The 71,438-nt window shown below is 43.2% G+C and overlaps 4 protein-coding genes across 4 annotated transcripts in view; 2 read left to right on the top strand and 2 right to left on the bottom strand.

Annotated features, from left to right (window-relative positions):
• Nucleotides 1-29,503: 29,503 nt before the first annotated feature.
• LOC143481619 (protein EOLA1) lies at nt 29,504-30,594 on the bottom strand. The gene is made up of 2 exons (XM_076979696.1): nt 30,064-30,594; nt 29,504-29,897 (listed from the first exon to the last, which is right to left on the bottom strand). The coding sequence occupies exons 1-2, from the start codon at nt 30,320-30,322 to the stop codon at nt 29,668-29,670; spliced, it is 489 nt and encodes a 162-aa protein (XP_076835811.1). The 5' UTR covers nt 30,323-30,594; the 3' UTR covers nt 29,504-29,667.
• Nucleotides 30,595-30,798: 204 nt separating this feature from the next.
• Nucleotides 30,799-46,057, bottom strand: map4k6 (mitogen-activated protein kinase kinase kinase kinase 6). The gene is made up of 32 exons (XM_076979695.1): nt 45,866-46,057; nt 42,627-42,684; nt 41,659-41,749; nt 41,459-41,523; nt 40,539-40,594; nt 40,093-40,140; nt 39,780-39,822; nt 39,593-39,665; nt 38,746-38,877; nt 38,423-38,485; nt 38,251-38,332; nt 37,929-38,039; nt 37,572-37,650; nt 36,709-36,770; nt 36,475-36,521; nt 36,334-36,372; nt 35,631-35,664; nt 35,262-35,550; nt 34,946-35,061; nt 34,584-34,622; nt 34,387-34,471; nt 34,216-34,295; nt 33,972-34,032; nt 33,762-33,885; nt 33,449-33,507; nt 33,262-33,365; nt 32,879-33,056; nt 32,553-32,621; nt 32,276-32,362; nt 32,010-32,080; nt 31,866-31,921; nt 30,799-31,601 (listed from the first exon to the last, which is right to left on the bottom strand). Exons 1-32 carry the CDS (start codon nt 45,956-45,958, stop codon nt 31,514-31,516), a joined length of 2,682 nt encoding a protein of 893 aa, XP_076835810.1. The 5' UTR covers nt 45,959-46,057; the 3' UTR covers nt 30,799-31,513.
• Nucleotides 46,058-46,959: 902 nt separating this feature from the next.
• On the top strand, nt 46,960-61,129 carry rnf145b (ring finger protein 145b). The gene is made up of 11 exons (XM_076979714.1): nt 46,960-47,136; nt 48,318-48,513; nt 54,724-54,832; nt 54,944-55,035; nt 56,460-56,695; nt 56,861-57,036; nt 57,178-57,318; nt 57,499-57,681; nt 57,838-57,985; nt 58,165-58,521; nt 58,642-61,129. Exons 2-11 carry the CDS (start codon nt 48,330-48,332, stop codon nt 59,062-59,064), a joined length of 2,049 nt encoding a protein of 682 aa, XP_076835829.1. The 5' UTR covers nt 46,960-47,136; nt 48,318-48,329; the 3' UTR covers nt 59,065-61,129.
• Nucleotides 61,130-64,809: 3,680 nt separating this feature from the next.
• The window catches only part of ebf1b (EBF transcription factor 1b), a 97,847-nt gene continuing 91,218 nt past the window's right edge, over nt 64,810-71,438 (top strand). The window contains 4 exon segments of the mRNA XM_076979658.1: nt 64,810-65,531; nt 65,993-66,149; nt 67,020-67,083; nt 68,278-68,333. Of these exon segments, the coding sequence (XP_076835773.1) occupies nt 65,398-65,531; nt 65,993-66,149; nt 67,020-67,083; nt 68,278-68,333 (411 nt within the window). The 5' untranslated portion in view covers nt 64,810-65,397.

Below are 71,438 nucleotides of genomic sequence, written 5' to 3'. Positions count from 1 at the left end.
CCGAGAGCCCTCAGATCGATAGCCACGCAGACAGACAGTAGAACTTTCACTCATTCTCTGTTCAACTCTAAACACTATATCCCAACATTACTTCTACATTCATAATAAAATGATTTTGCAGCAGTGTTGGTTTTGACAAGTTATTTATTGGTCAAGTAAGAATCCATTATATTTGGAGCCACTGTAAAACAAAACAAAAACACACAAAATCAACCAAACGTATAAACAAAATGCAGGAGAACTTTTCTTGCTAACCATCGCAAGCCAATTAGCAGAGGCGGTCTTTGCATAGAGGCGTGGCTAGGCAACTACCTTGGGCCCCTCCCACTGCAGCCCACTGTAGGGGCCATCTGGTTAGCTGACTTATTTCTCGCATATTAATGTTGATGGGGCCCCTAGCTAAATTGAGCCCCCAAATTGCTAAGTCCACCACTGCCAATTAGTAACTCATTTTGTGCCCTCTATGTGTATTCGGCGGGGGCAGATGGCAGTAGGTGTCCCGGGATGTTTACTGTCCATATGTTTTTATGTCCTCTTGAATACAGAGGCTCCGTGAGCCAGCGCGGACAGTCTTGTGAGATATTTCTGAGTCCTGTCAGACAAGCCGCTTTCTCCAGTTCCCTCATTTGCTCTGGAGAGACATCTTCAGAACAATTCCATGTTTCCCCAACGTCCACAAGACCTAAGCAACGGTTGCAAAAATATATGAACAATACTGAAGTTTTTAACAAAGCTGTTGTGTCTCAATGTCTGTTAACGCCTTATAACCTATCACACTGCTCCGTAGAGGAAACCAGGGACAATTGTAACATGGGACAGTTGTAAAAACTTGAATTCCTACAATCAGAAACAAGCTAGAGTGATTACACTCACTGTGCACATGCTCAGTTAGACTGTCTTCTTGCTAACAAAAAAGGAGCCACCTTTGAAACTTCCAGAGAAGGTAATCACCAGGTAAAAATGTAACTTTTCTACCAGATGTATTTTTAGGATACTGTCCTGAGAACAAACGTCTTTGAATCCAAACAAGTATTATTAGAATCACTGTTTTGTAATCTAAAAATAGAAATAATTAATGTGTCAAACTAGCAGTCAGGCTCGTTCACTTGAGGTGAAAACTTGGCTGGTGATACTTGGTAACGCCTTCACTGTAACCAATTGCTGTAATTTTTACAATAAATATTTACAATAACATCCTGTATTCTGAGATTACTGTGTCTTGATGTATTTTGTTATGATTCATATGAGGTGCTATCCGGTCTTAATAGTTTATTGTAGAATTTACAGCATGTTCATGAACGCGCAAGGACCTCTGGGATACCTAACGGTGGACTTCTGAAAGTGGAGGATTGAACTATGCGCCTCATTGGACCTTGTGTGCAACTAAATAAATAGGAATTAGTCTTACTTCTGGTAAAAGAAATTTTTTAATTTAAATTTAAAAGTTTTATTTCATCTCAGGCATCGCAAGCTGAGAGCTTTTGCTGTCCGTGAGAAATTTGAATCGTGTCCGTTCAGCAGCGCTGAAGTTCCAAGCTAGCTCGCTAACATTAAGTGGCTATCACAGCCCAGTTGTCACGTTGAGGACCCCGGCCCCTCCCCTTTGGGCGTGTGTAAACGTGGTCCACGTGCTTTGTCTGCGTCAGTGGAACTTCGTGGTGACGGCTTGTCATGTGAATAATGTGTCTCACCTATGAATCGTATCGTAATCACGTGGGGCTAATGTGGTTTGTCTATTTAATGTGCGCTCGCGCAGTGTCCTGTGCTCGTTGTTGTCTAAGTCTACACGTAGTGTGTGTCTGCCTAAGTGTTACTCGTGCGCTATTGCGCAATTCATGTGACAATTAAAAGTGACGTCAGTCGAAAAACAAGGATTCTGTGTCTCGTCCTTCGCCGACCCACGAACGTCACACCAGTAACATCAACGCTATAGCTACATCTCAACCAAATCACGGCGTGTGATTAAATTCATTTTCATCACTATTACTTTAAAGAGTAGTAATTTAACTACTTTAAATTAGGCCAAGGAACCAGCTTACTGGAGCAAATTTACATTAAACAGCCACATTTCTCAAAGGTTTTTATACAACATTTAAAACGCTTAATTGGAGGAAGAAGCATTTCAAGCGATGGTCTGGGAATCCGTTCTCAAAAAGCCACATGCCGAAGTTCTAGGAGACAGCTAGGCTCCTTTCGAGATTAACTTCGCCACGCTCATGTGGCACATAGTGGAGAACGAGACCTACAAATCTATCTGATGGGTACCACAAGGGATCAACATGGTTATTGATTATGAGCTGTTCGTGTACGAAATTCTCAACAGGCAGGAAGATTCAAAGATCTTCGTATCAACAAGTATGAAAAACTTTGTGCACCAACTCAATCTGTACGGATTCAGGAAGGTGTGCCTCTCGCGGCACAGGTCATTGTTTACTAATTCCAAACTCGCGGCAAGATGTGCATCCAAAGTAAATAACGTTCCCTTAACAACTACGACTCACTCCTTGTAGGTTACCAGGTCAAGCAGGCAAGAGACTCATAATTTGCAAATTTTTCCACAGAAGCAGGTATTCTACACTGTAAAAAATGTTTGTTGAATTTAAGGTAATAAACTATAAAATAGCAACAGTAAAAGATCATAAAGTAGAAAACAGTATATCACTGTAACAGATGCAATAGTTTACTTTTAAAAAATAAACAGTATATAAAATTTATTTTTACAGTCATAATATGTAGAAAACTGTCACGTTGCCGGTCGCCCCCGTTTACAGCGGCAGATGTCCTGTTTTTGGTCACGTGATGTTCGTCCCTCAGGTGGGTGGGACCCGTAATCCGTCTCACCTGAGGGTCGTTTGTTCATCTATATATGTCTTGTCTTTGTACCAGTTTGTAACCAGTTGACTGCTGGTTATTATTTCCTTCATTTGGAACAATGCACGGGTTTTTGGTTTGCACACTTTCTAATAAACCATCCTCTTTCCCTGAGACTTGGCGTGATCGCTTCCTTTTTAGTTGCTCACACCTGCCCGTCACAAAAACACATATTTTTTATGTTAATTTTAATATTTTAGGTAAAATATATTGGAAAATTCCATAATGTAGTAAACAAGGAATTACCCTAAAAAAAATAAATACAGTCTAAATTAGATTGCTGATGAGTAGCCTACAATTTACAGTGAAAACCATTCATCAATCAGCAAAATCGCACCTTGATTTCTACAGAAAGAAATGACCAATTTTAATGTTGCTTTGTGTTTCAGGTTTGAAAAGTGCTGGAATTTAGGTTAAAGTGCTTGAAAAAGCTTGAAACAAATAGCTGTCCGACTGAACAGTTCTCTTGTATTACGTTAACAAATACGAGCCTCTTGTAATTACAGGGCGAAACATGAGAGAACGTGAAGACGTTAAGATTGGGCGTTTTGAAAATAAATAACAATTAAATAATATGATAAAAAAGTGAATTATTTCGAGTATATGTATAAATATTTAACTAAAGTTTAACGTGCTGGGAAATTTTGAAATGGACCTTGAAAGTGACAAGTGTTTTAATTCCACCTTGTTAAGGTGTATGAACCTGGCAAACATGACTATGTTCATTGCGCTGCGGCGCGGTGCGCGCAGTTACAAAATTCGAGAGGTGCACGACCTGGTGAATCGACAGTGCGCGAGGCCACCGCGAGGCCACGTCATTTTCACCGCGCGGACCCGTCAAGTATAAGCTGCTCGCGGTGCGTCAAGTATAAACCAGGCTTTAGCGTCCTTCGTTGAAATGTTCCGAAAGCACCGCTTGCAAACTGGCTTGTTCATGTCCTTCGGTTTTCCATCTGTATCTGCTCTGAATCCAAAATATTTCCACACAGGACTTCTGCTGCTTTCCTTGTTTATTAAGACGGGCTGCGAACACACTGCGTTTGCTTTAGCTGCCATTTTAGCATTACAAACTGTTCTGTGCATTACGGCAACTTGGGTGGGTCAAACGAAACCGCATTTTATGTAAAAAGAATCGATTGGCTCCTTTGGTGGGTACAGCTTTTTATTTTTTTTTTTATTTATTTATTTTTTTTATTTTTGTACATATAACATGACAATAACAATACTCTGGGGTGAAGAACATATGACCAAAGGGTAAAATAATACAAAGGAGAAAAAAAGGGAGGAAAGGGGGGAGGGATTTTTTAAATATTACAGTTTTTTGTGTTTGTCCATGAGTGTATGATTGTATGTGCCCATGTGTGTATAGGTGTGGTGAGGTGAGATATATGCAGATATATAAGTTAAATATTTGCTGTTTAGTGTTCGTTTGTGTTAGTGTGTGCATTCAGGTGCACATATACATATAAGATCTTTAGTATGTTTTATGTTTACATGTATTGTATTTGTATGTAAGGGGGGGTGTGAGGCTCACAGGCTAAGGTAACAATGTCATTTCAGAAGAGAAGTTAGTGTTGAAACCCATATGGACAGAGAATCTGTATCTGTGTGTGTATTAGAAGCGGGTGTATTATCAAGAGTAATATAGTCCAGAAGAAGATTTTTCCAGAGTGAGATGTCGGTTTTATGTCTTGTTTTCCAGTTCATGAGGATTGTTTTCTTGGCGATGGTTAAAGCTATAAGAAGCATTTTCGTATTAGTGCTATTAAGATTAGTGTTGGCTACGTCATTCAGTAAGCAGAGGGAAGGGGATAGTGGGATGTGGGAATCAAAGATGACTGATAGGGATTTTATAATTTTTTCCCAGAACTGTTGAATGGGTGTACAATGCCAGAAAGCGTGGATGTATGTGTCAGGGGTATTTTGAGAGCAATTAGTACAGATGTTAGTAGTGAATCCCATTTTTGATAATCTCTCATTAGTATAGTATATTCTGTGAAGGAATTTGAATTGTAATAATTGTAAGTTTGAGTTATTAGACATACTGTAAATATTTTTGCATATCTGGGTCCAGAAGTCGGCATCGGGGGTGATCAATAGGTCCACTTCCCATTTGGATGTGGGGATGTAGAGAGAGTTATCGGCTTTGGAAATTGTTTTGTATATTTTAGATAGTAATTTTTTGGGAGTTAGGTTCATTAATGCAGATATTAAAGGTGGATGGTTTATGTTTATAGTTAATTTATTGTACCCTGCTTGTATGGCTGATTTAACTTGTAAATATTGAAGGAATTGATTACTCTTGATGCCATACCCCTGGATTAAACTGCTAAATGGGACTATGGTGTTATTGTGGAGAATATGTTGTAGGTGCGTTATACCCTTGCTTGACCATGTATGGAAGTGTAGTGTCTTTTGGTTGCTTAAAATGTCAGGGTTGTTCCAAATAGGGGTTAATTTAGATGGGGATAAGGGGGACTTAGTAATTTTATGGAATTTCCACCAGGCTGACAGAGCAGATGATATTGTTAAAGACTTGAAACAGGGCAGTGATTTAGCTGATTGGCTGAGGAATGGAAGATCTGAGAGTGGAATATTGTGACTGTGGGCTTGTTCAGAGTCTAGGAGAATATTGTCTGATTGGTATGGGTGAATCCATTTAAATATAAATTGCAATTGATTGGAAAGAAAGTATTGATAAAAATTTGGGGCGTTAAGTCCACCTTGTGTTTTTGGTTGTTGAAGTGTGTTTAGTTTGATTCTTGGTGGTTTATTTTTCCAATAAAATTTGATGATTATTGAGTCGAGTGAATTAAACCAGGAAGTTGTTGGGTGAGTGGGTATCATGGAAAAAAGGTAATTGACCTTAGGGAGGATAGACATTTTAACTGTAGCTATTCGACCAATAAGAGATAATGGAAGATTCATCCATCGATGTATATTGTCTGTTATGGTTTTGAGTAGTGGGGTGTAATTGAGAGTAAATAACTCAGACAGTTTGGAGGAAATGTTAACACCCAGATAAGTGATATGAGATGTGCAGATGGGGATTGGGGGTGGGTTAGTTGTCATATCCCAGCTATTATTGCATATTGGGAGAATGGATGATTTTTGCCAATTGATTGAGTAGTCAGATATATTAGAAAAGATTTCTATGAGGTGAATAGTTTCACTTAGTGAGCTGTGGGGCTTCTGTAAAAATAGTAAAATATCATCTGCATACAGAGAGATTTTATGATGAGTATTGTTTGTTTGGATACCGATTATTGAATTATTTTGCCGTATGGCTGCTGCAAGTGGTTCTATAAAGATAGTAAATAGATATGGAGAGAGTGGGCATCCTTGTCTACATCCCCTGTGTAATGTGAATCTTTGTGATATTAATCCATTAGTAGTTACCGTGGCTGTTGGTGAAGTGTAAAGAATTTTAACCCAGTCAATGAATAACTCTCCAAATCCAAATTTCTGTAAAGTGGGTATGAGGAAGGACCAATTTACTTTGTCAAATGCTTTTTCTGCGTCTAAGCTGATGATGATTGTTTCTAGTTTTTGTTGTATTGAGTAGTCAATTAGATTGAAAAGTCTGCGTGTATTATTTGATGAATGTCTGCCTTTTATGAATCCGGTTTGATCAGGGTGAATTATGGATGGGATAATTTCGTCAAGTCTGTGTGCGAGGGTTTTTGTAATAATTTTAAGATCGACATTTAGGAGAGATATAGGTCGGTAGCTAGATGGTAGAGTTGGGTCTTTATTTGGTTTCAGAATGAGTGAGATTGAAGCACTGTTCATGTGGTCCGGGATTATTGAGCATTGTTTTATTTCTAAGACTAATCTCTGAAATAAAGGGTTGAGTATGGTCCAAAAATGTTTATAGAACTCAGCAGGGAAGCCATCTGGCCCGGGTGACTTATTATTGGGCATGTTCATGAGGGATGTTAAAAGTTCTTTTTCTGATATTGGTATTTCAAGTGAATTCATTTGGGCTTGGTTAAGGTGTGGCAAGTGGATATTATCTAGAAAGGAGTGTATATGTTCTTGTTTGTTTTCTTTTGTTGATGAATATAAATTTGTATAAAAGGTTCTGAAGATATTGTTTATATGTTCTGGTGATTGGGTTGGCCTCCCTGTTGAGTCTTTTATAGAGGCTATTGTAAATCTTTCTTTATTTTGTTTGATTTTATTAGCTAGATATTTACCTGATTTGTTATTATGGTGGAACTGTTCTTGACGGAGTTGTTGGATTTTAAATTGTGTTTTTTTATTAATAATTTCATTTAATTCCATTTTGTATTTTCTTATTTCGTTTTCAAATTAATCTTGAGGGTTGTTTGCATGTAATGTTTCAAGTTGTTTTATTTTATGTTCTAGTTCTGTTTCATGTTTGGCCTCTTTTTTCTTTTTATAAGAGGAATACGAAATTGTTACACCTCTTAGTACAGCTTTTCCTGCTTGCCAGAGAATTGATGGGGATGAATTTGGAGAGTCATTCATTTCCAGATAGGATGCCCACTCTCTTTTAATAAGGGTATTAAACTGAGTATCATTGAGTAGGGAAGTGTTGAAACGCCATCTGTTCTTAGGGTTTGGTTTGTCAAGGAGTAGTGTAAAAGTGACTGGGGCATGATCGCTGATGATAATAGGATGTATTTGTGTGTTTGTAATGTTGGGTAGAAGTGAATTACTAAAAAGAAAATAATCAATGCGGCTGTAAGATTTGTGAACTGGTGAGTAAAATGTGAATTCTCTTGCTGATGGGTGTTGTAATCGCCAGCCATCACAAAGACCAAAATCACCCATGAATTGGTTTATGGTAACGGTTGACTGTGAGATGCGGTTGTTAGTGTTACTTCTGTCAATAGATGGGTTGATAACGGAGTTGAAGTCTCCTCCTATAATAATAGGTAGGTCGAAAGTTGTGGTTAAGGTAGTAAAGATGGTATGGAAGAAATCTGGATTATCTATATTGGGTCCATATAAGTTGCATATTGTTAGAGGTTGATTGTTAATTGTTATGTTAATAATAATATAGCGACCTTCAGAGTCTGCAATGGTTGTATTATGAGTGAATGAGATATTTTTTTTAATTATTATGGAGACTCCTCTTTGTTTACTATTGTATGTAGCTGAAAATGGTTGGTGAAAATGTTTAAAGTGTAGTGCGTTTTTGTCAGATGGGGATAGATGAGTTTCTTGCAATAAGCAAATGTCTGCTAGTTTGGAAATGTGATTTAATATTTTTGTTTTTTTTGCCTGTGAGCCGACTCCCCGGACGTTCCAGGATAGGAATTTTAATGTAGGCATCAAAGTGTTATTGTTAATGTAAGTTCTGTTAATTTCTGTGTGTGAGTAGGTGACAATAAAACAGGTGGGGAACAGATAAGGGGAAGCATAACATTAAATAAACAGAAAAGGATAAATGTAGGGGGGTGAGACATTTTGAGGTGGGGGATCATAGGGTACATGTGCTGAGACTTCTTGGAGACAACTGCGTAGACGTATTCAATATTTTTTTTTGTTGTGTAATTAGGGTAATGCTCGGGTTTGTTTAGAGTTCACTGGCTTGTGTGTTTATGTTGGTGTGTATGAGTGTATGGCTGCTGTGATGTGATGATTGAGTGAGAGAGTTAGTAGAGCCAGTGGGTAGTGTCCTTGTTCCTGTATAGTTGTCCATTAATGTATAGTTTATCTACTATAATGACTGCTTTATGTCCTTGTTGAATCATTTCTTTGCGAATTGGAAATAATTTTTGACGTCGTTGCATGATTTCTTTTGGGAATTGGTCATTCAATCCGAAGTTGGTTCCTTTAAGCTCCTTTCCTTGTCGCTGTACTTGTATCTTTTGTTTAAAATGTTCGAACTTTGCGACTATCGGGCGGGGGCGCTTGTTCGTGGTGTTGTCTGATTTAGGTCCTATGCGGTGTACACGGGCAAAGGTGATATTTTGAACGGTGGTGGTCGGTATTTTGAGTTGAGTTTTAATGAATTGTTTGACTACTTGTTCTGCGTCTTCTGAGGGTTGTTCTGGAATGCCGTTAAAAATGAGATTGTCTCTCATGCTGCGCGTCTGCAGGTCCAGAATGGTTTCCTTCATGGCTTTGCTGTCCGTAGTTATAATAGCCAGTTCTGATGTGAGTGTAGTGACTGAGTTTTTGAGTGTATTGTTTTCTTTCGTCAAAGTTTCGATTTGGTGTTGACTGAATTCAAGACTTTGGCGAAGAGCAGAAAATTCCTTGTGTATAAGTTCAACAATAGAGATCCGGGTGTCCATGGCGGTGAGTTTAATATCAATTGAGCTAAGTATAACTGCGAGGTTTGCACAGCATGACGAGTCTGATTGTATGTCAGAGTTCATGTTGGTTGTGGTACCTGGGCTTGGAGAATCCGAGACTCGTGGTCGCTTTTTATCGTGGCCGACGACCGGAGTCGAATCCGCGTTGTTATCTGTACAGCTTTAAAGCACCGTTTGCAGACCGGTTTTGATGTGTCCACGGGGTTGCCATGACTGTCTGAAATGTATGCAAAATAATTCCATATTTCGCTTTGTGCACAAGCTGAAGACGGTCCGCAATATTGCTTGTATTAGCAGCCATCCGCACTGCTGTACGCGCACACTGCCCTCGTGTGGCACTCTTTGGAAATACTGCTCTTAAAAAAATAAATAAATAAAAAAACGCACTCAGTCCTATAGCACCGATACTAAGCAAATTGGGTATTATACCGTTTTTAATGACGAAGTATCGCGATACTATTCTAGTATCGGTATACCATGCAACACTAGTACGGTCTGACACAGACTACATGTCACTTGTTTTGTTGTGTAGAGAGAAAGATTTCAAAGTATTTGGGCATGCAAAGGTGTTTGCCAAATTACTAGCAGACCTGAAGGATTTGGAGGACAATGGTATTGTAATATCAGATGAAACAGTAGTCAAAGGAACCCTATATTGCATTGCTGGAGATAATTTGGGCTCACATTGCACTGGTGGATTCTCTGAAAATTTCAGTCACTCAGAACATTTCTGTAGGTACTGCCGAATAACCCGATCTGAATTTCAGGGTGTTGATCCCAATTGCTGCGGACCAGTACGCATCATTGAGAGCTATAATTATGCGGTTGATCGCCTCCAGACTGAAGGTACACCACATGTGGAAGGTGTAAAGTAGGGCTGAACGATTTTGGAAAATAATCTAATTGCAATTTTTTATCTATAATTTTGCGATTCATCCGTGCTTTAAATCTTATTACGCCTATATGCGTTATTGTACGGTATTTTGCTGCTCACCGCATACTAAGGCTGTATAAGCGCAGAGAAACACTTTTGCGTATTTGAAGACGCAGCACTGGTCATTGGCATTTTAGCCTTACAAATATCATACGAGGCTTTGTGGTGTTTTTTTAATGAAGGAGGTTTGTAGTTTTACCTCGCGGCATGTTTTGCACAGTACCTGACGTTGAGCAGCATCTTTTTAAAAGCCAAAATAATTTCACACAACTGATGCGCTGCCCCTCTTTGGTATTAGACTTTCAGTTGTGTCAGCTTCTGTCGAGCCTGAAGCCATTGTGCAACAAGTTAAAGTGCGCTGTGTTAACTTCACTTCTCCACCTCTCTGCCTCCTGCTCAAGTTTGCTCCGTTCGTCCTCGGCTTGGCTCGCTCCTAAGTCACGTGACCAGTTTAAATCGTAGCCTGTGCGATTACAGAATCCCGTTTTAAAATATCGCGAGATTATCGCAAATGCAATTAATCGTTCAGCCCTAGTGTAAAGTTCGATTCAGTATTTAATTCTTTGAAATACTTTAATATCTGTCAACCAGGTTTGCCACCTTGTCTAGGGCATGACATCTTCGAGGGCATTTTGTCTTATGACATTGCACTTTTTGCACGTTTCTTAATGTACATTGCACGTTTCTTAAGTATTTCATAAAGGTAAAGTCATGGTTCACATACTCTACTCTGAATCGGCGCATTAAACAGTTCAAATACTGTGCCACCGATGCTTCTGCAAAGCCATGTGATGTCAGCCCTCAATCAGCTAAACTCTCAGGACAGAATTGGAATTTTCTGAGGCTGCTGCCTCTCATAATTGGTGATAGAGTGAAAGATACAGAAGATAGTGTGTGGAAGTTTAAAGACATTGTGGACATGATATGTGCTCAAAAAATCTCTGTGCCTCAGGTGGCATATCTTGATGTTCTTATTCAAGAATATTTAGAATCAAGGAAAGCTCTGTTCCCAGGAAGTAACCTGAAACCTAAGCATCATTATTTACGGCATTACCCAGCACTGATTCTCAAGTTTGGCCCCTTGATTAGGCTATGGACAATGCGCTTTGAAAGTAAGCACAGTTATTTCAAGAGATGTGCAAGAAATTTGAGGAATTTCAAAAACCTCTGCTTTACTCTGTCTGAAAGACATCAGATGTTGCAGGCGTATCTTTCAGCAGGATCAATGGGTCAAGCTGACTTGCAAGTTAAAGGTGGTTCTCCATTTTACTCTGTACTGTACAGTAAAGCCATTTGGGATGCAGTCAGACATTTTGACTTGCATGAACAAGTGTCACAGATGAAATGGTGTATAAGGGAACATTGTACAAGAAAGGACAATTCCTTGTCACAGGGAACATTGACAGTATGGAATTTGGTGAAATAATGCTTATTTTGATAAAACATGATTCTGTTTATTTTCTGGTATCAGCATACATAGCAGAATTTCTTCCTCATTACCATCTGTACTGCGTTAGGAAAGACGTTGAAAAGATGCAGTGCTTGAATGTCAATGACTTGACTGATTTCTATCCATTGACACCTTACATGAAGGATGGATACCAAGAGGTTCCACTGAAGCACAGTGTGTTGTCACATTAATGCATTTTGGGGTTGTATTGTTAAATTATTTTGTCTTTATTCATTCTATCAAAGTAGAAATGGATGATGCAGAGCAACAGCAACATTCGCAGTTCCATTACTGAAGTGTTGCCAATCTCCCAGGTGCAATTTTAGATATTTTAGAGGAGACACTACAGTCATTAGGAGTGCAGACCACTGAGGATTTTTCCTTCATCCAGGAAGCTGATTTGCTTTTAGTACTGAGACCAATTCAAGCAAGAAAATTGGTGGCTACCTGTAAAAACCACAGTGAGTTTACTTTTAAGTAGTGGTGGGCCGTTAACGGCGTTCGTTAATTTGATACTCTTATCGGGCGATATATAAATTATCGCCGTTAATCTATTCTTAAAGTTGGGTTGGGAACTGGGTCAAAATGGGTAAGCAAACTGATGGATTTCAACTTGATAGTTTAGCTCGGGTGTATTCCTAACCAAATTGCACAGTAGGGGCGAGAACGAGTTTTCAAACCTGTGAATTACAAATCGTTCGTGTGTTTACATGGATGCAGCCACGAAGTTGCCAGGTTTGCTTCATGGAAAATTCATTTTTAAGAACGTAAAGTGTTCCTGGAGCGGAGCTTGGAGCAGTCGGTTTCTGCATGGTCCTAGCGCTAGATTCGTCGCTATTTAAATATTTCTTTTTAATCGTTAAAACTGCAGAGGACCAAAACCGGCTTTTGAAAAAGTCCCCCCCAAATTACGTCCGTGAGGTTAAATATACTAAATGTTGGCTTACATTTCAAATATCATGTTTAGCTGAATAAACATGTTATCAACCCCTTTTAATGTACAGTATGTAGGCTTACAAATTCATGTTTAACTGAATAAACCGTTTAACACGAGTAGCCTACATATTATTGAGCATGTTTTTTTTCCTTCAAGTATCAAAGTAGAACAGCTTCCTCAAGCAGTCATTGATGCACTTTGGAAACAGGAGATGAGCCCCTGGTCTAATGCACCCTCTGTATTAAGAAACCCTATCTCAAAAACTGACTTTTAGTCATTACTTGGGTAGCACGCATATGAGCCATTTTAATATAGATTAATCTAGATTAATTTCAAGATTTGAGTGAGATTAATCTAGATTAAAAAAATTAATCTATGCCCACCCCTACTTTTAAGTAATACCAAGGATAAACCATCATTCAATTAGTATTTTTTATTAATTTAATTATTTTTGTTCTACAGAACAGAGTACTGAAATCCATAGCCAGTCAGCACTGTCTTCTCCAACTTCCTCAACACCCTCGTCACATTCTTCCTCCCCCTTGCCCAGTTGCCCGATTACTGCTTCAGATTGGGTTGACAGCTTCCAGATTCCACTGGGGAAGTTTCCTGAAGTCTTGATGCAGTGTTTGGAGAGGGGGAAAAGGCCAAGCCCACGGTTATGGAGAAAAATGGTCCGTATTATTGTTGTTACTGAAATGATGAAGATCTGTGCTTCTCCCAGTAAACGAGCTTCAACACAGATTGGCAAAAAAATGGTTGCTAAGTATCCACAGTCACTGCAAGATGTCATAGAAGGTGATGTGGTAGGTCCTGGCTATCACTCACTGGTCAAGCAGTTACAAGCCAGAATTGAAAATGTGAAGCGTTCTTCAGCACCAAGGATAATGAAGCACAAACAAAGATCGGATGAGTACGACACAGATGAAGTTCCAGCTGAACAAAGGGCAGCAGTTCAAGATACATATGGATGCATCCTGTGGGAAATGAAATTCTTGCCAGTGAGTGAGACTCCAGAGAGCCAAAAGGACAAGAAAGACAAAATGAAGGTGTTAAGTGATCAAACTAACTTCAGCCCAGATGAGGTAAAAACTCTTATGAAGTGCACCTACTATTCTCAACGTAAAGAAATAAACAAGGGAACAGAGCTGCAGACCCTCATTGAGGACTGGCCTTTTTTGTTCCAGGAGATTGGCATGAGGAAAAAGAGGAGACCCTCTTGCACTATGTAGAAGAAACATGTCTGGCACATGAAGTACAAGTGGAAAGCTTGCCTGTGACCCCATGCATCATTGTATGTGGTAAGCTGAACTTAAGCTCAAGAAATGGATTGGCATGTTTTAAAGTGCAGTTATTTCCCATAGTTTTCTCCTCTGTAATATATCCTTATATTACAGTTAGACCAATCTAGGTTAGACCAATTTGTACTAGCAAACTATACAATTTTTAGCTGAAGAATGTTTTCGAGATAGCACAACACGTTTACTGTTAGGGGTGCACGATTAATCGTATTTTTATCGTTATCGCGATGTGAAGTTTCACGATAAACACATCGAAAGAGCCACGATAACTCCTTGAATAACAGCAAACTCAAATTGCATTATCCTCGTCCAGCAATAGAGGGAGCTATTCGCGCTGCAGACTATGATCACGTGACGTAAGTAGGCAAGAGGCAGAGTGAGGCAGAGTTGCCAGGTTCGCAGTTTTCACATCAAATTGGGCTTGTTTGAAAATCCAGCCGCGGGTAAAAATTCTGGGGCCGCGGGGTGCGGTTTTTGGGCTACTTTTGAGTTGGGCTACTGCGGAAGTTACAAGTCAACACTAAGAATAATACATAATTTGTCTCTCGCCACCCCCCCCCCCCCCCATCCCCCCCCCACCCCGCCGACAACTTACACTCGCAGATTTTGTGCGGAAAAGATTTTTGTAGGACCTGGCAACCCTGGAGTGAGGTGAACACGCTCATCAGACACGCGATTTGGTTTAAGCCTGGTTTACACTTGATGTGGCGCGAGGGTCCGGGAGGCGAAAATAACGTAATCGCGGTGGCTTCGCCCGTGTGCAATGGCCTTGCGCGCTGTCGATTCACGAGGTCGTGCACCTCTCGAATTTTGTAAGTTCGTGCGCGCCGCGTCTCAGCGCAATGAGAACAGTCATGTTTGCAGGGTTCATACACCTATACAAGGTGGAATTCAAGCACTTGTACGTCACTTTCAAGGTCCATTTCAACAGGGTTGGCAACTCTCACGCATTGAGCGTGAGACACACGCATTTGACCGTTTTCACACGCTCTCACGCCACACTTCCGATATCTCACGCCGAAAAAAATATCCAGTTTATTTACCTCAGATCCACATATATGATTCAATACGTTACTAGTTCGCTAGCTCTGGCGCCATCCACCGGCGATATAACACTGAATCTGTGTCCATTTTACGTTCACCACCGGCTCCAGGTTAAAATCTCACTCCAAGCGAACATCAAAAGTTGGCAACCCTGATTTCAATAATTCCCAGCACGTTAAACTTAATTGAATTAAATATTTATACATATACTCTAAATCAGTGGTTCTCAAACTTTTTAGACAAAGTACCACCAACTGTCAAACGAAAAACCTCCACGTACCACCTACTACCCCCCCCCCCCCCCCCCCCAAAAAAAAAAAAAAAAGAAAAAGCTGTTTGGCAAGTTTAAGTTGTTGACAGGGGGGGGCGAATGTAAATTGTTACCGGGAGGATGTAAAATGGACACGAATTAAGTATTATATCACGATGGTTGGCGCCAGAGCGAACTAGTAACTCATTGAATCATAGATGTGGATCAGAGGTAAATAAACTAGATTTTTTTTTTGTCGACGTGAGAAATCGGATGTGTGGCGTGTGAAGACGGTCAAATGTGTGTGTCTCACGCATTTGGCAACCCTGCTCATTACACACATATGTTATAATGTCAGGGTTGCCAACTTTCGTTCTCCCCCCCCCACCCCCCGCTCAACAAAATACACTCGCCACCGGCTCCAGGTTAAAATCTCACTCCAAGCGAACGTCAAAAGTTGGCAACCCTGTAATGTAGTTCTCCTGTAGTTCGTGTTGGTAGTGGTTGGTTTACAGCACAAAAAGTCTTCGTGCGACATGCCCTCATACTCATATCGCACGTAAACGAGCAAGTTGGCTAAATCTGCGACATCTATGGATTCATCTAACTGCAGTGAGAAGCATTTACTCATTTTAATTCTCTCGGTCAATGTTTGTCTGACGTTGTCCACCATTTCATCAATTCTGCGAGTGACCGTGTCGTTTGAAAGATGCACCAGGTCGAACTGTTTAGCGACATTTTCTCCGCACATAATACGAGTAATCCCTTTTAGTTTCTGAATTTCAGGACTTGTCATAATTCTGTTTTAATAAAAAAAAATGTGTTGTGTAAAAAAAAAAAAAACCTCAAAGCATCTTTTATTTTCCGAGTTCATCTGGCGTACCACCGCGGGGTGCTCTGCGTACCACCAGTGGTACGCGTACCACAGTTTGAGAACCACTGCTCTAAATGATTCGAAATAATTCGCTTTTTTATCACATTATTTAATGGATATTTATTTTCAAAACGCCCAATCTTAACGTCTTCACGTTCTCTCATGTTTCGTCCTGGAATTACAAGAGGCTCGTATTTGTTAACGTAATACAAGAGAATTGTTCAGTCAGACTATTTGTTGTGAAACGAAGTAGTTACAATTTCAAGCATTTTCAAGTACTTTAGCCTAAATTCCAGCACTTTTCAAACCTGAAACACAAAGCAACATTAAAATTGGTCAGGTAAAAGTTCATTCCCCTGTATTTGAGGGGTGTTTTTTTATACTACTAGGCCTACATATCGTTTCGGACAACACTGCAAAGAATGTGACACGGCAAGATTAAACGCTTCCGCCGTTCGCGGAGGTTAACGAGGTGTGCGGAGTCGCTCACTCGTGAAAGTATAAACCTAGATTGAATCTATTGTAGAATAAACCTGCAAAATATTTGGAATTATTCTGGATTCATTACACAGTAAAAAACAAAACAAATTAACGTGCTGCTGTTCAGAGAGACACTACATTTCTGTATTTTAATCTTAATTTATCGTGGTTCACATCGATATCGGGATATCCAACAATGTTATCGCACATCGCAATTCTAGTCCATATCGTGCACCCCTATTTACTGTGTATTAGTTTATTGTTTTTCATACTTCAAACTATTTTATCAGCACAAAAAGGTATTTGCTTGTCAGTATACATGTCATTCATTTTGTTGAACAATCCAATAGTTCTAACCACAGGGAAGCTGGTAGGTTAAACTTTCAAAATCTATTACACTTGCAAGGAGGAGAAAATTCCTTTGGATGAGGATGAACCACAATTAGCACTTTTTAAGGCCACTTTCAGATGTTAATGACGGTTGTGCCTCCACATATTTTCTATCTTTATCTTTTTTTGCAGGAACCTCTTGCTATACCTCAAGGCAGTTCATGGTATGTGTGGACCGCAAAATTATGAATGGCCAAATCCCTACCTTCATCTCTGCCCTCTGTTTGATGTTTGGAAGCTATTACTGTCTCAATATCCACTATCCAGTGGAACTGGCTTCCACACTTGAGTTCCTTCAGAGGTAAAGACACATTTTTTTTTACTTCCTTATTCAGAACAAATCAAAGTATGCAGGCCTGATAGTTTTCAGGCGCCACGACATATCCGCGAGAAAAAAAACACATTTTTATATTAAAAATATTGATGGAAAAATCTGTCAAATCATAATAATAAACCACATACATGCACGTGCTGTCTGTTTTGAGGCTGAAATATGATCCTCTCACTGGATCATCAGCGCTGGATGGATGACGGCGGTGTCACTTGATTGACTTGCGGGTCATCCCGCCTTCTGATTTTCGGACATTACGTAAAAAAGCTACCTCCCTCCAGCCTTAAGTCCAGTTTGTTTTGGTCAGTTAATGTTTTCAACTTGATTGGTCGTGCCGAAGACATTAATGCATAAACATCATACAGGCGGTCCAGGAGATACGAGGTTCCCGAGTTACGATTTTTCGTGGTTACTACACATCTCCCATTTACTGTATAAAGCCTCGTTTGGACCCAAGTGATTCTGCGTCGTAAATGGAACTTGGTGTTTGGTGTGCGCTGCGTCAGGATTAGTTAAACGCAGTTATGGATAAAGGTATTTGCCAAAAGGCTAGCTTTAGGATAGGATAACTGCGTATAGTACGTTATTTACGTACAGTATGTACGTATGTTCCGATTTACACCGAAAATCGATTTACGACGGATCAACGTCGTAACCCGCCTGTATTTCAGACATCGGAAGAGCTTCAGAGGTAGATACAAGATAAATTCAGTATTTTATCTTTATTCTGATTAAGTTAAATTTTTATCAGAAATATAAGAAAGTGTTTTTTTTTTTAGCCGGAACAGGTGGTCAGACGATCTGGTTCATCCTGGCCGCCTTACGGCGTAAGGTGTAATACATGAACAAAAGCACAAAATGTATGTCCTAATAAACCAACACAAAATATTGATTAAATATTTTATATATTTAAGCTATGTGACGCTGGCGTGTGGGAGCAAGGAGGAAACGCGACAGACGTCTTGTGGTGCACACTGAACATTTAATGCAAATACAAAAACGCAAAGCCCAGCACAGATGGTGCAAGCACGCAAATTGCGGTGGCTTGCACAGGCATGAACTTTAGACAAAGACGAGCACAAGACACCGCGTTAACGCACATTAAATAGGTGAAGTACACAGACCCACGTGACCTCGAGACAAGGCACAGGTGTAACCACGAACACGCTCACAAACAACCCACACCCACGGAAGTACAAACATGGACATAACGACACGCAGACGACATAGCGGCACGCCCACAGGGAAGGGTCCGGAGCTGTTCCGTAACAGAACCCCCCGCCAGGGGCTCGCTACTCCCGGAGCGTCCCGCGTAGCGGGAGAGCCCCGAACAAACACCGACGGGCAGGTCCGGAGCCCCCGGGATCACGAGCCTCCGAGAGCAGTCACCCCCAACGGCGGGAACCGCCGCGGACAGCTCTAGCACACCCTCCCTGGGAAGACAGGGGAGAAGACATTAAACAATGGCACAGTCACAAACACGCACACGGGAACATGAAACACAAGAGGAACGAACGGGAAAAGGAGATTAGGGAGACATAGGGGAATGGACAAACATATAGGGACAGGCAGCCATGGCACCGCTCCAGCTGCCTGCCAAAGCGCACACGGTGTTGCTATCCCTCCAGGGAAAGCAGGCTGGGCGGGCGCGGCGGGCGCGGCAGGCGGAACAGGCGGCGGAGTCCCTCCGGTCTTTGGGTTCCGACTCCTCGCGCGCGTTGCGCCGCTCGCAACTCCCGCTGGCCGCGCTCCCGGTGGCTTCCTTAGGGGAGCCTCGGTTCTCCCTCTGGGCGCGGCTGGAGTCCTGGCTTTGTGCCGCGCGCCGGCTGGTGTCCGCGGCGGCTCCAAGGGCGCGTGACACATCCACCTTGGACCGCTGACCACACCAGGACCCCCCTGCGCTCCTGGAGATGCCGTCGCCTCGCCCCCCGACGTCTCCATCTCCTCCTCGCTCTCGGAGACACTCCGACCCAGCGACATGGGTTCCTCCGGGGTCGGGCAGCGGGAGCAGTCCATGCTGCTCGCCGCTGAGGGAGACTGAGGAACCTCTTTCCCTAGGTGGACTGTGCTCTCCGAACACCCAGAGGCGCTGTCCACCCCCTCGCTCTCCTCCTCGCGCCCCAAGGGTGATGAACAGGCGGACGGAGGGCGACTGACTTCCACCCCCTCCCCATAATACACGGTAGGAGCCGAGAATAGGGAAGGGGGAGGGCTGACGTCCTCCTCCGCATCGTGGCGCTCGGTGGAGGATGTGTGGCTGGAGGGAAGAGAGCTGGTCTCCTCGTCACCCTCCCCGTAATAGACCGTCGATTCGGAGAACAACGACGACGGGGGGCTGACCTTCTCCTCCTCGGCCGTCCGGAGAGCTGCGGGAATAGAGGGAGCGCAGCTGGTTTCGCCCTCACTCTCCTCCGAACGAACGGAGGAGCGGGGGCTCTCCTCCTCTCCGGACTCGTCGCTGCCGAACTCGACTTCGGGAGGGGTGAGGGCAAAGGTACCCGCACCCACCATGAACGGCTCACTGGTCTCCTCCTCCTCAGGGAGAACCAGGAGCGGTGCGCTTGCTTCCTCCCTCTTACTGCTGCTCACAGCCCTGGGTGGAAGCTCCAGGGACGCGTGGGGGTGTCTTTCCTCCCATGCGCGTGCCGCGGATCGGCGGAAGTACTCCGCCGTCTCGGCATCCTCCGTCTCCCGAGCGGCACAGAGCAGGTACGTGCAGACAGGGTCCTGCTTCATCTGCTGCTCGGTAACGGGGACTTCTTGGCGCCGGACTGGGGAAGAGCCGTGGTGACGCCTGCTCCTTCTCTTCCCCCTCGGTGCTCGGGTGGCGTATCCTGGCATACGTCGTCTTGTTCGGCTCGTCTTTCTGTGACGCTGGCGTGTGGGAGCAAGGAGGAAACGCGACAGACGTCTTGTGGTGCACACTGAACATTTAATGCAAATACAAAAACGCAAAGCCCAGCACAGATGGTGCAAGCACGCAAATTGCGGTGGCTTGCACAGGCATGAACTTTAGACAAAGACGAGCACAAGACACCGCGTTAACGCACATTAAATAGGTGAAGTACACAGACCCACGTGACCTCGAGACAAGGCACAGGTGTAACCACGAACACGCTCACAAACAACCCACACCCACGGAAGTACAAACATGGACATAACGACACGCAGACGACATAGCGGCACGCCCACAGGGAAGGGTCCGGAGCTGTTCCGTAACAAGCTAACTATAATCATAATACTTGTAATTCTTTTAAACTTTATTTGCATAATTTCTTTGAGTTGTCTGGTATCCTATAATTTACTAACAGTAATGAATAAATAATGAATCATGCCTGTTTTTAACATATTGTGTCTAATTGTGTTAACAATCTTAATAGAAATTTGTTTTTTTTATTTCACGATAATGATTACCTGACATATTTATTATTAATTAATTTAAAGATTAATTATTAAATATTCTAAATATGGTACAATTCCACTCCACTCCACTCCTCCCCCCCCCCTGCTCATAAAAAGTTCAGGCTCAGGAAGTTTTCCCACTATCACCCCTGAGTATGTTGTAGTTGATTATGAATTCTTTTGTTCACAAAGGTGTTTTTTCAACATTAATCCGGAGAAGGGAACAAAGGTTGAAACAAAAAAAAAAGAGAAGCAGCTGGCAGTGAATCCAAGAGTCCTCACCCTCATCGCAGATCTCTCTGATCATGAGTGGAGAGAGACATGCTGAAGATGGACTTGCCCAAATGAACTGTCAAGACTGAACTGTTACACAGCACTAATTCTACTGAATAGTAGAAACTTTGCTGTATGTTAACCCTTGACATTCAGGACAGTGGGTTTTTTTTTAATAAAAAAAGGACAGTGTTTTTTAATGTTTTCAGTTAAGTTCAGTATTTTAACAAGCAGTGTTTTGGTTCTTGTATTATTGTACATAGTGCAATTACTAATGCCTAATGATTACCGTACTTAAACTTAAGTTCTTAAGTTCAAGGCAATGCAAATTATTTTATTTTTAGTCTTGTTTGGCTGGTTTTTTTCCACCAGTTAGGGCTTACACTTTGAGGGGAAGACCAGCTTTGTTCAATTCTGGAAATGGCAACCAGCAATGTTCTTCTTTAACATCTTGTAACGCATGTCTAAAATCTTCAAATTTTGCATTTTTTATTTTTCTTTAAGACGATTTAGCCACTTATTGCAGGTCAGGTGGTCTTGGCATAGTCACTGACTTATTCAGCTCTTTTTTTTTTGTTCTATTGTTCTGGTAATGTGTTTCAGAATCTGGTTTCCTCAGTCCATTAACTATTTTAAGTGGCTCAAGAAATAACATTAATATATTAATGTTGTTTTTTTTCTTGTGTTTCTTTTTTTGTGCTGTATAGAGGATCACAACAGTCTGCAGCAAACACTTGACTTGACTTTTGAGTGCTTAAGCAGAACTAGTGTACATGCTTTCATTTTCAGTTAACATAATGTTTGTGTTTGGATTCGGTGGCGTTACTTTTGGTGCCACTTTCATATTGTTTCTTCATTCCACCATGGATTACTGTTCGTTTGTTAGGACACATAATCTCAGCACTGCTTTGTGAGTAAACTGGGCAAGTTATTCAATCTGTTCAGTCTGACTTACACTGAGAATGTACTAATGCAAATGACTCCATAATAGTCTGTACCATGGTACATTTATTTCCCTTGTAACTTACCATAGTTGTATGTAAAATATATGCCAAGCAACTGTAGTGTTGTATTTTTTGCAAGCATATTCTGGTAACCACAGTTGCCAGTAATTTACTGTATTTCACAATAAAATACTGTAAAATAATCATGGTTGTAATGTGTTTATCATAGAGATGGGTAGGCCTGTGTTGAAAAAATCGATTTTCCGATTCAGAATCGATTCGCATATGATGATCTGATTATCGATTTGTACGTCCAAAGATCGATTTTTTAGTGAACTTTTACCCCCGCCTCGTCACTGAATTCACGCAGGCGTGCTCGGTCTAACTAACTGTAAAACAACATGGCGACGGACAGTGACGGTAACGACGATAGTCAAATCGGCAATCTAAAAACAGAAGGACAGTTTATCCAGTGTCAGTGACTATTTACATTTAGTCCATGTCACTGACAGTTTACCCAGTGTTTTTACAGTTTAAAAAAGTTTAAAATGCTCTTGTAACGTTGGGCGCAAGGTGATGGACGAGACAGAATCCTTTGCACTTTCCAAATCGTTACGTTTATTACATTTACCGAAGCGCAGACAGCGCACATAAAACACGTTTACATAGAACATGTGTGACTCAAACAGCGACGAGCACAGGACGCTGCGCGAACGCACATTAAATGGACAAACCACACAAACCCCACGTGATGACGAGACGAGCCACAGGTGAGGATTATCACAAGACGCACCCGCACCCGCGGAGATACGCAGACGAGTAGACGCAGACAACGTTAACACATGCCCAACAGGGAGGGGTCGGGGACCGTAACGTGACAGTTCTGTTATTATATTCTTACTTTAAAGAAAAATACACGTTTACATTTTATACTTTCAGTTTATTAAGTGTGAGCACTTTTAAAATAAAAATGCATTTGGCAGCAACAGCTTTTGGGTGACTTCTTAATTATTTCAATCATAATAATAATGCACTGGTTAGTGTCCCAGTAGGAGTCCACTGTTGCAGATATAGACACCTCAAAGATGTCCTCTGTTTATTGTCCTGGATTACCTTTCTTGAAGGTAGATTTATGATTACCCTTTTCACCAGTCTTCCAGCCATCAGTAACTACCAACTACCAGTAACTATTTGCTGATTAATATTGATATAATACTAGTTTTAACATGTTGCTTCTGTACATAGTCAGGAAACAGCTCAAATAAATACATTTTTAATAACACTAAACCCCGAATTGGATCGAATCGGATTGAATCGATTAAATCGGATTAAATCGAAATAAATCGATTCTTAATCTTCAGAATCGGAATCGGATCGATTCTTGGAATTTGAATCGATACCCAGCCCTAGAGATGGGATGTAGTTGTTTACAGTAAAACAGTTGTTTTTAAAATGATTCACCGTAAATAGGTTTATTTTAAAAAGTTGTTAGTTTTACAGCGTATTATTGTAAACTAAATAGTCATTTTCCATAAAAAGAACAGTTCTAAATAATGAAATTTACAGTTGTCAAAAAAGATACCGTAGTGTTTTTTACATTGTCAGCATTTTTTTTATGGTAAAGTTCTGGCAACCACAGCTGCCAGTCTTTTACCGTAAATTTAACGGATTTTTTTTTCCAGTGTATAACTGCTCCTTCTGCCGAGGACACCCTGAGCTCCTGGACCACTTGAAGTGACGTGTTTGGGTCAAGAGCGAACTAGCCTCCAGCCACGTGGCTGTTTGTTTGTTTACTTACCTGGTTTATTCGCACGTCGAGATTCCTCCGTGCCGTTCTGCTGTCGTACCTTCGGGGTTTTTGTTTTCGTTTTCCCGCGATCGCGGAGGTTTCCGTTGGCTGTTTTTGGCATTTAGTTTTAGGTTTGCACTTGAATCCACATCACGTTAAAACCAGCGCGTCACCACCGTGTTCGGAGGCGACGTGTTACACTGACTGTAATATGAAGTAGCAAGCAGATTATACTTAAACACAGGATAAGATGGTGAAATATCCTATGCCACTCCCATACTCCTCACAAGGCCCTACCGCCCATCTTCTCTCCAACAACCATAACCGTGCACGTTATTGACCAACCAACCACTATTAGAACACTGCAACATCTACAAACTGATACTGGCTCGGCAAGGATCCAGAAGCACAGCGTACCATGTTCATGGTCCATTGCTTCAACTGCCAAGTATTCAGATCACCACATCAACCTGGCCTGAACTTCAAACAAAGCAAAAACGACACATACTAAACACACACCAGTTGTTTGAGCAGAACACAACAACAGCTACAATCTGATACTGGCTCGGCAAGGATCCAGAATCACAGCGTACTATGTTCATGGTCACTTGCCTCAACTGCCAAGTACTCAGACCACAACACCGCCCTGGACAGACCTTCACGCAAAGTAACAGCGACGCCCACAACCACTTGCAAGCTCTTCACTGGGGTCATCAGGTGGGCACCTCCCTTCGTCTGTGTTTCATTGATTTGAGCCCACAACACCTCACCCCCCTCAAAGCCTGCTGTTCAACCACCTTTTATGTTACTCATTTCCCCTTCCCAACGTCTCACCCATAAGACCAGACAAGCCACCTTTATGGGACATGACCCCACGTAGTCTGTGCCCTCTTAATCCACAGCCATTGGCTAGATCTTTCAGCTACCACTGACAGCTCCTTCACAGCTGATCTTAACTTTCTCCCTCTAAGGCAGAATTGCGTTAACAACGATGTCATAGATTTAGCCACAAAACCCCTAGCACCTACTTCTACTGGTCTTATGTGCGCCTGCCATCCGCGTTCTCGCACATTGGCCACCAAGTCAGCGTATTTCAACTTTTTCCTCTCAAATGCTTCATCAACCGCATCTTCAAACAGAACCGTTAATTCGATAAAGTAAACAATCCGTTTACTTTCCGAGTACAACACCATATCGGGCCTCAGTGAAGTTACTGCTATGCACTCCGGAACCTGTAGTTTTCTCCAATTAAAGAAAGCGGAGTTTGTTCCATCGGTTGAGATCCTCTTGGATATTTTGTAGTATTGGTGAAAAATTTAATTTGATTAAGTCTTTTGAATTGGTTGAAATATGAATTCCGAGGTATTTGATGGTTTGAGTAGCACGTTTATAAGGTAAATCCCCAACCTCAGCATCCCAGTCAATACGAGTGAGAGGCACAATCTCAGATTTAGTCCAGTTTATGGAATAGCCAGAAACCTTGCCAAAACTATTGATAAGATTGTGGACTGCTTGAAGGGAGGTTGCAGGAGATGTTAAATATAGTAAAATATCGTCTGCATATAAACTGATTTTGTGGCAATATGAATTTGTTTGAATACCTGAGATGTTACTATTCTGTCTGATGGCTGAGGCTAATGGTTCAATGAAAAGTGCGAAAAGGAGTGGTGAAATTGGGCAACCTTGTCTGGTACCTCTGTGTAGGGTGAAGGATTTGGATATCAGACCATTAGTGATTACAGACGCTGAGTTATATAAAATTTTTATCCAGTTGATGAAGTGGGGCCTGAAGTCAAAGTGTTTAAGGGAGGTAAGGAGAAAAGGCCACCCTACTTTATCAAACGCCTTTTCTGCATCTAGAGTTAATGCTATGGCTGTGTCTTTATTCTTGGCATATGTTTTGTTTGTGTATAGTTCTATTATATTAAATAATCTTCTCATGTTTTCTGAGGAGTGTCTCCCTTTAATGAATCTGGTCTGGTCTGGGTGTACAAGTAAGGGGATTACTGACTCTAATCTTATTGCTAGTAGGGGTGGGAATCGTTTACTATCTCACGATTCGATTCGATTCGATTCTGATTTTGGGGGCCACGATTCGATTCAAAATCGATTTTCGATTCAAAAAACGATTTGATTTATAAAAATGTCTGCTTCAGTCTATAAAACCTGCATCTACTACAGTCTACTTTGCAAGACAGAATGACAAATACAGAAAATTAAGTGTCTTTCACATTTAATTAACAAAAATAAAGTGCTTTGGTAAAATGGTTTTTGTTGTTACCAAAATTCTTGAGCTTCATTTTGCGAGCTGTCAGGGCCGGCTCGGATGTAGTTCCCCCAGCCGTTGCTGGGGGCACCAGACTCAGTCCCAGACTAAACCGGCGTAACCGTATGTTCTCAGCCAGTCTCTGCTTTCTCTGTGATTGCTTATCGTTTAATGGTCTCGCCACCTCTCTCTGTTATGCTTTCTCTTTACTTATTCGAGTATCTATCTCCTGCGTCGCTTCCTGACCCATCTCAAGTTTTCCCAATACTGTATTTCTTCCTATCAGTTTTGCCTTTATTTTTGGGAAGGGTTTTATTTTGCTGTGTTGGTTTTTGCCAGTTACTTCTGCTGGTGTCCTTGGTTTCGTTTTCGCGTTGCATTTATCCGCGCTGTTTTTTAGTTACTGTTGTTATTTTGTTTCTTCCTCCTGTCTCACTACAGTTGAGTGTTATTTTTCAAGCGTTGTATTTTCCGCGTTGTTTTTTTGTTTCTATTTACTCACGGTTTTGGTTTCTATTCTCTTGGGCGTTGAGTCTTCCGTGTTGTTTTGTTTGTTCGTTCTGGGTCGCTGTGCACATTTCCCTCTCGCTAATACATGTGACGAGTGTCAAACGTCTTGATCTTGCAAACCGGCACTTGGGTCCACCCTTCTCTATATTATTTCTCACCCTTCTCTATATTAACGCACCCGTGCTCACCGCGTTACACAAGCTTTGCACACAAGCTAGATTGTGTCCAGTTCGGTCTTTCCCGGCATTCGGTAAAAAACCAACCATATTTGTGCCTTAAATGAAGACCGGACAGGTTGAATATCTCTTTCCTCCATCTGTTTTGAAACTTCCACGCATGAGTGTGTCCCAGAATCTGCTGCATAAAGTCTCGCGTAATTTTGTAATTACGCAACGCGAGACTTCACCACGACTTAGAATCGATTTTGGGACATTTAAAATCGATTCTGAATCGTAGTAAATGAGAATCGATTTTTGATATATGAATCGATTTTTTGGCACACCTCTAGGGCCTTACTTATGATTTTAACATCTGTGTTTATTACAGATATTGGACGGTAGCTGGAGCATTGTGTGGGGTTTTTGTTTGGTTTAAGGATGAGTGTGATCAAAGCTGTGTTCATATGATGAGGAATTCTGGAATGTTTCAAGAATCGTATTTAAAAAAAGAGGGGACACAAGGGGCCAGAAATGTTTATAAAATTCTACAGGGAAACCATCTAAACCTGGGGATTTATTGTTGGGCATAAGTTGTTATGCTTTTCCCAGTTCATTTATTGATAGTGGTGTGTCCAGATAGAGTGCTTGGTCAGCAGATAATTTGGGAAGGGAGACACTCCTCAGAAATGTGTCAGCTTCTGTATGTGTAGTGGTATGGTCCGGGGTATATAGACATATTTTACTGTACATATTTTATAAAACCACTTAAATACATTGTTTCAGTAGTTGACACATTGAAGTTTACAATACAGCAAATTGGCTATTCCAGTGTAAATGGTTTTAGATTTATTGGAAAAATCCAGGCCAAAATTCCACAGTATATCATAAATTAATGACAAGCCACGTGGTTTAATTGAAAAAATAAACATTTACCGTATTTTCAATATCAATATAAACCGGAGTTACGACCTACTTTTTTTTTTATTTCGCGCGTGCACGGAGGAGCAGTGGCAGCACAGTGGAGTGTTGTGTACGATAAGCTGAGGCAGCACAGGCTCCACTGCAGCCCATCTCGGCAACACGATAGCTCTTTCTCGCGTTGTACGCACGAGGACATCGTTAGTTTTTTTTCTATACTGTGTTTACGATCAAAACGTATCTAAATCTTTTCAGTCTCTAACCCCATCGTTAACCGTGCACATTTTGCACGCCCCGTGTCCTTGTCTTTCACAAGCCATAGCTTGTATTTGTCCAACTGAAGCAGTCATTGTTTAATCGGCATTTACCAGCATTACGCTGATTTACATCAAAGTACAATCTACAGCTCCGCTTGGAGTCCGACGCTAACGCAGTGAACTAATGTGTGAAGTTACGTTAGCGGTCCGCACAATGAAAAAAAATGGCTATATTATATTTATTAATTTTTTCTTCCGGTTATCAGAACAACATACATTTATTGTGTCAAGCAAATTTCCATGACTTTTCCAAAACATTTGAGTATTTTTTATTTTTCCAAAACTTATCCAGGCCTGGAAATTGCTATTTTCAAATTCCATAACTTTTCCAGGTTTTTCATGACCGTACGAACCCTGCTGTTCTCTCCTACCACTGAAGCAATATAGGCCTATAGTATAAATAGCAGTCTAATACCTAACAGGCCACGTCCAAACCACTTTATTCGTGGTGAGAATAAAGTGGATGCCTGAATGTTGTACTGACAAATATAAACGTCTATAATTGGTTAACATAGTCTGTATTAATTGTAGCTGACAGCCGCGACAATGCAAGCCATGGCTTACACTCAGATAAACAAATATATGATAAATAATAAAAGCAATGACATGACTGGCCACAGATTTAAATTCATTTTCATCACTATTACTTTAAAGAGTAGTAATTTAACTACTTTAAATTAGGCCAAGGAACCATCTTACTGGAGAAATATTACATTAAACAGCCACATTTCTCAAAGGTTTCTATACAACATTTAATAATTTGTTTTAACACTGGTAAAATGCTGGTGTGCTGGAGTGATTGATGGAATTGGAATATTAAGGCCAAGTGTATGTGAACGTTGTTCCTATGGCAACCCGCTGATACATCATAGTACTCTTATCATTTGATATACAACATAACTACACGGAATCCTACGATATTGTTTAAATCTGACAAACTTCTTAAACTACATCGATCCAAATCACTAAATAATCAGTGACCTTTCGGAAAGAAAAGCAAATACTGTTATCACCGACGGTCAGCGAGATAGAGACATGTCTAACGGCTCTGAAAATTCGGCTACCCACAGGACTGCGACCCGAAAACGTGCGGCATCGGGACCGACATCCACCTGCGCTCCGACCCTTCAAGACCTTGACGAAGCGAGCGACAGCGAACTTCGCGCTTACTTGGAGGAAGAAGCATTTCAAACGCTTGTCCGGGAATCCGTTGTCAAAAAGCGTCGCGTTCGGGTCAAGAGCAAACTAGCCTCCAGCCACGTGGACGATCATACGGTCTGTTTTCCAGAAGCTCCTCCCTCAACAATCCTCCAATGACGAATGGCGAGCCTCGACGCACCCGACTTACCTCTGGACCTCAGCCTCAAGAACAAGCTACCCAGAACCTCCACCTCCTCCTCCTCATTTGAGAACATCATGAATGCTATCCTGCCCCGATCACTCTCCATCCTGATTGAAATGACCTGCTTGGTCCAAGGCTCCAGGACTAAAAAACCGAGCCGAGCCCAACTCCAGGCCGCTCTGGCTGGCTGGATCTCACTGAGCACCCCCTGGCTCCTGGCATCTGGACAGGCTCCTACAGTCGACCTACCACCCAGTGCAGTGGATCAGACTTGCCCCAGCTGTGGACACAACCTTCTGCCCACCGAGAGCCCTCAGATCGATAGCCACGCAGACAGACAGTAGAACTTTCACTCATTCTCTGTTCAACTCTAAACACTATATCCCAACATTACTTCTACATTCATAATAAAATGATTTTGCAGCAGTGTTTGTTTTGACAAGTGATTTATTGGTCAAGTAAGAATCCATTATATTTGGAGCCACTGTAAAACAAAACAAAAACACACAAAATCAACCAAACATATAAACAAATTGCAGGTGATCTTTTCTTGCTAACCATCACAAGCCAATTAGTAACTCATTTTGTGCCCTCTATGTGTATTCGACGGGGGCAGATGGCAGTAGGTGTCCCGGGATGTTTACTGTCCATATGTTTTTATGTCCTCTTGAATACAGCGGCTCCGTGAGCCAGCGCGGGTTAGACAGTCTCGTGAGATATTTCTGTGCGAGTCCTGTCAGGCAAGCCGCTTTCTCCAGTTCCCTCATTTGCTCTGGAGAGACATCTTCAGAACAATTCCATGTTTCCCCAACATCCACAAGACCTAAGCAACGGTTGCAAAAATATATGAACAATACTGAAGCTTTTAACAAATCTGTTGTGTCTCAATGTCTGCTAATGCCTTATAACCTATCACACTGCTCCGTATAAATAGCAGTGTGTATAAATAGCAGTCTAATACGTGACATGCCGCAGAGGGTCGTTCTCACCTGCAACAACACCACGTCCAAACCTTTCCCCGGACTCCAAAAGTTCTTCAACTTGCGAGTGTGTCATTCCTAGCGTCTGCGTAAGGATATTTCTCCAGTCATCACCTTCCCAATCGTTCTGCGCTATATGTATCGCAAGAGTGCAGTTTTTCATTTCTGCCAGCAGAGGGCGCCAGCGCGTTTCTATAGACTTCACTCCATTCAAAACAAGGCCTGCATAGGGCTGCCTGAACGATAAACAACCGACTTCTAATGACATTTTAAAAGGAGACAATTCATCATCAAAAAAGATTCAGCTAAATTGTTTATCGCAAGCAGCTTAAACCTCGTGCGAGGGCAGAATACTCCCTTCGTATTTGTTCGTAGATTAGCAGCGTTTAAAAAAGCCAACTGACGCAAGTCGTATTTTCAGTTTAGGCCTGTTGGCTACACTTGGGAGGAAAAATCCTGCATCGCTCTGTATTAAAACTGAATCTTTTAAAGATGCGCCTATTGTGTTGTTGCTCGTTCGAACACTGAACTTCCTGCTGCAAAGCTCCTCTATAAAAAGGGATGGTGCAGCAACCGTAACGCTACGTTAATATAAAATGGCGCCATCTAGCGCCGACATATAATTTGGGCTGTATGCCTGCCGCAATAAGGATCTCTCCAGGCATTAAATATGTTTACTTCTCTCCTGTTATGCATTTTGACAACTGATTTTGATTTAGCATTTTGTCAGTTTTATTAGAGTTTCAGATTTTTTCCATCTATTTACAGTAGTCTTTAGAATAAAAAAACAATAGAGGCACCACCATTATACTCAATACAGTTCTAATACTGGCTTATGTATGTGATTTAATCTACTTTGTTGATTCTGACTATGTACATGATCACATTTTTGGGATTCACAGTGCAATGGCCAATTACCTTATTAGTCTCACAGAGCACGGAACAATGTTGCTTCTCTTACCAGAGAGTCAGCTCCATCTCTGACGCACGCATATCTTACATCATATGCCACAAAGTGATGACAGCCCTGAACGGCAGGACAATGTCAGTCCCAGTGTCGGCAAACTGCAGACCACGACAAACGCTGCAATAGGCTATGTGGAACTGTCCATCCTTCAAGTCGTCAGCCGTCAGCCGCCTATCATCTCTGCCTCCACCCATAACACCCCCCTAATAACCAACCCCATGTCTCTAACAAACAAAAAGTATTTTTGCTGTCTTCAGGCATAGCTGGTCTGTCTCTACTCGGCCTCTCCGTAGTGCAGTGCTTGGGTGGAGGTTCTGGCAGGGACGTCCGTGCTTTCCCTCCGCCCCCCGTCTCCGTCAGGGCCGCTGGTGCCTGATCCCTCTCCTTTCCATGGGTCAGAGGTCATTCCTTTATCCGTGGTGGAGGAGAGAGTTGCCCCAGACCCCCCTCCATCTTCAATGTCAGGGCATCTTCCAGGGTTGCTGGCTCGAGTCAGTAGCTGCTCTCGTGGCCTGTGAGGATATACAGGTTGCTCATGGCAGACGGGTCATCGGTGGGCGTGCTCTGCAAGATGATATCCCTTAAGGACAGAACAGGAGACAACATTTCAGTCTTCAAAGCGGTCCTTTACAATCCAGGCCGCTAGGTCCTCCGGACGGTCCACATTTTCACTGTAACCCAGGTCTGTCAGAGGAAGTCAGCAGGCCTTATTGCTTGGTTCATGTGTGCTAGAAGCCGGGACAGACCAAAAACATGGACTGGCAGGAGAGACATATGGACCGGAGCTGATAAACACTCATGCAAAGATCATTCATCACCGCTCTTGATACTTTAGAGAGTATACCTGTTCGTCCCCAAGACACGGAAGACACGGCTCTCGTCTGTGATCTCCTGGGTGACCTGCGCAGAAACAATAAAGCATTTCATGGAGTTATCCCTCCCACTTCTCTGTGCCTAGGAAACCACTTTGACTGACATTTATGCACACCTCGTTGCTTTGTATGCTCCGCCCCCTGAGACCGTGTTTCCAAAACGCGAGGACGCTATCCTGCAAACACACTGCAGAGAGACAGCAACTTACACACACCTGATAGGTGCCAGCAATGTAGAGACAACGCTGTGGTAAGCGAAGGCTTTGAGGTCACGTTCGCTGTCAGCATTCGAAACGTCGCAATAAAGGCAGATCTCCATCGACTCTGCTTTTCATTATGTTATCAGGGGAACCAGCCAAGATCTGGCGCCCCCCGCACTCACCCATGGTCTGAATGGAGAAGGTGAAGGTCAGGCCGGGGGCCATGCTTTTACTGGGGATACCCTGCAGATTCACCGCTTTCACTGTCTCTGTAGGGAAGTAGAGCCTTTACTGTATACAGTGCTTTTTACAACAGGTGTTGTCACCAAGCAACATTACAGATGTCTGCATTCAAGTCCCCAGTGAGCATGCCAAAGGGTAATTTGCATATTTTTCTCCCCACCGCACTTGATACCTATTTAATCGGATGTTTAAAGTCTTTCAGAGTAAACAACATACTTTCCAGAGCTACGAGGACGGTGTCTCTGTCCAGCTGAGTTACTTGTTTCACTTCCAGGGATTCACCATCTGTGAAGCCAAATGAATCTTGTCAGCTGAAGGAACAGGCATGTTTAATCTTAGATACACCTTGTAATCAAAATGGCATCTTTACTGCACACAATGTATTCTGTAGTCTGTAGTATGATATGGAATTTCGCCATAGGTCTTCTTCAGTACATTTGTACATTTGATGACAGGTTATATTGTTTTGCACATGTGTGTGTGTGTGTGTGTGTGTGTGTGTGTGTGTGTGTGTGTGTGTGTGTGTGTGTGTGTGAGCATACCGGGCTGTGCGTGAGGTGTGTCGTCGAGATGGATGATGTCAAAGTGAAGCTGTTCACTGGCCGGGTCCGTGCTGGGCCGACTGCGGTGCACTCCCACACACACTTGTGGAAGCTCCTCGGACTCCTGCACCAACAGCTCAAAGATGGGCAGAGACTCAGGCAGGCTGAGAGGTATGTGCTAGGGGCGAGAGAGAGAGAGAGAGAGAGAGAGAGAGAGATGAGGCAAAGTAATTTACAGAAGGATGGTAGGAATACAACAGAAATGAAAAGGCAAAAAAAAAATAGCCACAAATAAGCCTCATACAAAGAACCTGTAACTTCCAACAAGGGTATTTCTGCAAACAGCATGACGCCCCCTTCACCATCTCGAATCTCCTCCTTACCTTGAGCTGCATGAACTTCTGCAGGGGTTCGTACCACATTAAAAGCACCAGGCCACTCGGCACGGCGGCACAGAGGAACACGCTGTCCGTGTACGGGTTCCTTACTGGGACAGGGAGGGACATCAGGCTAGGAGACGCAGTGCAGTCAAAACACATTGTTCCCACTGAGTGTGTGTGGTGGCCTCACCTACGCTGCACCGTCTACACCCCTTGGTGTCCGGGATCTTCACAGACATGGCATACTTCCTGTAGGCAAAAGACTGGTGTTTCTTCTGACACAGCATACATACATAAAGATTTTTTGTGAATAATCTGTTTGCTTAGAGTAGCCCAATAGTACTCAATAGTAATCTTAATCTTAGCTAACAAGAACTGGGTGTTTTTTAGCCATTAGCTGGTCTATCATGGGTATAGGTTTAGTTATGTGTGTTTATGTAGATATAATGACAAGGCCAAAGCACTGAACGTGTATGTCATGTTTGTGTGTAAGCTGAGCAGACCTAGAGTTAATTCTGGTGCTCAGGCGATGCGCGTTGATTGACAGGTGACCTTGGCGACGCTGTAGGTTGGCACGGTGTTCAAACAGCGCAGGCAGGCTGTGGGAGGTCAACTGGGAGGACTTTCCTGCAGATGCATGAAAAGGAGGGTCAGGGGTCACCAGGGTCGTTGTTGCGGTACGCATTCTCACGCGTCGGGACAGCGAGACGTACCCGAGACGGACATCAGCACGTTGTTCATGACGTACAACCAGCTGCACCTTTGTGGGAGCAACTGCACGAACATAAACAGAGACACAAATATTACCCAGCGTGATCGTATCTGTATGACAGCGGCATGCACAGTAGCAATCGCAGTCCATAATCAGTGAGAATTATCTATTTTCACTCATCACTTTTTTTGATGTCACAAGCACTGGTGCTATATTACTGGATAAGCAGGTTAAATCAATGGGACCTTCTCTATAGTGTCCTCATGGAGCTCGTTGAGGTTGAGAGTGTAGATGCCCTCCTCAGCACCCAGGATCATGTGCTGGTCTGTGGGGTAGGAAGTCAAACATGTCCTCTGTAACACTGAAGAGAAACTCTAATGTCAAGCATTAACTGTTATACTGGAAACAAACTGTACCTCTTGTCTTGGGTAGAACCCATGTAACAGCACAGTGACTCTTCAAGGGACACCCATTGAAGACTTTGGAGAAACAAGCCCCCATCTAGAATACAGGACATATTCTGAGATATTCATAGCATTTCCTGACATTCTAAATCGAAAGTAAAGTAAGCTGTTTTCTTGATGATACGGATAAGGCAGCAGATTTGGCTTACATGTACTTGAGGTGTAGGTGGTAGTCCATGAACACCTCTCTGCAATAAAAACAAAGCAAAGGAAAGCATAACAAGGAAGTTCTCTACATCTGATAATCTTATATTAGAGGATCCTCTGGGTTCTCTACTGGGTCCCGTCATAACTTTAATGTAATTATTAAGTTCAAGTGTTACGTTTGTTCTCCTTTTCCAATTTGACTTAATTTGGTTTTGCCTGGAAAACACTTTTCTTAATTACAGAAGAGTGCACATGCAAGATGCCATCAACAGGAAATCCATATGTGTACATGGGAGATACCATCAACAGGAAGTCCATATAAGGTGGGTGCTTATAAATATAATTCAAAAAGACGTTTGCTCACAGAGTCTTCTGCTTTTCTTCGGAGCGTGCTCCATTCAGGGGAGAGGGGCTGTCGGGGTGGAGAGTGCCCCCTCTTTCCTCCTGGCTCCACGGCAACAGTGCCTTGAGGTATCAAACCTATTCCCCATAAGAACTACATTAGTGTTTACATTTCAACAGATTGCCTATCATCCCAAGGGTTTTCTCTTGGACAACGTTGCCTCTGAGGATTGTAAACACATGGGAGCTTGTGCAGTGGTCTTTTGCAGGACATTTTGGGTTTTTGATATACAAATGACTGGGGTAATTATGTGGTAGCTTCATGGTTTGAGTCTTACCATCAGTTGGTGTTGTGCAGAGGGATCCCAGGCTGGGGGAATCATTGAAGAAAGAAGACTCAGTGAAGAGGGTGGAGTTTGCGAAGATAGGGAGGTCATGGAGTGTTGAGCCAACCGGCAAAGCCGATTCATTAAGAAGGGTGGGGTTAGTGTCTGTGTGGGGGGTGGATCCAATGAGAGGGCAAGAATCCGGCCCTGGAGTGGAAGCTTTTTTATCTTGATTGGCTGGCAGCGATGGCGTCACCGCCCTCTTTACTGTGCCATACTTGTCTTCTTCATTTGAGGAGTGCTGTACATTGAAAACATAGGGAGTACAGGTCATTGTCTTGTGGATAATGTCTGCAAGTAGAAAAATAGAAAAATTCCTACCTCAGCTGAGGGTACTCTCTTCATTGTTAAGCTCCTGAAAAACAATTCAAATGAGACGCTAGATCATTTAAAAATTAAAATATTTATCAGAATTCTACTGGATGTCACCTGAACCAAACCGCTGACCTTCGTATTCTTTCAGAAATGCGCTTTTCAGTAGAGCGTTTTGGATCAGAAATGGTTTTATAATCTACATTGGCTGTACATAAGTACTGTAGCTGGGCTCAAAAACTGTAGTTCCGTTTGGCATTTGCCACAACACACGCCGGTCTGTTACGTGAGGAATTGAGAGAGCGGGCGAAGTAGATGGTAACGTCAGTTCTTTAAAATCCACAGCACAAAATAACGAACACAAAATAAAGTGAGAAGCTCAATAGTGCAACAAATGATCATAACAGTGCAGTAGCACTCAAAAGTGTAGTAGAGTCTATAAAGAACAGCAGGAGGGGGAAGCACACAGGATCCAGCAGTGTCTAAGAGAAGTAAAGGCTCCAAAGTAAAGGCTCCAGGGCTCAGGTAATGCTCAGCGCTGGAGGTTGGGAACTGTGGATTTAAACGTGTGCAGATGATGACAGGGTAGAAAGGAACTGGTGTGAAGTGTGTCAGTAGGAGGGAGAATGAGAGAGAGGAAGGGCGTTGGAATAAGTGTGTGTGTGTGTGTGTGTATGGGCTTACGGACATTTGGGTTAAATTACTCTCTCACCTCTCGAGCAAAGCTTCCTCAACACACTCCAGCAGACTCCTGCAATAAACCATGAACGAAACACAACTCAAAACATATCTGTCAAAATATATTGGCTGTCATCAGTCACTACCAAACGTTGTTTGAGGAAGCAGGACTTACGGAGATTCCTTCTCATCTCCAATGGAGCTCCAGTCATCATATGATCCCTAACAAGGAACATAAATATGATATTTCACCAAATCTCTTTCTTACGTGAATCATTCTCAACATAAGGACTTTTCTTGGAAAACCTAGGAGAAGTAAAAATAATGTAATCTGCTGTTTTATGTGGACCTAATGGAGGTTTAGTTGACTTAACCAAGACCAAGCTTGCATCAGAGCTGCAATCCTCACCAGCGGATCCGGACATGGGTCAGTCTCCTTCCGCATGGGTGGTCCAAACTTCACGTGGTCAACTGGAGACGGAAGTGAACAGAACCACAGGGAACTCATGCATAGTTGTCCTGCTGGTACTCGACGACAACAAAAATAACATTGTGTACAACACCGTGACACCGACGCAGATGTGCATGTTCGAAATACTGCCTCCCACCCGACTATGCACGCACACACACACACACACACACACACACACGGACACACACACACACGGACACACACGGACACACACACACACTTACACACGGACACTGCACCCATTCATGTCGTATGAGTGGGCACGCTCAGATACAATGGTGAAGAGTGTCCCGTCAGCCTTGGCACCAGTGCATGCCGTCATCCTCGGAACACGGCCGCGGTAACCCTTCAGTGTCCCGCCGAGCCGGCTGCCACATGGAGGCACTCGCACTAGTGCTGCCAACCCACTACTCCTCTGCCATCTCGGCAGTGCCATCCAGCACTTAGCTTTCCATTGGCAGAAACAGATGGAGCCCAGTTATTCTAGGCTGTTAATTGAGATGTAATTGAACTGTAATTGAAATGCAATTGAAATGTAATTGAAACGGGCATTTGTAGCACTTGTCCGTCTTACTCAATTATACTAAGAAGTGGATGGGAGGCACTGGGAACCAGGGTGAAATAGAGAAATGGGCTTTTTAACACCTCCAGTTCATCAGACTGAAGTTTCAGGAGTAATATTGTCTCAGCATTTTGAGGCAGCAAGAGGTAAGAGAGTGTTTTACATATCAAGGACTGCAGCATTTGAGTTAGGCACATATTACAGGCCATAAACATAATGAAAGTAATCATATGCTTACACTGCTCCTCAGAAAGAGTTCTGTGGACAGGTAGGTGTTTTCCTAAAGATGTAATCTTATCAGGAAAAGCACTGCACGTCTGTGAACACAAATAATAACCCCCCCCATACACAAGATACAGCTTAAATATTTAAAGACCAAAGAGCATGCATTCAAGCCATAGACTCAACTAATGCAATACATGTGTACCAGATTTGTCTTCTTTGGCCTAATAAGCCTTTGAGTTTCATTCTGGTCATTCCATTTAAGTTCTGTCAAATATCTGGGTTCCAGTAGCATTTGAGTTGCTAATAACAGTGTTTTGCAGTATGATAAGTGACACATGAAGTCAGTTGAAGAAAGAATAAATCATTGCACCTCAAGATCGCAGTCGTCCATGGTCTGCGAGTGCTGCAGGTCTGGGTTGTTGGCAGTGTCCAGCAACTCGATGACCAGGTTACGAGTCAACAGCTGGGTGACGAAAGCATGCTGGGAGAGACAGAGAGATTGAGAGAGATTAACATAATTACTTACTATAATAAACGTGTGCCCTGTCATACACAAACCCAAGTGCTTCTGTTATCAAGGGTAAAACCCGAACGACCTTTTTGGCTGGCAAAGTTTGGCGACCTCTGTGGCAGGCCTGCCGGCGCGGTTCGATAAAAAAGGGCGGTGTGCATGCGGGAAAGGGGAGCTCCACCTGCAGCAGTCTCTCGGCCGTCGGCCTCTTGCGTGGACTCTTCGTGAGCGCCTGCTTGATGAAGTTGTGGAGATCCGCGGACCTGTGCGACACAGGAGCAGCACACGCTCTTACCCCGAGGCCAAATGAAAACGTGTGGGCTAAAATGTCTGGCCCTCGTCTCCATAGTTACCATTTGGCCTTCTCCTTCAGCTTTGGTGGTTGGAAGCTGCTTTTGGACATCAGCATCAAGGCCCTGAGAGAGAAGAACCCAGCAAGGCACGTTCACATCAGCTCACATTACTTTTACTTTATGTTGAACGCAGCAATTGTGCCGCACCACTTCTTCTTTCAAATGACACTTAGCAAATTTGTTTTCCGATGTATTATCTGATGCTAAAGCTTCCTCACGACTGTCTGCCAGACATGGGGGATGGCTCTGTGACCATATTACTAAATATCTAAAATATTGTTTGTAACTGTGTGTGTGGTACCTGCACATGAGATTATCCTCACCTCATAGGGTGGAGATCAAACATTGGCGGCTGTAGCTCCGCTAGCTCTATGGCCGTGATGCCCACCGCCCAGATATCACACAGCTGGTTATATCCACCTTTCCTCTCCACGGCTGCCACCTCCGGGGCCATCCTGAGGCAAAGGTCACAGAGAGACACCACCCTCCGTCAACACCACCCTCCATCAACACCACCCTCTGTGAGTAAACATGGTCCCTCCAGAAGAAGGAAGGTAATGGAAGCTTTGCTTGCTTTGCGTGACTATGGGTACGTACTGTAATGACATGCAAATAGCCTCAAAACTTTGGACTGCTTTAGCTACAGAGCGCTAGTCACCCGGAACTTGGACCAGCTAGCTACATTTCCTCTGTTATGTTACATTTACCAACCCTGAAGGGTGTAGCAAGGGCATGCTTCCTCTGAGACAAGCGATGCCCCACCAAACCGCATCAAACACCGCATCCCAGCACAGCTGAACGCGCTTGGAGGAATACACTAAGCTCCCTGGTCAGGATGTATGAGAACAGAGACGTTCATTGGTCATTACCACTGTGATTGACAGGGGAAGAAGTAATGCCATCCCACCCACCCAGGGAGCAGCCCCGGGACACAGGGCAGTGCTGTTTTGATGCACCACGCTGGGAAAAATGTTTCTCATCAAATTTGTTTATCTTGAATGTCTATTAATAGCAGAAAAGGTTTTGCAAGTCTGTTGAAACCATGTGAGTAACTCGTAAGGCAGGGTTATGAAAGAGATCTGACAACATCGACTCAACGCTCCACACAGCCATGATTGACCATGTACCCTGTGTTTCCTGTGATGCATCTACATCTCAGCATCGGCTCACCAGTACGGCGTGCCGATGAAGGACTTCCTCTTCGCGACCGATGCGTTTATCTCCGCCGCCACGCCAAAGTCAGCTGCAGGGCGGAAAGCGGAGAGGAGACACTGGGGTTAAAGAGTGGCTGGGCTGAGGGTGGAGCGTCTGGGCTGTGGGACAAAGCTGCCTGAGATCACAGGAGGCCTCGGCTGACCTAGTTTTACGTCTCCCCGCTCCGTCAGAAGAATGTTCGCCCCCTGTGAGATGGCAAAGGATCACAATGAGCACAGACGCTACCAGACCAGCGGGATCCTTACTCATTAACACACACACACACACACACACACACACACACACACACACACACACACACACACACACACACACACACACGCACACATACACACAGTGCTCACTCTCTTGTGAAATTTTCACCTCTTCACAACACAAAAACACTTTACTGTTGTTATGCTAAACTAAAGCACTAAATGTCATGAGGAGTTCAGACTTGGCTGAAATTGGCTTACTTTTATATCTCTGTGCATTTTCCCCGTCTCATGTAGATGATGTAACCCCTGCAGAGGGAGAAATACTATTAGAATGTACGCCATACAGTACTGCAATGCAATTGTGATATATTTATAAAACAGTGTTTCTCAAAGCTAAATCCTCACCATTATATTAATCCTATTTTTGCATGATTATAGCTGGAGCCAGTAATATTACAGCTAGCACATTATCGCTGACCCGAATTCCAACCCAAACCTCAGCTCCAGCCATATTGCTAATCTTAAAATAATACACCACATGCATAATGAATTTCCAATTTAATCTGGATTTCAGACCAGCATGGTAGTCACTAATGATTCATTAATCATACTAACAGCATGATGGCTCCCAACTTTGGCCTAGTGAGATGTTCATCATGGTCATGTATAAGACTTAATTAGGTTGCCATGTGTGCTGTGCTTACCTGAAGAGTCTCCCTGCATACATAAGCTATCTGCCTCTCTTTCAAAGGGCCAGTAACTGCAAAAATAACAATGTCCTCATTGAGAGAGAGAAAAATCAGGTTACACCTGTAATCCTTTTTGGATTAAGATTAGTGAATGTCCAGACAGAGGCCTGACCAATGCTGGAGCCATCTGAAGGTGTAGCTACAGTCAAACATCAGTTAAAAAACTCTTTATGGGAAACACAACAGTTCCTGTATGTCCACCAGTCTTGCCATTGTGTTACGCCCCGATCCTGTCACTGCATGTCATGTTTCCATAATTACAATTCTGATCATTTCAGTGTTTTTATTGCTTGTAATTCTATTTATTTAATTATATTTAATTAGTATTTGTAATTTTCAATCTGAGTTTAACAAAAAAAATCAGGAAATATATTAATTAAATAATATTTGTGGTTAAAACATTTCAATGTGCATTATTGCTTCTTACCCATTTCAGTATATATCAAATATCATGAACATTTTGCTCAGCAATATCATGACATGGAAATATATCATCCCATCCCGAATTAAATTTTAAAAACTTGATACAGTCAGTCGCACGTAGGCAAGGATACGGGTTGCCATGGCGACTAAAACAGTGCAAAACTACAGCTGGCCCATCGCCCAAGCCAGGCTCTCTGGCTGTCATTCGGTACTGTACCAGACCAAAATAGACTTTCACACTCTGCAAGGTCACCACAGCAGGATGGGTGTTGCGGGGTGGAACGGACCCTCCCATCCTGTTACCTCCAGCTCAAACCTAAACCTGCTGTCAAACCTAAACCTGCTGTCAGTGGGGGAGCGTCTGAGTCACCTGAGACAGCCGCACAAGCAGCACTGCTGATACGGTGACGCGTGAGGGAGAAACACGGGCCAATGGCGAGCGGACGCTTTACCGTGGTAGATGTCTTGTAGCGATCCTCCACCGCAGAACTCCATACAGATCCACAGCTTGTTGTTCCTATTGGGGTCAGGGGGTCAGGGGGTCAGGGGTCAGGGGTGGGAAGTTGGGGTCATGGTCAGAATTTTCATACTCTTTGGTTTGATATTACAGACGTGGTCTTAGAGGGTCAGGAACGGCGGGGGGGACACGCACTTGAGGTAGCTGCCGAAATAGGCCACGATGTTTTTGTGAGTGCACTCCCTCATCATGGTGATCTCCTGCTGGATGGTTGAAATGTCATCGCCTGAAAAAGAGACGTGCCTTAGTTGTTTCTTTGTGACATCGTGAGGTCTGAAACGTGTGGTGCAGCACTGTGTTTGGCACTGGCATAACACCCTGGCATAAAGCCCTGGGGCAACGTCCTGGCATAATGCCCTGGGGCAATGTCCTGGCATAATGCCCTGGGGCAACGACCTGGCATAATGCCCTGGGGCAACGTCCTGGTGTAATGTCCTGTCGTAACGACCTGGGGTAATGACCTGGTGTAACACCCTGTGGTAATGTGCTGGCGTAACGTCCTGGTGCAACAACCTGGAGTAAAGTCCTGGGGTAACACCTTGGTGTAACATCCTGCTGTAATGCCCTGATGGGATGTCCTGGCATGACACCTTGGGTCATGCTCTGGTATACTGTGGCAAGGCCGTGTGTTTAAGGCACTGTCCATGAAAGGCTGGTTTTTGATGAGCTGAATGAGCTGAGGTTCACGTGTTGACACACTTGATTCTACTATACTCCATCTCACTATAAAATATGAAAAAATGGGCAATAAACTGTGAATTGATGTGAGAATTTAAAAGATATTGATGAAGCCCTGTACCAAACACTTGCTCTTCTTTAACATTCATGAGTCCTCACGTTCTAGCATATTAAACAGCTGGCCAATGGGCCAACCAAATTATGTATAACAATCCCACTGTTCAACTCTTACTGTCATGGTTCAAGGCTTGCCTGTGTTATTCAGACCAGGTTAATTACACTTGGTGGATCCCATGAATACTGCCATTGGATAAAAACAATCCAGAGGATCCTCAGCTACTATGACAAGAAGGTGTTGTATATTTCACGGAGAAACATGAGGATGGAATGTGGCATGTTGCAAGCCAGATAGATTTATGACTTACCAGGATCCAGTCTGACCACTTTAATGGCTGCAATGACTGATGTCCTGATGTTACGTGCCTGCAGAGAGATCAGCAAACAAACCGTAAAAAACTGGACCACTCAGAGGAGAAGGAGAGGTGTATTTGCATGAACATAAGTAAAACATTGATGGACGTTTATTGTTCTGTGTATTTTTAAATGATAATGACAATGCCTGATGATGGTCACTTATATTCAAATATCTCACAGAAATGAATGCAAATTCTATTTGATTACATTTTAACCACACTTTACTTACAAACTCCTTTTTAATTGCTTTGAGTTCTGTTAGTGACAAGACTTTCAATGTTTGTTATTTTATTTTAGACCAAAAGTGTCAGAAAAAGTCATAATTAGCACCTAACAAATGTCAGTTTCTATTCCATTTTTATTTTTTGTCTGAACCATTTTTAATCTTTGATCTGTTTCCTGGTGGGCTCCTCTCCTGGGTGCTAGACTCTGTATATTATGGGATTTACTACTATATCCATCTCTGACTCTGACATGAGCTCTTGGGTTCTCATTATAGCACCAGAACCTCATGCGTCATGACTTATTCAAGCTTCGTCTCAATGTCTGCCGCAGATGCCTACAGAACCGAGAGGTCCGATGACACACCTACGTCGATACAAAAGAGAAGTTATGGAAAAGAGAAGCTCTGTGTTGCCACCCTAATTTAATCTTTTACTATATTCGTGAGGAGATGGTCAGCTTACTGTATTCTCCCTGTCTCTCAGCTATCACACAGCGAGTCAGCATACACTAGAATGAGTCAGGCCAATGGCGAGGACAGCTTAGGCTCACACGTTATGTAGCAGTCACACCGGGTGTGTTGCATGCACTGTAAATAACCAATATTGAAAGTGGTTTTTTTCAAAGCTCTTCAAAAGGGTCAAAACTGGAAAAGAATAATAATAGTAATAGAAAGCACAGAAACTGCTAAATTGGAGGAAAACGAGATGTTTTGTTTAAATTTGGACACAAATGCATGGGATGTTCTGACATTATGTTAGAGATATGATGGGTTTTGGAATGCAATCGCAAACCGGTGCAAGACAGTCCTTCAGGGGACACTCAGTTACTGACTAAGAATCAGGGGTGGAAAGTAACTAATTACATTTACTCACATTACTGTAATTGAGTACTTTTTATGAGTAATTTGTAATTTTCTGAGTAGTTTTCGAAATATGTAATTTTTACTTTTACTCGAGTACATTTTGACCCAAGTAGTTTTACTTCACTACATTTGAACGCCCTCACATTACTGAGTAAAAAAATATTGATGGTGAAAAATTAAATGCGGGCAGAAATTTAAACTTCTGAGTCCTAGAACTGAAGGCCAATTGCGTGGCCTTGCCTTGCGCGCACCCTTTCCATTGTCATAATCAGGTTGTAATCTGGTGCACTTTTTTTCCCAAAAGGATGAGATTGTTCTATCTTTAAATATTCTATCTATCAGGTTCTGTGGAATCCTGTGCGCATTTTGTTTTATTTTGAGATGTGGGATCCTGTGGTCATTTTATATTTTATTTTGAGTTGTGGCAACCTGTGGGCGTTTTATTGTGAATAGTTGGATCCGGTGGGCACTGTATTTTGAATAGTTGGATCCTGTGAGCACTTACTTTTAAATTTTGGGATCCTATGAGCATTTTTTAATTTTTGATGTGGGATCCTGTGGGCATTTTATTGTGAGTAGTGGAATCCTGTTGCATTTTAGTTTGATTTGTGGCATCTTGTGGGCACTTAATTTTGTGTGCATTTTGTTTTTTGAATAATTTGTTATTTAAATTTATTTATTCTTATCATAGTGTTGTCTATTGGACAATAGGACTGAAAATTGTTTGCACTTTATGGTACAGGTTGTGACTGTCCTTGTGCTGTGAGGAAGTATGTTCCTGAGCCCAGCTGATTTTTTTGCAAGTGTGGATGTGCACTTAAATACGCTTTGAAATCGATTAAAACAACTTGTGCTGAATTTGGTTCATGATTCATCCATGCATTAAATAACTGGAAGTAACGAAGTAACTTTTACTCAAATTACATTTTAAATGAAGTAATTTCGTACTTTTACTCGAGTAAATTTTGAGATGGGTAATTTTACTTTTACTCTGAGTAGATTTTAGGCAAAGTAATGATACTTTTACTCAATTACAATTTTTCAGTACTCTTTCCACCTCTGCTAAGAATAAATACACACTAGTCACCAGGAGGTGGAAGCTGCCTGCTTGTAACCATGGTGATACTACCAGCCAATGAAGGGTCCGCTAACACTGGAAAGGTGAAATTTAGAGAAAAAAAATTGCTGCACTACTCATTTCCTGTTTTCTTTCCTGTTCTGTCTGCTCGCATCCTGTGATATAATTTTCTATGAAAATGAAAACAGACGGTTAGATACCTCTTTGTGGGCATTAGTAATGATGGTTTGTTGCTAGTCAGTTTGTGGTTAGGCAACTGTAAGACACAGCCAATTGGTAGGTGCTGCATATTTGGAAAGTCAATACAATAAATCATTTAATTTAGTAAAAGGATGATGGGTACTGAGATTTACAATGGTAGTGAATGGGGGCATTTTGTTTGCCAGTGGACTGTTTTACTGTGGGCAGAGCGTGATGGGTCTTGCATTTCCCACAGTGCTTACTCTGCCCAACATTATTTATGGCTTCCTGTTGCTAAAGTATACAGACTGTCACACATTTTGCACAGATGAAACGTGTCATGTTTAACACACACAAACACACAAAATCATGGGCAAACGTGCAAGTCAATGGAAGCTGTAAATATGCAATGTTGTTTAGACAAGCTAATACCAAACAACTGAAAATCGCGGACGTTTGTAGCAAAACCAGGGGGTTTTCTGTGGTTTAACAGCCATTTGCTGTGTTACACTGCCACATCAAAGTATTACAGCACCTGACACATTTTAGACGCGAACTGATTTTTGATGATGAGAGCAAGGTTTTACAGAGCATGCAATAATGAAACTGGTTATATCTCCCTCGAGTTCACATTTATACCAAACTAAATGAACCGAATCCAGTATCTGCCTGCAAAAACCGTCACCATACGTCAAACCGTTTCAGCGTAGCTATCATTGAATTACCAGCATATTTACATTTGTTTACATTGCGGACGCATAGGAAATCATGAAGCTGTTTGTAATTTTAAAGTTTTTCGCAAGGAAATACTCTCACACGCAATGAAAGGAGGACACGAACGGTACCTTGAAAACATCCCCGTAGGTACCACTCCCAATACGATGTATCAGCTCGTAATCATCCAGCGGATTCGTGTGCAAGACACCGATGGTATCCATAGTGCACGACTGGACCTCGGCTCTGAGATCCTGAAGCTGCTGTGGGCTTGCGGCCACTAACTGTCACCACTTCCTCATAAGCATCAACGTAACAAGTGCAGCATTGAAAGATGGCAGCGAGGATGTTGTAATGCACACGAGAAAATATTGTTAACCTGTCTCCCTGGAGCTTGGGGACTAATAATAACACATAACCTTAAACTTAAAGTAGGCTAGCCATTTAACCTTTAAATGATTCGTACTGTGAATAAGACAAAAGAGGCACGCACAGTAGATTATTTATAGCCTACAATATTTAAAAAAATATATCTGTGATATCAGGATTGTGGTCCTAATAATACCCCACTGATGTGCTTACATGACAAATAAACCACAAATCCGTCATTCCCTAAATCGCTTGAGGAGTCTAAAATAATGTAGCTGAAACACCGTTATTGGAAAAACATGGAGGAATTAATCTGTATATTTTGGTGTGTGAATTACTGCTTCATGATCTTAAATTATACGTATTTTCTGTCAAAAAGACCCTAGCATTGCACTTATCTTCTCTGTAACTGTAGTGTCACTGGATGTCACCCTAGGGGTGATTTGCATGGTATACCAGCGCCATCCAACGGGCTCGTGTTTGTAAACACAAAGACGCGTTATTGCCCAAGTCAAAAGACAGTCTTGGGACAAGGCTTTTGGTCTAAATCAGATTTACTAGACGAAAAAGACGAAAATTGTAACATTGTGGTAGAAGACAGAAGACGGTACATAATCACAAGTTGGTTGGAGAGTGTAAACAGCAGGTAGTAGTTCATTATCTCTCTCTATCTCTCTCTCTCATTGAAAGAGACTTTACTGCAACATCCAGTTTGACTACAAGTCTTCCCTCTCCTGTGATCGGTCTCAGGAGCTGATCCTAGCTCATATTATGTAACGTTATATTTCTATGGCCCTCTAGCGACTTTCGTTAACGCAGCGTTTAACGTTCCTCTGGACGCGCATGCGCAGAGCGCACGCATTCTTGTAATGGCTGCCAGATGGTGTGAGTGAGGACCTCGTATCTCGTCGCCTCCTGGTAAAACTTTGGTCACGTCAGACCGATGACCTGATAACTGAATTAAAATGCTATATATCCGAACAGAGGAGTGTAGCAAGACTGGACTGAGCAGTGTTAAATAAAGTGAAGTCATGTGAGTATTAATATTGTCAGTAGAGGGGGCGTTTTTTTATGATGAGCGGGACGTCTAGCTTTTAGCCGAACATGCTAACCAGCGCTAGCTGCGTAACGACAGCGGTGGTGGGAATGTTAAGTGGCTAGCGTTCAGCTTTGGATGGAGCACAGACGGAAAAGAAGTTCAGACCCCTTCACTATACTTAACGTATTATATTAACCTGTTTTATTACAACAGTATGATTTATTATATAACAGTTGCGTTAGATAACGGCGAGGTGCTCGGACAGCTAACAGGCTAACAGGCTAGCTGTTTGAACACTGTGGCTCTATGCAGCTTCATCATTAAACTGAGGCTCGACCCAGCCTTGGAGAGCTGAGGCGTTATTTAACAAGTTATTTAACTTGTAGTCAAAAGTTCTCCTTTGTTTTAATAAGCAACTAGATATAAACACATTATTAACAAGAGATAAGCTGGCTGGTTTATTAAGTTAGACAAGTTAAACCCGAGTTTAACAAAGACATGGCGCTTGGATAAACACCTGTTAGATCCTTGTCCCGAGGAGAAGAGAGAACTGGATTTCATTTTTGTTACTTTGGGGGGGTTGGCGAGTTAATAACTTAAAGCATTGCTTTTTTTCTGAAAAAGAAAACAGGTTTATCAGTTGAAGTGTGGGTAGCTTAGTTGGTTTGAATATGTATGGTTTTATATTTAGCAAAACGACTGGAGAATTCACTTGCATACAAGGACAGAACTATTTTTACTCCGGAGTGTTGTGGTATAGCTAGGTTACACTATGTAGGCCTGGTTAGGGTTAAATTCTGAGTTTAGGGGGCATGTTATAGCCTTTATTTTTCATTATACTGTAATATGGGAACGGCTCATGCATAGACTTGCCCCTTATCTCAGTGACCCATCTGAAGGTACGCTCCAGTGGTGTGCATAGTTCAGACCTACACACCTCTTCTTCGCAAGATTGTGTCCATGAATACTTTTTAACATTCAAGCCCTTCCTAGGGTTAACGCAATTAAAACTCTTTTAGGCCCATCCAAACGATGTGTCCTCCTCTCTCGTACAAGCTCATCTGTTTCTGCCGTTAAAATGATGAAGACAACTCTTCCTGCTTAGTTACATTTTTGAGTTGAGAATTTAATCTGCCCGTGTCTGTCTTCCCTCCATAATCCGCCATTGACGGCAGCTCCCTGTGGCCATGGCTGTGAGGGCGCGGGTGGAGGCCGTGCTGAACGTGGGTCTCCGTGTGCCCAGCATCATGCTGCTGGAGGTGCTGTACCGATGGGACGTCAGCTCCTTCTTCCAGAAGATCCAGAGGAGCAGCCTCAATAACAACCCCCTCTTCCAGTACAAGTACCTGGCCCTCTACCTGCACTATGTGGGTACGTTACCCTGAGTTCACCATGGGCCATGATGCTCATGGCTGGCTGGTATTCGCTGGCTGGGTTGCTTTCAAATGTCTTGGTTGGTCTGGCTGGTTTATGTGGGTTCTTTGAATTTGAAGGCAATCAAAGCACACTGAACATTAAACACGGTTAAATGGACTGAGAAATGAGGCACAAATGAAGCGAACCCTAGGTATGTTTATGAAACATTTCTTATCAGGCTTTGGCAGAGATTTAAGTATGCCAGCCATGAGATACAGACCTCTGCCCATTAGCTTTTAATATCTAAAGCGCTGACTGGTCTCCAAGCATCTCTCAGCTACTAACAGGTTTAGTAATGCACTTTGATGGCTTGTTAAATAAGTTAAAAGTTTTGATGGCCATGGTGAAATGTCTTGAATAAAGGTGAGTAGCTGTGAAGGATTATGGTAAAAAATTACATTGTTCTTAGGTTTTGATAATAGTAGGTAGTTTGGATGTATGTGGACATCGGTAGTGGTTTTTGTGTCTCTCTGCTGGCTCATGCCCTGCCATAATAGCTTGATGGAAATGCCTTGTCAGGTATGTGTGTGTTTTTTTTTGTTTGAAGTTTCTCATAGTTTTTATCTTTGCTCCTCAAGGACTGAATTTGTTCTACTGTCCAGGTTGGAAGAACATCAAAAAGTTCTCCCAATAGATTATTTTCCAGTGCGTTGAAAAAGTTCAAATGTATTGGCCCATAACCCCCAGGTGTAGGTCTCTCTAGTGGAGATGGTGCTTCACCGAGCAGAAAGACCTAGAGTAGTGCGTGGTTCCAAGTGTGTGTGTTCAGAAGCTGCGCTCCTGTGAGGGGTGGGTGGGTGGGTGGGTGGGTGGTGGTGTGTGTGGGTGGGTGGGTGGGTGGGTGGGGGTGTGTGTGTGCTCTCTGCACTTAAGCAAGCCATGGTAAGTCTCCCAGAAACAGAAGCTAGACAGGAAGATGTGCACATGCACGTAGTCACATAGTGAATAGTGAAAGGCCAGTTCTCTGCTGTGTTGTGCAGTTGTTAAGCATCACTTTTATGTTTGCTAAGTGGGTTGTGTGGGTGTCTTCGTTTAAAAATAAAAAAACACACAGACTTGCTGACAGTTCACGAGTGCTTTGAGGTTGAATGACTCGTATCTTCTGTCTCCATTTATATGGTGTGACCTACAGAACTGCAAAGTGTTTCTCATTTTAACCAGCTGTCATAAGTTGTAGTGCATGTCTTTTTGAGCAACATGCTTCACATGTTCTCTGATGAAGAGTTTGTCAAACATCCATCCCGGTTGTTTTTATTTTATTTTTTGCACATAGCCTTATCAGGTGTTTGCCAGTATTTTTTTAGCCATTTCTTGAATCGCATTTCCATCTATACAATCTCAGTATGTCAGAAACAGAATCGCCTTTATTGTCAATGTAATTTGCATTACGATGAAATTTGCTTCTACTCCAAGGTGCTTGTTGGACAATAAATACACACAATACAGACAATAAATACACTCAATGACATAAAATGATCCAAATATACAACTGGTTCAGTGGAATGCTTACGTGATATGTTGGATATTGCACAAGCTATTTACATTGTTATTTTTACATATATTGCACGTGGGAAGTATCTTACATGGGTTGTATTGCACATGGATTGGGAATTTACATATTGTTATTTACATGTTGAATTTAGTGCAGTGATGGCTCTAGGGTAAAAGCTGTCCCTGAGCCTACTTGTGTGAGATTTGTGCAACCTGTACCGTCTGCCTGAGGGTAACAGGTTAAACAGGTGATTGCTGGGGTGGGATGAGTCCTTGGTGATGCTGATCGCCCTTCTGAAGTAGCGAGAGGTGGCAATGTCCCCCTCCAAATCTAGCCTTTGCATTGCAAGTTGGGAAAGTTGTCCTTTGATGGTCATCTCAAGCCAGTCTGTCTCACCCAGACCACAGTTCAGACCGTCATATCAGAAACGATCATCTACGAGAACATTTTCTAAGAGACACTTGGGCATCATTTGAACATTTGCAAAAGATGGATTTGATTAGTGATGTCCAAGTGGGTTCCTTTCTCATTACTGTGATTCCTGCCAAGTTGTTGGCTAGAGAGCAATTCGTTTGAATCAATATTGAACGCCCCTTCCTCCTCCTGCCGTTGCTGTCTTGCCTCTTCTGTCGTGTTCCTGTCTTAATGAGTCAAGTTCAGACAGTTCTTCAGTCAATCCATTCAACTCTCAAGCAGGTTCAAACAAAATCACGCCATAACCTCATATTGTTGAACTCGTGTTTGTAACTGACCATTTTGAACCCAAAACTGGGTTGCAGGTGCTGGATAGGCAGTGATCTTTTTGGCAGTGAGGTATAGAGGCCAGGCTCCCCTCTCCACTGAGAGAAACCTCGATCCCCACGAGGCAGCATAGTTCAGAGGTAAACACTCCGGCATCCTCCAAGCACATCAACCCGCCGCACATCACTCCATCCCACAGGGCCATTTCCAGTTAGCCACTGAGTTAGCCCTAGTCTGGGCAGCCCTCTGAGGCCATGAAGCTTGTCCCGCACGCTCCGTGTAAAAGCTGACCAGGGCTGGATGATGATTTTGAGTCACTGATGTCCCTGCTGAGTGGAGCCGTGATTTGCTGCTATTATCACACAGTTCTTTAATTATTAGACCCTGTCATAAGTCCTGTTCTTATTGCATAATTCTGCTTTGAAACCCTTTGTTACGCAGTCTCAGACATCCAGACTAGTTATTTTAGTCTCCCTGATAGTGCTCATGAATTACAAATGAATATAGAATTAAATCCTGCAATAAATGCACATTCTCGCTGTTATCTCAATATAATTAAAGTATTGAAGAGTTGCCCAGTTTCACAGCCCCAGCTGTTTTTAATCACTGAAGCAAGCACAAATTTTTTGAGTTTTTTACCTTTAATTTGCGCAGCGGCACTTCGTATCTTCTGCCAGAGGCCTGAGGCAGGTCCCGGCACTGAAGGTCATGGCATGAGTCCGCCTCTATTTACTGGGCTCCTCTGACCAAAGTGCATCCATAGATGTACTAGAGAGACTTTTATTCTTTTTTTCCCCCCTATGACTTTCATTGCAGTGTTTACTATGAAGTAATGAGATTTGACCTGCACGGTAAGACATGTCTTACCATGTCTGACTGTAACCCATAACAAATAACATAACGTGTTGCACTCTGAGCCTTCTTAAAAAAAATACAGCTGTAAACTAGGACAGATTCTGAACATGGATTTTCCATATGAATGAATTAGCAGTATGGACACTGGCATGTAGGAATGTACCAGGTGAATGGGAGTGCTGTGGCTGATTGCCTGACTGTAATCACCTTCTGCCTATGGGTCAAACGCTATTCTACATTTCATTCTACTCACACTCGCAATTGCCCACCAGTTGTACACGAATCTTAATACCGAAACTTTAATATAAGAGTATCATATTACTACTGCAGTTTCAGGTATGTTGGCGTCGTCACTGCCTCAACGTGAGAATGTTGCGGTGAAGAGTTTTGTGTTTGCATAGACTGCCAGGGAGTGTTGATGAAGAAGAACCACTTCTGAGGATACTTCTCTCCACTAGCTCCAGCACGCACTAGCCGCCCAGTTGAAGGATCATCTAACTTCGAACAGCCTACTGGAACATTTTCAGCCAGACTTCGCAGCCGAGCTCAGCATCGAAACCGCTCCGGTTCGGGTTACTAACGAGTTGTCGGTCGCGGCCGACTCTGGCCCGCTAAATTTACTGGTTCTTACAGATGCCTTCGCTGCATGTGACACGGTCTGTCACAATATTATGCGTTTGGAGCCGGATGATCTGATTGGCGTCTCCACTTACACGGTTCCGGACATGTCTGACATGGATAGCAGTTTGTTCGTTTTGTTACGCACAGGTTTGGTCCTTCCTACTTCTTCCATGGAGATGCCCAGGGATCGATCCTCAGCTCTTCGCTTTTAGCATACGCCTGCTTCCGCTCAGCGGGACGCTTGGAGTACGTCCAGTCGCAGTGTCTCCACACCTCGGCTGCCAGGGGTTTCATCCACACCAGGCCAGGGGAACATAAAATATCTAAAATAATTCCTGTGGATTTTAAATGCAAGCGGGATCTGATACCTCCTCACCTTTCTGCTCTCCTGCACATGTTCCCTTCGGTCCTTTGATACGCGTCTGCTTTAGATCCGCACTGTCAAAATATCGTCATTCCAACGACTGAAAACCTGTCTCCTCCAGGTTGCTCATCCTGCTCTGACCGAATATCTTTTCACTATATACAAAATGTATTCTACCCCCAATCATTGTTTTTAAACTTCATTTTTAATTTAAATGATTGTTGTCATGGTTCTTGAATTGTAAATATATGCAATATGTATTTTTTTCTTTTTGTATTGCTTGTAAATATGATATTCCACATGAGTAACTGTAGTGCATTAAGAGATGTGGTGAAGGCACTTTTTTGTGCATTTGTTCTCTCTCTCTTGTTGTATAAGAGAAATAGTACAAAAGGTCTTATTATATTCGCAAATACTTTTCACAGTAAATGGAGCTGTAGTGTATTTTTGACCTGATCCTAGGTGTGGGATTACCTTCAGGGATGGAGGACAAATATTTGCTCACTTTGCGAAATTGCAGTACATCAGGTTTTGAGGTGCATACTGAGATATTTGAGAAACAAAAAGTATCTTCCCAAATGGAACTAATTGCTACTCAAAGCGAGACTTTGAACAATGCATGTTGTGATGGTTATATGAGGAACCGGGCATGTTGAAACCCAGACAAAGCGATGACCTCACATGGTTAAAGATCAGAACGTTTTACTCCGTCCATGATCGTTGCCTCATGTGAGCACCGTGACGCAGATCGACGCCTCCACAATCCTCCTCTTGAATGGCTGAAATTGTGATTTGACTAATGGGTCATTTGCATATTGCAGCCTTTTGCAATATCAACGTTGCCAAAGCCAATACTGCGGTAGAGCTAAAAAACATAATATTGCACAACCCTTGCAGTCCATATGCCAGTGTACACACCAGGCTCGGTCATCAGACGCTGAAATAACATGCTGGTGGTCTGTAGAAGCACGACCACAACCAGCCCCTCACTGCAGGTCACGGAGCAGCAGGATCCCCTGATTAAATTGTCATTCAAGTGCCCGGGATATTGGCACCAGGGTTTCCCTGAGCTCAGCAGCAGTCAGCGGGGTGAAATACACTCCTAACATTTAGACGCTTGTCTCCTTTTACTTATGACCCCGCATGCATTTAAACGCATTTCAACTTTTTCAACCTAAAGACGCCTACTTGGACTTGATCATTTACCAGAGCTGAATCACTACTTTCGATTATATTCCGGTCTTGTAGGTAAAAAAAAAAAACGGCCAGACCATTTTGAGTTTCATGAATACCAATTCCCAAGGCAAAAAAGCAGGTCTAGCTGTCTCAAACCGGTCTCAGTTCATTTCTGTCTTTTATCCCGGACTCTCACACCCGACTGCTTTCAGTTGTCTCGCTGGAAGTTCTTTTGCTGGTGCATTTCAGGCTGTCCACAGGATACTTCAGTCTCAGTTGGCCTTAGTCTCCTTCAGATTTGGCCAGGTTTCTCACGCTGACGCAGCTTTCTCAACGCCACCGGACTTTCCACAGCGATAAAAAAAAAAAAAACGTAGGCAAAGCCTTCATATTAAACTAACATAAATCCTCACCATCTCCAGTCACAGATTTATGGACCCCTGCAGCGGAGGTGCAGCGAGACACTTTAGGTGTCCTGCTGGCTCGGCCTGTGGGGGGAAATAGTCATTTGCTGTAGGCAGGATTATATCCTTAAACCTGTTTGTTTGAATAAACATCTCATGACATAAGTGTTGGCCGGCTTCACTTCTCAGTTCCGCCTTGCCCTCCTTAGCATTCAGGGTTGGTTTGGGCTGCTGGATTCACTCTGCTCTTGGTCTAAAACATTATGCACGTAATCCTTGTATAACATAGATTAAGTCTTTTCAGGTAATAATCCTCAGTTACGGTCCGTTATCTCAAGACTATGCTTTCTGGATTTCAGTGAGAGTTTATTTATTTAATAAACACTTTTATAAAGTTAAACACCAGCGCTAACCTTTGAGGACCGCTTCATAAATGGGTTGGGCGGGGCTAAGTCTAACCCCGCCCCTGCTAGGTTGGCCAACGTGTATGAGTTTGTCGTCTCTCTCCTCAGGTTACATCCTGAGCCTGGTGCTGCTGACGTTGCCGCGACAACACCTGGTCCGCCTGTACCTGTACGTGCTCACCGCCCTGCTGCTCTTCGCTGGTCACCAGCTCTCCAGGTGTGGAAACGCCCCTCACACACTCGCACACACACCCCGGCCCACGTGTATTTAATTCATTTCTGCCTCTGAGTCCTAGAGTTAATGTCATTAATTTATCCTCCACAACAGGGATTATGTTCGTAGTGAGCTGGACTCTGGCTACGAAGGACCCCTCTACCTGGACCCACTCTCCACGAACCGCTTCACCACAGCCCTCCTTGGTAAGCCCCGCCCATTCTTACTCACACCACCACCCTCCTCAGTAAGCCCCGCCCACTCAGCACTGTCTCCCCCCCAGCAACCCCCTCCCACTCTTACTCACACCACCAACACTCCTCGGTAAGCCCTGCCCACCACCCAGACGGCGTCCCTAAACAGAGAGCTCACAGTCACGCGGTTTCAGCGTTCCCACAGTCCGTATTATCACGGCCCTCTGAGCAGCCTTTGCTGCGCTCACGTATTCAGGCTTCTGCCGTTCAGCAGGGCGGGGCCACAGAGCAACAGGGATCAAGTGACTGAAACTCACTTCTTACTGCTGGCTGAAAAAAAAGCTCACCCCTGAAGCCCCACAAAAAAAAAAAAAAACTAGGTCCTATCAGTCAACTTCCATGCCTTCTTAACAGAAAGCACGCACCCGGGACTTCTGGGAAGTGGGCGTGTTTCTCCCGCTCACGTGTAGGAGTTTGTGGCAATCCGGTTAGGAGCAGCAGCCCCACGGCTGTTCGGTTGAGCCCCCGGGCTGGCCAGAGTCACGCCCGCTATTTTATTAGTTTATTGGAACAAGAGGCCAGTGTGGGGCGAGCGGCGTGGAGCGTAGAACAGGGCCGTGTATTTCTCCTTCTCATATTGAGGGCTGGGAGGTTTGAAGAAAAACTGCAATGCCGTCGCATTAACATAGAAGGCCGACCGAAGGCATAACCCAGATCGAAATGATAACGAATGCAGAAGTGAATTCTTCCCAGCGTGCTGAATTTATTGAGAGGGGCTAACCATAAATTACGTGCTATTCTGGCTGCAAACTTTCCCAGGAAATGAACCTTTTGATACTCCTGTTCTCAGGGACCGATTAACCGTTCGTCATGTGATCTCTGTTGGCTCGGTCCAGTCTAGTGAATCTCACATCTGCTTATTACATGCAGAACTCTGGCCTGAAAGACCTCAAAGCTCATGTTCCTGTTATTGAGATGATGTGTGTGAATGGGGGTTTGGCGTTTTCTCTCATAACAGGAGTCTCTCCGCTTTACCATGTCTCTCTCTTCCTGGTGGGTAAATGGTTTTGTTATCGTGTCCTTTTGTAAAGAAGCAGCTTGCCACAGAAAACCAAGAGAGACTTTACACTAGTGTTTCATGATGAGTGCACTAATGGAAAATGACTGGGCCTTGATTATACAGTACAGGGCTGGCTTAGTGGAGTGTGTTTGACTTGTGTTAAATCATTATTATAATATTTCCATAGCTGGAAAAGTAGAAGAAATGGAAAAACATTGGGCATTTGTGTGTGTGTGTGTGTGTGTGTGTGTGTGTGTGTGTGTGTGTGTGTGTGTGTGTGTGTGTGTGTGTGTGTGTGTGTGTGTGTGTGTGTGTGTGTGTGTGTGTGTGTGTGTGTGTGTGTGTGTGTGTGTGTGTGTGTTTGTCCCCTCTCCAGGTCAGCTGGTGGTCTGTACACTTTGCTCATGCGTTATGCAGACCAAGCAGATTTGGCTGTTCTCCGCTCACCTGCTCCCCCTGGTGGCCAGGCTGTGCCTCGTCCCCCTGGAGACCATCGTGTTCATCAACCGCTTCGCCATGATCTTCACTGGCCTGGAGGTGCTCTACTTCCTGGCCTCCAACCTACTGGTGCCCTACAACCTGGCCAAGACGGCATACAGAGAGCTCGCACAGGTACGCCACGTACAGACCCGTGTTACCCCGGCTCGTCTTTCTGTTGAGTTAACCGAAGCTTTAGCGGGCACCATCTGGAGGGATCTGTGCAGACGGTTCTGGCATCTGACGACGAGAAGCCTGCGTTCTGTCGCCCCCTCATTCCTGCCCCCGTGTGCCCCACAGGTGGTGGAGGTGTATGGGCTGCTGGCTCTGGCCATGTCTCTGTGGAACCAGCTGGTTCTGCCCGTGCTCTTCATGTGCTTCTGGCTGGTGCTGTTCGCCCTGCAGATCTACACCTACTTCAGCACCCGCGACCAGCCACCCTCACGCGAGAGGCTGCTCTTCCTCTTCCTCACCAGGTGGGGGGCGCCGGCCGCACGCGCCCTAAAGACATCAGCAGCAGTGATGCAGCGTTGGGTTGTTAACGTGTGTGTGTGTGTGTGTGTGTGTGTGTGTGTGTGTGTGTGTGTGTGTGTGTGTGTGTGTGTGTGTGTCTGCAGCATTGCCGAGTGCTGTTGTACTCCTTACTCACTGTTGGGGCTGGTCTTCACGGTGTCGTTCGTGGCGCTGGGCGTCCTCACTCTCTGCAAGTTCTACCTACAAGGCTACAGGGCCTTCATGAATGACAACACCATGCACAGGTGCGCCTCCCCTGCTCCAAACTAGCCCAGAGTTACACAGCAAGCCCAGAGTTGGACGTAAAGTGCCCAGAATTAGACGTCTGAGGAGAGTTCTGCCGGGCCCTCACACACCCGTTCTGTGTGGAGATGTTCCTTCATTGTATGTTGCTGAGTTTCTCTCCCCCTCTCCTCTCCTGTCAGGGGAATGACGGAGGGCATCACCCTGCTCATCCTCTCCGTGCAGACGGGCCTGATCGAGCTGCAGGTCATCCACCGGGCCTTCCTCCTCAGCATCATCCTCTTCATCGTGGTGGCCTCCATCCTGCAGTCCATGCTGGAGATCGCCGACCCCATAGTGCTGGCACTGGGGGCGTCCAGGGACAAGTAGGACCCCCTTGTACACTCCCTTAGATCAGTAGCCCTGCACGCCGGGGCAGTCGCAAACACACAGAGAGCTACAGACGACCTTGGCCCAAGGGGAACGTCTCGCTCTGATCAGATCAAGGGCGTTTGAATCAGTGCGTTCCTCCTGTGTTGTAGGAGTCTGTGGAAACACTTCCGAGCGGTCAGCCTGTGTTTGTTCCTGCTGGTCTTCCCCGCCTACATGGCCTACATGATCTGCCAGTTCTTCCACATGGACTTCTGGCTCCTCATCATCATCTCGTCCAGCATTCTGACCTCGCTGCAGGTGAGAGGTCAAACACACACACACACAGTCCTTACGCAAAAGTTAGAATATATCAGTACAACTCCAGATGAGTTTTTAACAGTTCAGTAGCTCGGGCCAATCACGAACACCTCTGATGGGCGTTCCCTTTTACCCAGAGTGCACCTTGCTCTCACGCACCTGCTCCGCCCTCCCCGCAGGTCCTGGGCACGCTTCTGATATACGTGCTCTTCATGGTGGAGGAGCTGCGCAAGGCTCCGGTGGAGAACATGGACGAGGTGATCTACTACGTCAACGGCACCTACCGCCTGCTGGAGTTCATGGTGGCGCTGTGCGTGGTGGCCTACGGCGTGTCGGAGACGCTCTTCGGCGAGTGGACGGTGATGGGCTCCACCATCATCCTGGCGCACGCCTACTACAACGTGTGGCTGCGCGCCCAGCTGGGCTGGCAGAGCTTCCTGCTACGCCGAGACGCCGTGCACAAGATCCAGAGCCTGCCCACCGCCTCCGCCCAGCAGCTGCAGCTGCACAACGACATCTGCGCCATCTGCTACCAGGCAGGCCCCCCCCCCCCCCCCCCCCTCCATGTGTGTGTGTGTGTGTGTGTGTGTGTGTGTGTTTACAGGTTAGTCAAGTTCGTCCCGTTGTTCACCAACTCCCTGTTTCCGTGTGTGCAGGACATGAAGTCGGCGGTCATCACGCCCTGCGGTCACTTCTTCCACGCCGCCTGCCTAAAGAAGTGGCTCTACGTGCAGGAGACCTGCCCCCTCTGCCACGGCCAGCTCAAGAGCCAGTCGCAACCCAGCAACGCTGCCGCTCCGCCCACCCCCGATGCCCCGCCGGCCAATCAGAACCTCCCGGAGGCGGAACTGGGAGACGCGCAAAGGGAGCCGGACCCAGAGGAGGGCGCCCAAGCTGACAACGCCCCGGATGACGAGAGCCAATCCAGTCCTCGGAGCTCGTCTGAGCCAGAGCTTGAAGGACAGCCAGGGGAGAAAGCTCCAGAAGAACCCGATGAATGTGATTTACCAGTGGGTGAAGAAAACAGAGAAGGCCCTGTTGGAAGCCCAGATCATCAAGACGCTCCAGGCTCTGATTGAAGCCCTCCTTCCTCCTAAGCAGAGCTGTGCTCAGTGGTGACTGTGGGCAGTCCCTCTGTAATGCTGCCAGTACTGGGGTTTGCGCTCGTACTGGAGGTTCACGGTCAAACTGGTCACACGCACGCAGCCTCACTCTCCTCCCCGTCTATGTGACCCGCATCACAGCCACGTCCCAGCTGTCGTAGACCCGTTCACCTGCAGGTCTGCCGGAGAATTACTGCTTCATAGTTTTGAGTTCAATCGCACGTGTGATGACAGCAAGCACATTTTTAATATGCCATTTTGACCCAAAACTAAGATTTAATACCACTTAATAGTGGTTTTTATGTGAATTTTTCTTATTCTTTTCTTTTTTTAAGGGTACACCATTTACTTCTGTGAGCAACAAAGTGTTTAAGTGGTCCTGAATTTTCTGTTGCACTACCGATGAGTCAAAGTAATTTCCTGAATGTTCTAAACCAGAGTTGAGGATTGTTGCGTTTCACAACATACTAATTAAGGTTTCCACTCCACTGCGCTTTCTTCCCATCACGTGATTGTAGCACATTCTGGTGTGTCCAAACACTTGGTAATGGAGATTTGTAATAATTGTTTCTATAGTTTTTTTTAGAGGTCCAGTACTAACACAGAATCCAGTCAGTCGTAACACACACGCCAGCTTTCGTTTCCACTCTCTTTGCTATCAAAACCTGCACCTCCCTTCCACAAACACCGCACGAGTTCGTCCATTTCATTCCTCCAGCAGTGAGGGCTTCTGGGTAGTCTTGGAGAAGCCTCAGTGTTACTCTAGCGGCTGTGAGTCAGGCCGGAGTCTTTCCTGCCGACTGTGAGGAACTTTCAGCTTCTCGTGTCTGCATAATCACATCTTTTTAAAAATATACATTCATGCTCGATTCTTTATTGCTCATATGGCAGAATTATTGTGGGGAAGTAGGAGGAGCTGTTCTAGATCTTGATTTAGTTCTTTATTTTGGGAGGCTGAACTGGAATCTTTTTTGCTCAGCCCCCCCTCCACCCCGTCCCCTCAACATTTTTTCTTTCTCTTTTTTTTTTTTTTTTTTTTTTTGCCTGGCATAAATGTGGTTACATAAGTTTATTCTTCATTTTATTTTTTAAGAAACTTGCATTGATGGTAGACAATCAGTCAAACATTGCATTAAAAATCAAGAATCCCTCCACCGATCTACTAAAAGATGAGTTCTGCCATTTCAGTAGCGTCCTGGATTACCAAAAAAAGACAAGACATGACGGATGCTTCCCCTTACAGGCCTTTATATCCGAGTGCTTCAGTCTGAGGCAAAAAGATTGAGGCTTTAAAACAGGTGCCTGGAGCAGAGTTAGACTTAACACCCACTATCTCGGCATGATGGGGCTGCATTTACACATCCAGCTATCTCTGTCGCCTGCTTTTGCACTGATTATAGCAACGCAATTGCACCCAGCATGAAATCGGGGAGGTGTGATGGAAGTAAAGCCCTGTGTAAATGTATACATATATATGTTCCATTTATATGACTATTTTTTTTCTTTCTCAAACCACGTTTTGATATGCCGAGCAGTGTTCAAGCAGCAGCGTCAATTATGATGTGGCCTTTGGCTTATGAGAACACTTTGGTGCCCTCTATAGGTAGAAGTGGGATTGAGCCCAAAGACACGGAGTTGAATGGAGCTGCTGCGATCTAAGGCGTCTTTGTCATTCTTGACAGTATTAGGTGAGGGGTGTTGACAATGGCGGATATGTAAATGAATACATATACCAGTGTATGATTAAACATGGCGCCCATTGCAACTATTTGTGATGTCTTAGTTTTGCACTTTTTTGAAGGAAATGCAAAAAGTAGGTAGTTTGTGAATTTCTTTTTTTTTTTTTTTTATTCATATATTTCCAACAACAGAAAACTGGAAGTAGGCTGTTTGGGGATGAATTCTTTCGAGCCAGTTTTATGATTCATTAGCCTCTATGTTCTTTACTAAGAATGAGAAACAGGCTTCTTGGGATTACCACTCCCCCACAGTAGTGTTTTACAATGCTGAATGTCAAAAATAAAGTTTACTGCTAATCTGAGACTCTTTGTACATTTGCACTCTTGCATCTTTGATGACTGTGAGGTTTCCAATGAAGCCACTGTAGGTACGTAGGAGTTGACGTGTCTAGTATTGTCATTTACCAGCATTCTCTGAGCTTTGTTACAAAGCCTGGAGCCGACATGTCTTCAAAACAATTCTCTTTCATAATCACCATCAGGTACTTGTCCTGAGGGCCCTTCATGGATTGAAGACCCCATCAGGTACAAGGCAAAGGATGTTTGTTCAGATCCAATGCACATCCTGGACTTTGCAATTCACTCAGTCACATGTTTTAACAATTCGTTAAAAGAGCATGCTGCTGACCAGCACACGTCCATCAGGTTGTGTTCCTGTAAACGACCCCCAGTTCAATGCACTCGGCAGCATTTAAACAAAGGTGGAAATAATGGAGTAATGAAGACTGGAACTCCTCAGTGTACCTCCTGCCCTATAGCTTCACGTCGCTTTCATGTCAAGTCCTACCATCTCCTCTTTGTCCTCTGTCACTCATTCTTTTACATCACTATTAAAGGTGTGGTCTGCCCTAAGCAATAAGATCAGAGCTCTGAAAAGCAGTTTCGTGGTTGCTTATGGAAAATTACATTGTATATGAAAATGAGCTATTTGGTTATATCTGACGCGTTTACTTCAGGACATACTGAATCTGATGAGCGTGTGACGTTGGAGGAAAAAGTAGAGGATGCAGTGGAATATTGAACATGCCTCCTTATACAAAACCTCATGCAGGGCAACTGTCTTATTCAGAAATATTCAGTAAATCTTTTACATATTCTTTTAAATTTAATACAAATTCATTTCCTCTCCTCTTTCCGTGTAGCAGGTGCCTTAGATTTTGGATTTAAAAAGGTTTATTGCTATGTAGAGCTAGGTAGTTTTAATTTCAACCGCACGATGGCGATGTTGCATTTAATAACTGATCACCTCTGTATGTTGAACCTCCTCGTGTTGAGCGCCACTTCGATGTCTCGATTTCAAAGCTTCAATCTCTCACCAGTCAGTAGATTATTCATAAAAAAGGAATACCGCCAAATGTACCCTATTCTTTTACCTTTCGGGCCTTACGTTCTCGGCAAGAAAATGCACTAGAGATGCACGCGCAGTCGATGTTAATAATTTAGGAGAATTTTTGAATTTTATTTATTATTTGTGCACTTGGTGACTTCTGTATTATGCAGACCCAGTTAGTCCTTTAGCACACCTGAAATGTATTCTTCACAGTGCAATGTGATGACAAGGTTATGTTTCATACATGCTCGGAAACAAAATCATAAATTAGTTCACATTTTTGTTTGCTTTACATGTGAAATATTTCAGAAGCAAGTCTAACGGTAGAGTGTGGTGGGCTACTCATACAGCCTATGCATTAATAATAATAATAATAATAATAATAATAATAATACATGTGTTTATTTCTTTAAGACACACCAAACATTTGTTTCTGTTAGCTGCTGTGTGGAAAGGAACTGTATGTATGGCCTACCAGCAATGGGCGCGCTAAAATAATAATATGTTTAAATGTTCTTTTCGTTTGAGCTCTTCGTAGCCTGGCCTAAGCAATAGGATGAGCTGGCTTTTCTGAGGACATTGGACTTAACCACTTTTCATTCCGTTTTAATCACAGGTTGCATTGTCTTCCAATGTACATAGCTAAGGAGTTAATATTTTGTTGTGTGTGTGTGTGTGTGTGGAGGGGGGTAACCATGGTAATTGAATTGTATGGTCCTTTTATAGTTTCTCTCAGAGTGAGGAGTAAGAGGGAACGCGGCCTATAAATATAGAGGACTTACCCAAGGGGACGGTGCACGCGCCTGCGCCTCTGTCATTCACTGCAACCGCTTGGAAAAACCGATTGGCTACATGAGTGATGCTTTATGCCGTCTGCCCGCGTGCGTTAGTCTGAAACTGTATAACCTCGTTTGACGTTGATTAGTTTTGCGCATATGCATGGCACTATATCAGTGAGAACTGAGGGGCTGTCATTGCACACTTATGATACTAGTTTCTACTGCGAAAACCATCAATTATTTTAAATGTATTTATATAATATTAAAACAATGAAGCTACGATACGAAGAATGTTCAAACGTCTCATATTAAACATTAGGCTTTTTTTCTATAAATTAAAAAATGTAATTTACTGTTAGAAGGTCTGTACAGGCTACATATTGACATCCTGATTCCTTATAGCCTATAACTGATGTTTTAGCAAAGGCGATTCTTAATTAAAACTAATAGCCTCCAACATTTATACCTTGGGGTGCACACATTTATACAACTCTCTAAAAGACAGTAAAGTACAGCAATTCATCTAGCTATTAGTATTACATAATTTAACGTTCTGGCTGAGTTGGACACTGTAATCACTCGGAAATCATTCATATTTTCCACTTTCGTTGTTCTCATCTGCAAAACATAAATTGTTTAGGCATTTTTGCCTAAAACTCCCCGACAAAAAATTGTATCAAATAGACATGGCATATGCCTATTTTCTATGTTACATACTTCGGAATGTATTTCTAATCCACATGAGAGCGCCTTTTTCTGAGAAGTCAACTGTAACACCTTATTTCAAACCTTTCTGTCTGTTGCTGCCTGTGTCTGCGGTTTAATTTACCAACGTATGCTTTCTCTATTTATTTTGACTGTAATCTCACTCAAGGAAAAAACAACCCTTTGCACCTCTAAACCTCTTGCGTTTTAAACCAGTAAACTACTGTAAATATTGTTCTGCGGCATTAAAATCTGTCCAGCTGTCCAGCGCGTAGGTTTCTGGTTATTAATTTGTTTACTAATTAAAATTTGTCTTCAATGGGTTATCCGTACACAAATAACACAAAACAAGACATACAATGTAATGTTTAACATATACATATTTTAAATAAAATATGTAATTGTTAAACATTGCCATATTACATTGTATGTCTTGTTTTGTGTTGTCAAGCGCGTTCTTTGCCGTGTGTACATATTTTAACTATTGCGGAATCTGAATATGACTTGCATGCAAATGTAGATTCAAAGATTTTTTTACTGGGGGGTATCTAATGTGAAGAATTATGTCTATTGCCCCAGTTTTAGGGTAACATCCATAGTTCACCTAACACGGACGACAAATTTATTTGCATTGCTTTCATTGAGAATGTATGTAGAAATGTAGTCAGGGCTGAGTTCATAAACTGAGCCCAATTTAAACCTCACAATTAGCTAAATGTAAGCGGAGCGACTCCTTACAGTAATGGATTGGCAGCACACGGGTTTGTCAAGGCTGGAGATCCAGGATATCAAATGGATCTGCCCTGCTTAACTGAGTGAAACCCATAATATCATGAAGAAGTTGACACACGGACCACCTTCATCTTATGGTTAAACTTATTATATCAACAACTTCGCTTATCTTTAAGTGTTGGCAATGGGCAGATGTCGATAATCGACGGGCGTAATTCTGCAGGTTTTTTTGGGGTTTTTTTGCTGGCATCTCCCTCCAGTCGCTCCTTCTTGGGCGTGTGGTGACTTCTGACAGGCTTTAATCGATAGATGGTGGAGAAGGGACGGCCTGGAATATGTGATGAGGCGTTTGGCGCGGTGGGTGGGCGGAGCCGAGGCTGGTCTCGCCTTTGTTCGGAGGCGGTCCGCCTCTCGCAGCCCCTCCCTCCACCCTTTGGGGTTAGTGTGCTCATGTTTGGCTCCCCGAGATAGTCAAAGAGGAATCCTTTGGGAAGGGACACAAATCACTTCAATTTTAACAACAGAGGCAAAATCGGAATCTGTAGCGACAAGAGTCCCCCACCTTTTGATTTTTTCTTTTCTTTATCATTTAATCTTTCTGACAGAGTAAAAATCTGTGTCGGAAAAAGGGGGGAAAAGCAAAGGCGAGAAAACTTCTTGGAGGATGATGACATTTGATACAGCGCAGCCCGCACGCCGATCCCTCTTGTTTTTTTGAACTAACACAAGAACTCGTCCTGCTAAACCTCCACCGCGGAGAAGACACCTCGGAAGGCTCCGGCGACGTTTCCTTCTCGATATAGTTTTGTGCGAAACCCTCTCCGTCCCCCCTTTTCGTCTTGGTGACACTCGGATTTTGTCCGAACTGTTTGTGCGCGTGTTTTGATCCCGCCGCCGCCGCGCTGTCACCGGGACATCAGAGCGCGAGCTCGTTCTCTCGCGCGCGCATCTCGTCAGAGCGAACGGGACGCGGACACCTGAGAGCACACCCGTACTTACGGGCACCGGGAGACATCGCGTTTTCATGTTTGGGATTCAGGAGAGCATCCAACGGAGTGGGAGTACTTTGAAAGAGGAGCCCCTAGGTGCTGGCATGAACGCAGTCCGGACATGGATGCAAGGTGCCGGGGTGTTGGATGCGAACACGGCCGCCCAGAGGTAAGCCCCGGGCAGCGGCGGTGCCTCCCGGCGCGGTGACTCCCAGAGTGGTCGTGGCAGTAGCCACACTTTTGGAAAATTCTTATCGGATTTTCGACGCCTTGATCTTATAATATCGCGTTTCCTTTCCATTAAAGTCTTTCACGTCACTCGTTGCAACGTTAAATGCAACTAAATTTCCTCCTGACAGCACAGCGTTAAGTTCACTAATAATAATAATAATAATAATAATAATAATAATAATCATTATAATAATAATAATTGTGTAGGTAAGTGCTAAGTATTTGAATTAGAGATAAGTTTTCGCATCGGTTTGTTAAAAGTTAAAGTTAGTCTACATGTCTCATACGCGTGGTGACTGAAAGCGCAGAAGAGTGATGTTAAATGGCTACACCGAGTTTATATCCACTCCACTTCTTGGACGTTCTAACACGAGGTACTGTTTGCCTGTCTGTCTGCAGTGGAGTTGGGCTGGCCCGGGCGCACTTCGAAAAGCAGCCACCCTCAAACCTTCGAAAATCCAACTTCTTTCACTTCGTTTTAGCCCTTTATGACCGACAAGGGCAACCAGTGGAAATTGAGAGAACCTCTTTTGTTGGATTTGTCGAAAAGGAAAAGGTGAGTTTACTGCACTGGAGTCTTTTAAATTCTAATATTATTTTCAACTTTTGCTTCCAGAATTTTGGAAGAACATTCTGCAAGCGCGCAGAATGGAAATGTGTTTTCACCCATAGTGTGGATGTCTAATACAACAGAATCAATAAAATAGCCAATGAAGAACGCCGAAGATCTACATCACTTTAAAATAATACCCATAAATTCTGCTATTTCTGAGGCCATATGTGGAATTATGTGATAAAACATTATTACACACACACACACACACACACACACACACACACACACACACACACACACACACATATATGTATGTGTGTATTAATTATATATATATATATATATATATATATATATATATATATATATATATATATATATATATATATATATATATATACAAACATCAATGACGTCGTTTAACAGTGTTTACTTTATAATTATTATTATTCATAGCAAAATATTTGTTATATTATTTTACTTATCACTGTCAACAGGATTATTGTTGATTGTTTTCTTATAATTCAAGGCATGAAATTTCTGTCGTGACTGAAAAAATCCCTAGTGCAAGTAGCTAATTAAATAGTTTAAATAATTTAAAGAGTTGATTCTACGGGCTGTCACCACCGCAGCAGTAGCACAGCGTTTCGCGCAAGTACAGCGGTGATCTCTGAACTGCAAAAGTACCTTCAAAATTATTATAGCCTATGAAGTCATCAATACATCCACGCTGTAAATAGTGTTTCATGTGATTGACTTAGAAGCGTGTCTGACAAAAATCCTCGTGTTTGTCTAAACCATGATATTTTCATCACTGTTGTAAACCACTATATGTTTTGATATCCTTTGTAACGTTATATTTATGCCCAGGAGACCACTGGAGAAAAGACGAACAATGGAATACATTACAGACTACAACTTCTCTACAGCAACGGTAAGACACTGTTTCACAGGCCTGTCTATTTGCTTCCTCCAGTTTGTGCACTTTACAACGTAGGACGAGGTTAGTTTACAGCAAGTCCAATTTGCATTTCATTGGACAAAAATAACACCGGAAAGCAGGTGCCGTCAGAGCATATAATCTAATCCAGAAGACTGACATTGATTTAGCTGTTTGTCAACGTTAAAATAATTTAATAGAATATGCACTTTGTAAACAATTACGATGAATCAATGATTGACTTACAAACATTAAGTACTTCACACTGCGACGGTCTTTGAGTAATTCAGAATGAAGCCGTCGTAATGTCCTTATTTTCTAAAATTAATTTTGGTCCATTTTGATACATTAATAATTCATTCAGGGTTTAAATCAATTTGCCTACTTGTTTTATCACAATGGGATGTAAATCGTTAATGCACTGTTCTTGAGTGAATCTGAATTGGTCTAAATTTATCATGAGCTCATTAGTTGCGAACTGACAGCCTGTCCATCATCGGCCTAATCATGTGGTCAATTTCCCGGTTACATTCTGTTTGTAACCGCGCATTTAACATCTGGTAAATATAGCTGAGCTAGTGACATACAGAAACGTTATTCTCCGACTTTGTGTGCTGTCTGCCTAATATTTTTAAAATAATTTGAAATTATTGTGCAATCTTTTTTGATAGGAAGCAGAGTGATCTATATCACATTCTTTACAATTGTTAACACACAGGCTCGCTTTTCTATAGGTACACGTTTAAATGCATTCGCTCCGCAAACAAAATCAGTTTGGATGTTTTCAGTGTAAACGACCTGGACATGCAGCATTAAATATCGCCTCTGCGGTTTAAAAATAATGCAGACCTTGATATCGAGATCACTTTTTGCCATATTATGCAGCTGAGCACGGGTGTGTTTCTGTGTGTGTATATGTGTTTAATTATGAAAGTAATATAATTATATATATATATATATATATATATATATATATATATATATATATATATATATATATATATATATATATATATATATATATATAGTTTAATCTTTGTTTAATTACTTTCATTTTTATCAATAACTCGTTATGTTTATGTTTAATCCGATTTATTTACAGTATAGCTTCTACAAAACCATTACTTAAAAAATCGGTGGTTTCACTTTCCCACTTTCCCTCTCCCACGACCATTTTTTCTATTACAGGCATTAGAACAGAACAGGATTTTTACGTCCGGCTAATTGACTCCATGACTAAACAGGTAAGGGTTCTCCTCCAACTGTATCCAACCATCTGCTTAGCATACCAGTGTCAACAGAGGCTAATGCATACATGTCGGGGCGCCGAGCATGTCGCCGGGTTCAAATACATATCTGCGGTACACGTGTGAACGCTGCCGGAGGAAGGGTAGCGCGTGCGTGCGTGAAGCGTGCGCGTGCAGCGTTCCAGGGACAGTGTCACATTTTGATTTGACCCAGTCGGGGCAGCAGGTTTTGTCGGGCTGTTCGATTTTTTATTGTTGGAACTATTATTTTGACACTGAACGAATCGAGATGTTTCTCAGTGGCACCTATGACGTCTGTATATCTGCTCACGTGTATTTTGTAGGTCTAGAACCAGTTGATTTTGTCTCGCGAGATTAGCACGTTCGATTTAGCCCGTTCTCAAATCGTTATGCTCGTTTCAACTTTTCAAGGCAATACATATGCCCACATCGTTGGCACATATACGTATAGACTAGCTTCTCCTTGAGATTTTGAGGTTAATTATAGACCATAGAAACGTTTGTCATAGGCATCTGCCCTAAAAGCTTTGTTCTACTGGCATTCATTGTAGGCTTATGTTGTTAGCCTGGCCTGTTTCTTGTTCACTGAACTGCTGCCAAAGCCTCATTAGACCCCCAGCTGCTGTTTGGGGTCAACTCTGAAGATTCACGTGCAGTGGTTGACACCAAGATAGGATGTGACGGAAGCTGATCCTGGATCAGATCTAATTAGTGCCCCGTGGTCACATTGGTTCATATTATTATTTTATTTTATTGTATTCTACTTAATTTTATTATATTATTTTTATCATCACCATCATCTTTATTGTTATTAGACTTGGTGTTAATTAGTTTTTGACAATGTCTTTTTGCCGTATGTCAAGATGACCTGAACTGTTGAACTCAGTGTGCTGCACATTCACTAAGATACCTGCTCGCACCACTTGCCTTCACTCTATCTATCTATCTATCTATCTATCTATCTATCTATCTATCTATCTATCTATCTATCTGTCTATCTATCTATCTATCTATCTATCTATCTATCTATCTATCTATCTATCTATCTATCTATCTATCTATCTATCTATCTATCTTATCTTCTCACGTGTGCATGCGTTATTGGAGATATCAAAGAACTCCACCAGGGTTAGCTGCCACTTTGCTAGCAGCTCAGTGTCGTGGTTTTTTAACGAACTGTTTTGCTGCACTTTGTGGGAGGACGTGGCACTTTGGTGCTGCCTCTGTTTATTGGTGTCAAGTAAAAAAATATAATAATAATCACTCTGTCACCTCGGCTTCTCCCTCACAAACACTTTGTAGTTGGCTGCTGCAGATCTCAGAATATATTTAGTTCTTGTATTCATTATTTCTTCTCCTCCACCTAATGGTATAGGTGTAATAGAAGTCACCTGTAATAAGATTGCCATGTCCTTTGTTGCCATGATGTCTGGAAGAAAGCTCAGGTTTGCAAGAGAAACACTGCTTAAATGTATGTATCAATTGCCATTCAACCTCATGTACTTTAACCTGGGTACTTCTGTCTCGGGTAGTGGAGTGGGCGTGAAAGTAGTCGAGGAGCGTTGAGTTGCCTGAAAGGTGCTACTCGCTGTCCACCTAGGACAGGTTTCCCAAGTCTCAAGAATGCACTGCTGCTCAGTCAGCACATATCTTTGATTTCCTTGGGTCGAATGAGATTCAGGTCAGTCTACTCAGGCCAGGACCATTCAGAACTCCCCTAGACATGGACCGCACGGACGCACTAGGAACCGCAGGGGCAGCTAATGGTGTCACTCTGCACTGACCCTTAGCACATCAGTCCAGAACCTAAGAGAAACCAGGGCTGCAGAGTTGTGGTGGCCAGGCGACTTTGGCTCGGGGGAGGTGTGGAGCAGTTTGGACTGATCTTCCCCTTTCCTGAGTGCTGTGTTAGCCACAGCACTCCCACAGAGCTGACTTTGGAGCCACTGGAAGAATACATCAAACTTTGTGGGATCAGCATTTACCAGAACGACACTAATCGCACACTTTAAACATTTACGCTAATATATCTATTGCACATGGTGACTGTAACTATATCCCGAACGTGGCATTTACAGCACCAGTTAAGCGAAGACGGAGTACATGTAACTGACACGTGGTGCCAAACCTGTGGTGATTATGAGGACGTTTTTACTCTCGTGGCAGCTCTGGCACTGTCCTTTGGAAATGTGGTTTCTGGAGAATGTTCTTCTGTTATTCTTTTACCTCTATTCGTAATTAGCCATGCATATATGCCATAAACCATGGAAATAAACCATGTGCACTCTGAGTGATCCCAGTCAAGTTAGAGAGTATTGGAGGAACAGATCAGGGTGGGTGGGGGCAGAGAAGAAGGTGGAGGGATAAAGGGAGAGAGAGAGGGGGGGGGGGTAAGGTAGACAAATGAGATAAAGAGAGGGAGATTGGGGTGATAAAGAGAAACAGATAGACAGTAAAGTAGGAGGACAGAGAGAGGGATAGACAGGGTAAGGTAGAGGAATAGTCAAAGACAGAGAGTGAGAGAGACAGAATTAGGAACAGCCAAAGGGTGAAAGCCATTCAGCTGAGTCTGTGATTAGTCACTGTGCTGATGAAGGCACTGCAGACACTCGCGCTGACACTCATGCTTGGCCTCGCCGCCGTTTCTCTCTTCCTTCTCCTTTTTGTCTATTTCATTCTTTCTCTCTGCCTCTTCACTACCTGCTGACCACCAGCGAACTTCTCTCTGCTTTCTCCGCCTGCACACGCATCCTCTTTGCAGTTTTACATCGTCTTTTAGCGGTAGCCGTGTCTTTCCACAACCCCAAACATCTACCTTCCACTATCTCTAATTTAAGCGAAGCCTCTCTCCTGCTCGCTATGGAAACAGCTCTCCCTTTCCTCTTAAATCTCCTCTCACTGGGTTGTTTGCTGTTTCCTGGTTCCTTAAGTTTGATGCCTGTGTTTTTCATGTAGGGTGGGATAGCTGTGTGTGTGTGTGTGTGTGTGTGTGTGTGTGTTTGGGAACCTAGGGGGGAAACGCAGCACCCTTTTTAAAAGTGTAGCACCACGGCCTGGGAAGAGCGTTGGCGGCACTGTGTT

This window comes from Brachyhypopomus gauderio, chromosome 18 (assembly GCF_052324685.1).
Source record: "Brachyhypopomus gauderio isolate BG-103 chromosome 18, BGAUD_0.2, whole genome shotgun sequence".
NCBI lineage: Eukaryota > Metazoa > Chordata > Actinopteri > Gymnotiformes > Hypopomidae > Brachyhypopomus > Brachyhypopomus gauderio.
This window is presented reverse-complemented; position numbering and strand designations above follow the sequence as displayed.

Coding starts and splice junctions, on each gene's coding strand:
- LOC143481619 (XM_076979696.1), bottom strand. CDS start 30,322: ATGTCATTAGAAGTCGGTTGTTTATCGTTCAGGCAGCCCTATGCAGGC. Junction 29,898..30,063: donor TGGACGTGGTGTTGTTGCAG/GTGAGAACGACC, acceptor ACCGTTGCTTAG/GTCTTGTGGATGTTGGGGAA.
- map4k6 (XM_076979695.1), bottom strand. CDS start 45,958: ATGGATACCATCGGTGTCTTGCACACGAATCCGCTGGATGATTACGAG. Junction 32,363..32,552: donor CGTCCTCGTAGCTCTGGAAA/GTATGTTGTTTA, acceptor ACTTCCCTACAG/AGACAGTGAAAGCGGTGAAT. Junction 31,602..31,865: donor CGTGTCTTGGGGACGAACAG/GTATACTCTCTA, acceptor TCTGTCCTTAAG/GGATATCATCTTGCAGAGCA.
- rnf145b (XM_076979714.1), top strand. CDS start 48,330: ATGGCTGTGAGGGCGCGGGTGGAGGCCGTGCTGAACGTGGGTCTCCGT. Junction 57,682..57,837: donor CTGGGGGCGTCCAGGGACAA/GTAGGACCCCCT, acceptor CCTGTGTTGTAG/GAGTCTGTGGAAACACTTCC. Junction 58,522..58,641: donor TCTGCGCCATCTGCTACCAG/GCAGGCCCCCCC, acceptor CCGTGTGTGCAG/GACATGAAGTCGGCGGTCAT.